Source organism: Mobula hypostoma, chromosome 15 (assembly GCF_963921235.1).
Source record: "Mobula hypostoma chromosome 15, sMobHyp1.1, whole genome shotgun sequence".
NCBI classification, from domain to species: Eukaryota; Metazoa; Chordata; class Chondrichthyes; order Myliobatiformes; family Myliobatidae; genus Mobula; species Mobula hypostoma.
In genome coordinates this window covers 3,547,479-3,619,567 of record NC_086111.1, presented here as the reverse complement: position 1 = coordinate 3,619,567, position 72,089 = coordinate 3,547,479, and the positions used below count along the sequence as shown (strand labels likewise).

The 72,089-nt window shown below is 41.6% G+C and overlaps 1 protein-coding gene across 1 annotated transcript; it reads right to left on the bottom strand.

The window, feature by feature from the left end:
* Positions 1 to 11,467: 11,467 nt before the first annotated feature.
* LOC134357044 (coiled-coil domain-containing protein 3-like) lies at positions 11,468 to 44,328 on the bottom strand. Its single transcript, XM_063068356.1, has 3 exons — positions 43,913 to 44,328; positions 31,323 to 31,497; positions 11,468 to 11,761 (listed from the first exon to the last, which is right to left on the bottom strand). Exons 1-3 carry the CDS (start codon positions 44,266 to 44,268, stop codon positions 11,468 to 11,470), a joined length of 825 nt encoding a protein of 274 aa, XP_062924426.1. The 5' UTR covers positions 44,269 to 44,328.
* Between the last annotated feature and the right edge of the window lie 27,761 nt (positions 44,329 to 72,089).

Below are 72,089 nucleotides of genomic sequence, written 5' to 3'. Positions count from 1 at the left end.
GAACCCCAAATCTGAGAAGTTTGCGTAAGTTCATCATGTCACTAAACGCTTTGTCTAGATGCAGAGGGGAGAGTGTCCTAATGGGTTGCATCACAGCCTGGTGTGGGAACACTCAGCCCAGGAGTGGAAAAGGCTAGAGGAAGTGGTGGGTACACCTAGTCCATCACAGGAAAAACCCTCCCCACCACTGAGCACATTTACACGGAGCACTGTACACGAAAGCAGCATCTGTCATCAAAGACACCCACAGTCCCGTCCATGCTTTCTTCTTGCTCTCACCATTTGGGAGAAGGTACACAAGCCCTTACGTCCCACACCAGTAGGTGTGAGAACAGTTTATACCCTACAACCATCAGGCTCTTGAACCAGTGTGGAAAACTTCACTTGCTTCAACTCTGAATACATTCTACAACCTACAGACTCACTTTCAAGGACTCTTTACAACTCATGTTCTCAATTTTTAAAATGTACACAATTTATCTTCTTTTGCACATTGGTTATCAGCCTTTGTTTATGTATCGTTTTTCAGAAACTCCATTGTGTTTTTTATTTTCCTGTAAATGCCTGCAAGAAAATGAATGTCAGGGTAGTATATATTAACATATATGTACTTTGGTAATAGATTTTACTCTCTCAGCTGTCTGATAGATGGGATTAGCATGGTTTAATGGATGTGAAGTCTTCAGGTTGTTTGACAGCACATCCAAAAACTCAAATACAGATTTTGAAGTAAATTTGGAACAGATATGTATTCACAGAGCACCTGCAGCTGGACCAGAGCCCTCCTGACCTTCCTCATCAGTGTATCTATCTAAACCGCTATTGAACCCACATCTGAGACCTCTGCAGCCAGCTCATTCCATCATGAGTGATGAAGTTTCCCCTCAGATTTCCCTTAAAAATTTCACCTTTCTCCCTAAACCTAATTCCAGTCTCACTGAGCATGAGGGGGTAAAGCTCGAGTATTTTAGAAGCAGCTTCAGTCAGTCTGTCAACGGGTTTCTGAACACCTCTCTTGCACAATTTATTTTGTATAGTGAGTTTATGTCTCGCACTGCAATCTGCTGCAAAAAAAGCACATTTCAAGACATAAATCAGTGATAGTAAACCTGATCTGACTCTATCCAGTAGTCCCATAATCCCCACTCACTCCCAGTGTCCCAGGGATCCCAAGCACGTACCTTCCCACCTTCCCACCGTCCCACCTGCATTAGTTCTCCAGCCAAAAAGTTTCCTGTGCACTCCTCTTATTCCTGTACCCAGAGCATACCATATCAGCCTAGCAGTGAGCAGGGAAACAGAAGTCGTTCTTTTCTTGTTAACTATAAAAGTCAGGGAACAGCACAGATTGAACCCTTAAAGAACTTCTGTGTGAAGTTAGAGACCCAATTTCATGCAGAAGAACTGGGGCAGAGTTGGTAGGCCATTACTTCCTATAAGGTGAAACCTAACAGCATAAGTAGGGGTAACACACATCAAAGTTGCTGGTGAACGCAGCAGGTCAGGCAGCATCTCTAGGAAGAGGTACAGTCGACATTATTACAGCTGTGTGTCATATTTGTTAGAGCGAGTTTTTCAGATAGATAATTTGTTTACACTTAAATGACTTTGGCCACCAGACTTCTATCTGACAAAGTATTGTGGATTGAGTCCACAACAATGCGCTTCCTAAAAAGGTGTGAATACCAGATGCTTCTGGCACCAGAATTTGACCTGATGCTGTAGTTTCAAAGACAGTATTATCTATGCATTATAAATATTAATTGTCTTCTACGTTAGCACGGGAAATGCCAAATAAATGTATCGTAGACTTAACTTACATTCCTAAAGGCTGTGGATACCAACCCAGATATGTTGGCGTCGGAAGGAAAGGATGGTGTGTTTTTTTGTATGTAGCTTCAATAGGAAGCATTGTCTATGCATTGTCTGTAACTTTTAAGTAGCGATTGCCTTTGTGTTTAGCATATAAATATCGAGCCCACATTGGGCTAGTGGACCTTTCTACTGAAAGCGTCTCCGTCCGTAAGATGCCTGTTGTATCTTGTTGTGTCAAATAAAGAAGCTGCTTTGTATCTACCAGTGACTCTGTCTCTTCAGTGATTTCATCCACGCTGCAACAATATTAAAGTTTGTAAAACATTGAATGAACTTCTGAACAGTTCAAAATGACAATTTAACTCTTTCCGAGCCCTTAGCCTGTGGGGACTGTATGTCTGTTTGTGAGTAATGTGTGTGAAGTGTCTGTTAATGTCTGTAGCTGGAATCTTTCTTAGTCTTTTTTTACAAAACTAGCAAAGTTTTTGTACATTACATATACTCAAGGTACAGCCATTCAATATTTACAAGACAGTAACTATACTCAAATTACTATATGGTTACTACCACCTATAAAACAGTCAATACCCTGGGGGGGCCACTGCTCCTGGAAGTCCCCCACTGTACCCATTGTGACTGCATACTCCCTCTCCAAGGACAGCTGGGCATGAACGTATCCTCTGGAAAGGGGCAGGCAGTTGGCCCGGGCAGCGTTCTCCACTTTCTGCTGCCTAGACCAGTGAATGGCCATCTCGGCCAGTCCCAGGACAAACCCACGAGGAGATCCTCCTCACACCCCATCCCCCTCCCAACTGCGTGTCTGTAGACGGGGAGCGCGGGACTAAAGTGCAGCCAAAACTTCAGCAGTGGCCCATTGAGAAAGTCAAACAGGAGCTGCAGCCTCTCACATTCAGAATTAAAATGTGAATGTTTGTGAAGTTGGCTTGATGGATTCTTTTTTGGGTTCAGGCTTATTGCTTATATGTAATATTAATGTTCTTTTGTAAGTCCAAAGAATACTTTGTGTTATGGGAAATGACCATTAAAGCATCAAATTGATTTATGAGAACTGTGTTAATGGACACAGAATGTGTTTGAAAAAAGGCAGGCTGTGTCTGAAATGATCAATGAGTTTGTCTGTTTCTAGGTCTCTCTATGCTTGTGAAACTTGCATTTATTGGGGTGCCCCTCCTGGTTTCCTTGGACTTCAGCTGAGGGCTGGAAATCATGATCGGTGCCTCAGACCCAGGGGTGGTTTCACGAGAGAGTTGGAATTTGGAGTTCACTGACAACAGCAACAATCAAATGAAGACTAAGAATCGTCAACACTGAAGTCTTTGTGAAAATCATTTTGACTTGCTTTGAAGCATTTTGCATGTTTTATTTGTGCTTTCTATTTTATGATAATAAATTAGGCTAAGTTATTTTGTTGTGCTTGTATACTCATTTGCACATCTCCTGGACGTTCGAATTGTTTGGGTCTGATCAACCCAACCCGTTACAGGCCAATGTCAGAATACTTTGTAAGAGGGTGAACCCTCGCAAGGTGCAGTCGAAGCCAAAGTATTATCAACTTCAAAAAATAAATTACAATGTATATAGTTATGTGAGTTATCTCACTTAGACTTCAAGCAATGACATTAGAATATTTTTATAAAGGAATAAGAAAAAGAAAAAAGAATACTGTACATTATCCAGCCCATCACACTTGCTCTGCCATTCACTAAAAACATGGCTGACATTTTAGCTCAGAACTAGTTCCATAGCCCATGATGTCCTTTTGTCCTTAACCTATCAATCCCTTTCCTGAATATACTTAGTAACGATCACAATCCTCTTCAATAGAGAACTACAAAGAGTCGCTATTCTCAGTGAAGGTATTTCATCTCATCACTTTCCCAAATGGCTGACCCTTATTTTGACTCTTCCAAGTACCCCATCCAGGGGAATATTGACCCTGCCTCTACCTCATCAAGCCTCTTCAGGAATGTTTACATTTCAGTGCAATCAGGGAGAGTAGCCAGCTACTACGTTCCTTGTAAGACAATTCTACTCCATTCCAAAAATCAGTCTGGTGAACCTTTATTGAACATTCCCTAATTCAACTTTACCATTCTTTATGTTGGAAAATTGGCACTGTACAGAAAAATTCCAGGGGATGTGACATTGGGGATTATATTATAGTAGCTCTTGCTCAGTACTATAAATATCTATTCATTTCTGGGTGTGTCTGATTACAGGATGCGCTTTTGGAAATATTCTAATTGCATCAAGTCACAGGCAGTACTTAAACTTTCAAACTTTGCCTTGTTCTAATTTTTATTCCCAGTGCAAGTTAAATACGAAAAGAGACTCTGATATAGATTTTCAGTCAGAGTGTGTAAAATCAGCTGCATATTGAGATTGATACTGATGTTCAATTAACTGCTATTGGATGCTTGGGTACTAGTTTACTGGTGTTCATCTGTCTGTTGCAGTGTTACCCCTGTGCTTTTGCTGGTGTCTCTCAGCAGCTCTGTCAGTATCTGAGAGTAGGTGGCAATTAGAGTGTTTACATTGACGTAGCATAGTTAGTAATCATGGTGTTTTGAACATCAGCATTAATGTCTGCCAAATGATGAACAGGGAGTCTGCCTCTTCCCCATGCTTGCTAAGCAATGGTATGCCTTCTGAAGGTGGTCCACTTGGTGTCCCTGAGTTTGCTGATAAATGGCATTGCTTCACTGCCCTGATGGAAATATTGCCCGGCTGGTCCTGTCCAACAAGTAACTAACATAGGCTTCACCACTGGCTCTGAGTTCAAACCAGACTGCCTCTATTGAACAAAACCTTTATGTCCTCCTGTTGTGGACATCGATTGAAGAGACCATACGAGGGGTGATTGACACAAGCACATTTATTTTTCAACATAGGCCCCTCCTACATTTACACACTTAGTCCAGTGGTCATGGAGCACACGGATCTTGGACCTCCAGAAAGTGTCCACAGCAGGGATGATTGATAAGTTCGTGGCCTAAGGTAGAAGGGGATGAGTTACACAGCTCTCGTTACATGCACATGCAGGTCAACTCTGAGTGATTATGCAGAAAGTTTGAAGTTAATAACTCATCAGGGGTGATTGTTAAGTTCATGGCCTAAGGTAGAAGGAGATGGAAAATGGTGGTTGTAGATAGTTTGTATTCTGCATGGAGGTCGGTGACCAGTGGTGTTCCACAGGGATCTGTTCTGGGTCCTCCTCTTTGTGATTTTTATAAATGGCCTGGATGAAGACGTAGAGGGGTGGGTTAGTAAGTTTGCTGATGAGACAATGTTGGGGGTATTGTGGATGGTCTGGAGGGTTGTTAGAGGTTTCAGCCGGACATTGATAGGATGCAGAACTGGACTGAGAAGTGGCAGATGGACTTTAACCCAGATAATGTGAAGTGGTTCATCCTGTTAGGTCAAATTTGAAGTCAGAATATAATATAAATGGTAAGACTCTTGGCAGTGGGGAGGATCTGAGAGATATTGGGGACCATGTTGATAAGACACTCAAAGCTGCAGTGCAGGTTGATACTGTTGTTAAGAAGGCATATGGTGTGTTGGGATTCATCAACCGTGGGACTGAGTTCAAGAGCCGTGAGGTAATGTTACATCGACTGTATATAAGACCTTAGTTAGACCCCACTTGGAGTACTGTGTTCAGTTCTGGTCACCTCACTACAGGAAGGATGTGGATACTATACAGAGAGTGCAGAGGAGATTTACAAGGATGTTGCCTGGATTGGAGGGTGTACCTTATGAGAACAGGTTGAGTGAACTTGGCCTTTTCTCCTTGGAGCGACGGAGGATGAGAGGTGACCTGATAGAGGTGTATAAGATGATGAGAGGCATTGATCATGTGGGTAGCCAGAGACTTTTTCCCAGGGCTGAAATGGCTAACATGAGGGGGCATTGTTTTAAGGTGCTTGGAAAGGTACTGAGGGGATGTCAGGGGTAAGTTTTTCTCGCAGAGAGTGGTGGGTACGTGGAAGGCTCTGCTGGTGATGGTGGTGGAGTGGATCCAATAGGGTCTATTTAGAGCCTTTTAGATAGCTACATGGAGCTTAGAAAAATAGAGGGCTATGCAGCAGGGAAATTCTAGGCAGTTTCTAGAGTAGGTTATACGGTCGGCTCAACATTGTGGGCCGAAGGGCCTGTAATGTGCTGTAAATTTCTATGTTCTGTGTAAAATGTAGTGGATATGGCTCAGTCCATCATGGGTAAAGCCCTCCCCACCATTGAGCATATCTACGTGGACCGCTGATGCAGGAAAACAGCATCCATCATCAAGAACCCCCATCATTCAGGCCATGATCTCTTCTCACTGCTCCCATCAGGAGGATCCACACCACCAAATTCAGGAACAGTTATCGCCCCTCAACCAATGGGCTATTGAACCAGAGGGGATAACTTCACTCACTTTCAATTGCCCCATCACTGAACTGTTCCCAACCCCTATGGACTCATTTTCAAGAACGCCTCATCTCATGCTCTCAATATTTATTGCCTCTCTATCTACTTACTTACTTATTTATTTATTTGTTTGTTTGTTTGTTTGTTTGTTTGTTTATTTATTCATTCATTCATCTATCTATCTATTTATCTATCTATCTCTTTCTCTTTCTTTTTCTATTTGCATGCTTTTTTTTTGGCACTTTTGGTAGTTAACAGGAATGAGATGTACGTCTCTCAAGACATTTCTTTTCTTTGGAGAGAGGACCGATAAAAAGAAAAATCTGGCTCTGAAATTAATTCTTTAGTCAAACAAGCTTTTCTGTGATTTGAGCACTTGTTTATTATAGCATAAAAAAGGTAAATAAAATAGAATTATCAAAAGGATATGCAGTATAGTATCTGAAGTAGAATGGCAAACAAGAGATTGCCATTCAATATTCAATAGTTGATATATGGGCACTAACACAGCAATTAACCACACCACCTTGCCAAGGAATGTACATACAGCCAATATTTCAGCTTTAACTATTTGTTATATGGTATAATATTTGTGTATAAGGTATAATATTTGTGTGTATGGTATAATATTTGTGTATATGGTATAATATTTGTGTATGTGGTATAATATTCTGCATTTCAGCTGCCAATTCTTCTGTTTTCCACTACAACAGACAGGAATGGGCATTATTTCCTTTTCCCTATCTTCTCTTCTAAACTAATTGTTCAGATAGGTCATCTTATTACATTTCACTCTTCAGTGGGTTCTGCAGACGCTTCCCCTTCACATTATGGCTTAGGAATTAGAAGCCCATTATTCCAAGAACCCTTGTTATTTCACTCTCTTGTTGAACTGCAGTGGATTCTGGTTAATAGGGCCATCGGTTAATCGGGGCAGCTACTTATTTGGGATGACTCTTAAGGTATAAAACCTAATCGAGAAAGTAGCCGGCATTCTCTTGGTTTATTTGGGATGTTATGTCACTTAATTGGGACAGGAAATTGTTGCCAAATAGTTTCTAACTAGCATCAGTCACGTTCATTTACAAAGCTGTTAAACATTAGACTGTGCTTCAAGCGAACAGTTTTTAAATAGTGTCAGTTGTGTGTGCTTGACTTCGAAAAGCAATGATTTTTGTCACTGATGGTTGGAGAGAAATAAGCAGCTAGACAATTCAGAACTGTTCTGTTCACTGCGGTTTCAAACATCCAGGTGTGGAGATGCCAGAAACAGCTGGGAGTACTAGTTCAACAAGTTAGGAATGATGAAGAATTTGAAGGCATCAACAATCATCTTGGATGTTACAATGAAAATGGAGATCTGAAGAATGCAGTCATAGCAGCATTGCAGAAAAACAATCCATTATCTGAACTAGGCGTCCACTCTGATTTTGTTCACTTACAGTCAAAAGAACACACTGCAGATGAATTCCTCCATTGACAAGTATTCGTAACTAAAACACAGCTTTATAGTACTGTAGCAATACTGGTAATACTCTAATGTTTATACCTTTTTAACTATTTCCAGGATACTTCGGCTAATTGGGGCAGCCACTAATTGGAACCAAAATGTACTGGTCCTTATGTACTCCAATTAGCTGGAATCTCTTGTATTTATTTTTTTCCTTCTCAACATGACTTGAAGTATTTTGTATTGCATTGTACTGCTGCCACAAAACAAATTTTGTATTATAATAAACTTAATTCTGATTTTGACTTTAAATTATTCATTTGTGCTCTCGTCTCCATTTTTCATTCAATTTATCAGTGTAAATTCTTGAGACAGCTTGTTACGTTTTGAGATGCTTAGCTAAGTCATTAATGGATTGTACAGAGATGTCATCTTTCTTGGTGCTGCTAATGTCACAGTTGACCAGAGCTTTCAGATTGTGTGTAAGGGAGATACCAAGTCATCAATATTGTAAATTCAGGACCCATTCTGATTTTATCTTGTTGAATAGTTAAATCATTCATTCCCCTCCCATTAATGCCCTTTCTATGAAATAACATCCATTTTCTGAGCAGAAATATACACTCATTGGCCTCTTTATGAAGTATTTTCTCATCACCAGGGAGAAGATACAGGAGCCCAATGGCCCACACTCAAAGATTTAGGAACAGCATCTTCCCCTGGCATCAGATTTCTGAATGGTCTATGAACCTACCTTGATACTCCTCTCTTGCACTACATATTTGTTCACTTTTATTGTAATTTGAGTCCCTCCATTGGTCAGGGTCGATGACAGACATTGTGTTCCAGTTGTCTATGTGATATGTACACCAGTAGGCAAAGCAGGGCGGTACGATATGGGGAGCAAGCTGCTGCCCAGGCAGCAGACTACCCTACTCCACGCATTTGATGAATCCAACAGAACGGCAGAGACCAGTACAACTCGGCAGCAGCCGCATTGCAGGAGTTGCCAGTCAGTGTTGAACTCGGTGCAGGACTGCCTACAGACTCCAGATGTGGACCTTTCCTTAGAGTTAACCTTTCCCATGACTGGGTATAGCCATAAAGCAGTGGAGGTTTGAGATCAGAGTTTTCCTTCTAGATGAACTGCCAACCACGGCTGATGAGCCCCACCCGCCTGAGGCAACTGCGTTCAAGGCCCCAATAACCTGCCTTTGCCCCTTCTCCTGTCAGTAGAAATGGCTCTGCCGAGCTTAGAAGCTAAGCCACACGTGAAGGCCTGGAGCTAGAGCTGGTTGTCAGAGGCTATCTGAGATGCACATCATTGGGAGCATTCAATAGGTAGTGGGAAGTTATCTCCTCTATCTCTCGCAGCTATGACAACCTTAAGGAACCACTGTTGTAATTACAGTATTTTTTTTTATGTTTTGTAGTGCACTGCTGCGAGAAAGCAACAAACCTCATGACATATGGCAATGAAAATAAACCTGATTCTGATTCTGAAATCTTCTTACACACAAGCTTGTGAACTAACATATGGAAGAGACGAGTGACACTTGGAGTAATTATACAGGCTTCAGAGGTTAAGGAAAAGAAAGGGCAAACTCTGAAATTAATTATTTTGTCAAATAAATCTTTCAGTGGCTTGTACACCATTTTATTATTATAAAAATTCAAAATGGGATTTATCAAAAAGATATATAGTAACTCAAACAGAAAGGCAAATAAGAGACACGTGCCTTGGAAACTACATTTAAGTCACATTCAGTGGTTATAGGCCAGAGATATCTTAAAAACTAGCTTATAAAAATGACAACCAAATTATTTGTTTAGAGGAAGCAAACAAAGGTAATTTAGTCAACATTTGGAGGAGCACATCCTTGACATTATGATGTGAAGGTATGTGGACATCTGTAGCCACAACGTGTCCATTCATCTGGATGATTACTGGGGGATTCCTAATTCCCCCTATTTCCATACTCACTTCTTCCTGTCCTGGCCCTGCTGCACATCTCTCTTCAACAGAATGTTGTGGACTGTGCAAGAGATGAAATGGAAGAAGTCAAAACATTCCATTTACCCTTTCCCCTTGGGGACAGGACTCACCCTTCATGTATCGCTTCATCCGATTCATGATGCCAGGAGCATAGGGTTTGAGGAATGAGAATCTGACCACTCTTAATGTCATCCGATCCCATTACAGTTAAAGCTGTACCACGGCCTTCACCTCCCCTCCTGCTATTTCTCGTTCAATTTGTCCTTTTCAATTAGAAGAGAGTGGACTTTCAACACACAAAACCACATACTGCAAGAACTGTTCATCAACAATTGGATAGACATCATGCTGGGTAATAATTCTAAATTTGAGCAAAATTGTGCAAAAAAATTATATTAACAAATGAAATGTAATCCTAACACAATTGGAAATGCACATCCGCCTTCGAATATCACTCATCCCAGTTACTGGGTTTAATCAGTGTGGTAAACTTTCTTCTGTTTACAGACGTGATTCAACGTTCACACAATCTTTTCCAGTTGAAGAAAAGAACAAGTGATTAATAACACCAGCACCAGCGTCCGAATAAAAAGTAGTCCTGGATGTCTGGACATTAACATTATGTACCGGTTTGCTGCTGGAGGTGATTCACTCTTTAAATGAAGTGGAACCAAATTACTTAACATGGTAATTAGTAATTTCTCTGTCAGTATCAATGAAGTCTTGAATGTCAGAGATCCTCTTGCCTTTGAATGAGCTTTCCAAAGCAATTAGTCATGAGATAATTTTTGTCTCGGTTTTATACTAGAGAGTATAATAGGTAATACTAAACAGCTAAAATCATGTCTTCTTCAGATTAGTTGAAAGTTGACAATCTTATAATTCAATGAGTACAGAATATACAACAAACTACAGGAAAATTAAAGTAGTTTACATGATATGCTATTGTCTATTTGCTGTAATTTATGCATTTTAAATCTTATTGGTATGCTTTTATGCTTGCGTTTAAAATGATTCTGTGCCTTCTCCACTCTTCAGTTATTCAAAAGCTGCTTCCATCATGTCAGAATTATAAACTTATTTGGAAACATTTCTTTTGCTTTGTGTGAGATTCTGTTCTAGGAATAGGATAATTTTGCCTTTTTTAAGACCAAATGTCTGTATTAAGCACCCAGTCGATCAATAAAGTGTAGACAAGACACTGTATAGCTTCTCTTATCAATGAATCAAAACATCACTAAATTACTGCCCTGGTACAGACTGTCCTGTTTTCAAACCAGTCACTGATTCTGTAAAGAGTCCTGCTAATTTAGTAATGACTTCAGAAAGATCTCTGCCAGATTGCTGTGAATGGGTCCCATGCCTACTTCTATCTAAATTCAATTAGAACTCTTATTAAACACCAAAAGTAGCTTAAATTGCCCAAGAAATATAATGTTAATGTAAAAGCCAAGCAACACACCTGTGATTTCTGGTTCACTCCACTAGAGAGTTAGTGGGAATAGATAGGTGTTATAGTGTAGGAGGTTTCCGTATGTTTTGTATTCCCACTTAGCAAGAGAAGCAGTACAACACATATTGTAGAACATTACAACAATTATACAACACTTATATACAATACTGTTATAGTGTAGCAAGGGAAGCATTACACACACTGATACACAACACTGTTATCGTGTAGGTAGTTTCTATAGGTGTTGCATTACAACACTTGGCAAGGGAAGCATTACAAGTCAAACTTCCAGACCATTACAACCAGTGAATCAAGAACATTACAGTTTATGGTTGACTGGTTTCTCGACAGACTTCTTCAGGATCGGTTTGCCAGTGTCCTGTTTTGCATTCAGCTCTCCTCTTTCCTTGTTCTGCTGCTTCTGCAGGAACTGTTTCATGAGCATTGCCTCTCTCTTGCTCTCTTTTTTCACCTGTCTAAGCGAACGCTTAATCCTCTTCACCTTCTCGCGCAGATGATTGTTAGACTTCTCAAGGGATCTCACTTTCTGGGAGAGTTTCCGCACCCGATCTTCCTCCTCATAAAGAGCTTTCTGTACAGTTGAGCATAGGAGCTAAAGAAGACATCAAAGGCATTCATTAGAGTGTGGAGCATGAAGATACAGCGACGTCTTTCCACTTTAATACTGGTTCAATGAGTTTATACCATGTGCCAATCAAAGTATTGCATTTTAACAAATAAACTTTCAATATAACTCTACTCTAGATTTAGTAGGGGGAGGGGAGAGAAAAACACCATGTGGTAGGTGAAACTTGAAGGGGCAGAGATGAAATAAAGAGCTTGGAAGTTGACTGGTGAAAGAGATACAGGGCTGGAGAAGAGGAAATCTGACAGAAGAGGAGGAGGTAGCTGTGAGAGTCTGTGGGTTTGTAATAGATACCAGTGGATAAATTTCCTCTAGCGATCGAGAAAGGGGAGGGAGGTGTCAGAAATGGACCAGGCAAATTTGAGGGAAGGGTGGGTGCCCTTACACCTCCTCCCTCACTACCATTCAGGGCCCCAAACAGTCCTTCCAGGTGAGTCGGTTGGGGTCACATACTGTGCCTGCTGCTCCTGTTCTGGCCTCCTGTATATTGGCAGGACCTGACATAGTCTGGGAGGCCGCTTCACCGAGCACCTACACTCCGTCCACCAGAAAAACCAGGATCTCCCAGTGGCCACCCATTTTACTTCCACTTCCCATACTGTCGTGATGAGGCCACACTTAGGTTGAAGGAACAACAACTTATATTCCGTTTGGGTAGCCTCCAACCTGATGGCATGAGCATCGATTTCTCAAACTTCTAGTAATGATCCCCTATTTTCACCTTTTCCCTCTCTCACATTATCTTCTTGCTCACCCATCGCCTCCCTCTGGTGCTCCTCCCCCTCCTTCTTTCAGGATGAGGTCCTGAAAGGAGAATATAGGGAGCTAGGAAGGGAGTTGAGAAAAAGGACCGCAAAGGTAGTATTCTCGGGATTACTGCCTGTGCCACGCGACAGTGAGAGTAGGAATGTGATGAGGTGGAGGATAAATGCGTGGCTGAGGAATTGGAGCAGGGGGCAGGGATTCAAGTTTTTGGATCATTGGGACCTCTTTTGGCGCAGGCGTGACCTGTACAAAAAGGACGGGTTGCACTTGAATCCTAGGGGGACCAATATCCTGGCAGGGAGATTAGCGGGGATTACTGAGGTGACTTTAAACTAGAATGGTTGGGGGGTGGGAATCAAATTAAAGAGGCTAGGCGTGAGGAGATTAGTTCACAACAGGGGGATGGGAACCAGTGCAGAGAGACAGAGGGGTGTAAAGTGAGGGTAGAAGCAAAAAGTACAAAGGAGAAAAGTAAAAGTGGCAGGCCGACAAATCCAGGGCAAGCATTAAAAAGGGCCACTTTTCAACATAATTGTATAAGGGCTAAGAGAGTTGTAAAAGAGCGCCTGAAGGCTTTGTGTGTCAATGCAAGGAGCATTCGTAATAAGGTGGATGAATTGAAAGTGCAGATTGTTATTAATGATTATGATATAGTTGGGATCACAGAGACATGGCTCCAGGGTGACCAAGGATGGGAGCTCAACGTTCAGGGATATTCAATATTCAGGAGGGATAGACATGAAGGAAGGGGAGGTGGGGTGGCGTTGCTGGTTAAAGAAGAGATTAACGCAATAGAAAGGAAGGACATAAGCCGGGAAGATGTGGAATCGATATGGGTAGAGCTGCGTAACACTAAGGGGCAGAAGACGCTGGTGGGAGTTGTGTACAGGCCACCTAACAGTAGTAGTGAGGTCGGAGATGGTATTAAACAGGAAATTAGAAATGTGTGCAATAAAGGAACAGCAGTTATAATGGGTGACTTCAATCTACATATAGATTGGGTGAACCAAATTGGTAAAGGTGCTGAGGAAGAGGATTTCTTGGAATGTATGCGGGATGGTTTTTTGAACCAACATGTCGAGGAACCAACTAGAGAGCAGGCTATTCTGGACTGGGTTTTGAGCAATGAGGAAGGGTTAATTAGCAATCTTGTCGTGAGAGTCCCCTTGGGTAAGAGTGACCATAATATGGTGGAATTCTTCATTAAGATGGAGAGTGACATAGTTAATTCAAAAACAAAGGTTCTGAACTTAAAGAGGGGTAACTTTGAAGGTATGAGACATGAATTAGCTAAGATAGACTGGCAAATGACACTTAAAGGATTGACGGTGGATATGCAATGGCAAGCATTTAAAGGTTGCATGGATGAACTACAACAATTGTTCATCCCAGTTTGGCAAAAGAATAAATCAAGGAAGGTAGTGCACCCGTGACTGACAAGAGAAATTAGGGATAGTATCAATTCCGAAGAAGAAGCATACAAATTAGCCAGAGAAAGTGGCTCACCTGAGGACTGGGAGAAATTCAGAGTTCAGCAGAGGAGGACAAAGGGCTTAATTAGGAAGGGGAAAAAAGATTATGAGAGAAAACTGGCAGGGAACTTAAAAACTGACTGTAAAAGCTTTTATAGATATGTAAAAAGGAAAAGACTGGTAAAGACAAATGTAGGTCCCCTACAGACAGAAACAGGTGAATTGATTATGGGGAGCAAGGACATGGCAGACCAATTGAATAATTACTTTGGTTCTGTCTTCACTAAGGAGGACATAAATAATCTTCCAGAAATAGTAAGGGACAGAGGGTCCAGTGAGATGGAGGAACTGAGCTAAATACATGTTAGTAGGGAAGTGGTGTTAGGTAATTTGAAGGGATTGAAGACAGATAAATCCCCAGGGCCAGATGGTCTGCATCCTAGAGTGCTTAAGGAAGTAGCCCAAGAAATAGTGGATGCATTAGTGATAATTTTTCAAAACTCGTTGGATTCTGGACTAGTTCCTGAGGATTGGAGGGTGGCTAATGTAACCCCACTTTTTAAAAAAGGAGAGAGAGAGAAACCGGGGAATTATAGACCGGTTAGCCTAACGTCGGTGGTGGGGAAACTGCTGGAGTCAGTTATCAAAGATGTGATAACAGCACATTTGGAAAGCGGTGAAATCATTGGACAAAGTCAGCATGGATTTGTGAAAGGAAAATCATGTCTGACGAATCTCATAGAATTTTTTGAGGATGTAACTAGTAGAGTGGATAGGGGAGAACCAGTGGATGTGGTATATTTGGATTTTCAAAAGGCTTTTGACAAGGTCCCACACAGGAGATTAGTGTGCAAACTTAAAGCACAGGGTATTGGGGGTAAGGTATTGATGTGGATGGAGAATTGGTTAGCAGACAGGAAGCAAAGAGTGGGAATAAACGGGACCTTTTCAGAATGGCAGGCGGTGACTAGTGGGGTACCGCAAGGCTCAGTGCTGGGACCCCAGTTGTTTACAATATATATTAATGACTTGGATGAGGGAATTAAATGCAGCATCTCCAAGTTTGCGGATGACACGAAGCTGGGTGGCAGTGTTAGCTGTGAGGAGGATGCTAAGAGGATGCAGAGTGACTTGGATAGGTTGGGTGAGTGGGCAAATTCATGGCAGATGCAATTTAATGTGGATAAATGTGAAGTTATCCACTTTGGTGGCAAAAACAGGAAAACAGATTATTATCTGAATGGTGGCCGATTAGGAAAAGGGGAGGTGCAATGAGACCTGGGTGTCATTATACACCAGTCATTGAAAGTGGGCATGCAGGTACAGCAGGCGGTGAAAAAGGCGAATGGTACGCTGGCATTTATAGCGAGAGGATTCGAGTATAGGAGCAGGGAGGTACTACTGCAGTTGTACAAGGCCTTGGTGAGACCACACCTGGAGTATTTTGTGTAGTTTTGGTCCCCTAATCTGAGGAAAGACATCCTTGCCATAGAGGGAGTACAAAGAAGGTTCACCAGATTGATTCCTGGGATGGCAGGACTTTCATATGAAGAAAGACTGGATGAACTGGGCTTGTACTCGTTGGAATTTAGAAGATTGAGGGGGGATCTGATTGAAATGTATAAAATCCTAAAGGGATTGGACAGGCTAGATGCAGGAAGATTGTTCCCGATGTTGGGGAAGTCCAGAACAAGGGGCCACAGTTTGAGGATTAAGGGGAAGCCTTTTAGGACCGAGATTAGGAAAAACTTCTTCACACAGGGAGTGGTGAATCTGTGGAATTCTCTGCTACAGGAAACAGTTGAGGCCAGTTCATTGGCTATATTTGAGAGGGAGTTAGATATGGCCCTTGTGGCTATGGGGATCAGGGGGTATGGAGGGAAGGCTGGGGCGGGGTTCTGAGTTGGATGATCAGCCATGATCATAATAAATGGCGGTGCAGGCTCGAAGGGATGAATGGCCTACTCCTGCACCTATTTTCTATGTTTCTTCGGTGGCCTCCTGTCCTCTCCTATCAGATTCCCATTTCTCCAGCCCTGTATCTCTTTCACCAATCAACTTCCCAGCTCTTTACTTCATCCCTTCCGCTTCAGGTTTCACCTATCCTTGTGTTTCCTCTCTCCCCTCCCCCCACTTTTAAACTCTACTCCTCAGCTTTTTTTCTCCGGTCCTGCTGAAGGGTCTCTGCCCGAAACGTCGACTGTACTTTTTTCCAGAGATACTGCCTGCCCTGTAGAGTTTCTCCAGCATTCTGTGTGTGCCACTTGTAATACTCTGCAATCCTGTGTGTTCGAAGGTTCAGGAGCCTGATGACACACACTCAACATTTTAGAAACAACTCCTTCCCCTCCACCATCAGATTTCTGAACAGTCCACCAACCCAAGAACACTGCCTCACTACGTTACTTTCTTTTGCACTTTATTAAAATATTTCTTATTGTAACTTAGTGTTTTTATGTATTGCACTGTACTACTGCCACAAAACAACTAATTTCATGACGCACAAAATTCTGAGCATATAGAGAAGGTAAATGGTGTACGGGGCAGGGTTTCAGATTCCTGGATCATTGGGGCCTCTTCTGCGGGAGGTACAACCTCTACAAAAAGGGCGGTTTACACCTGAACCCAAAGGGGTCCAATATCCCAGCAGGCAGGTTTAATAGAGCTGTTAGGGAGGGTTTAAACTAATGTGGCAGGGGGATGGGAACCAGAGTGATAGGGCTGAGGAAGGGGAAACAAATAAATCAAAGACAGCATGTAACAGAGATGATAGAAAGGACAGGCAGGAGATGAGGAATAATCACATCCAGTTGGATGATTTACAGGGCAATAGAGGCCTGGTGAAGTTAAAACAGAAAGCAACAAATACTGGACTGAAAGTTCCCAGTATAAGAATGCACCCAGCATAAGAAATAAAATGAACCATCTTGAAAGTCAGCTAAAGATTGACAAGTATGACATTGTGGCCATCTCTGAAACTTGGCTAAAGGATGGCTGCCATTGGGAGCTGAATGTCCAAGAATATACAGTATATCGGAAAGATAGGTTATTAGGCAGAGGGGGTGGTGTGGCTCTGTGTATATGAAATAATATTACATCTTAGAAAGAGATGACATAGGATTGGAAGGCGTAGAGTCTCTATGGGTTGAGTTAAGAAATGGCAAGGGTAAAAGGACCCTAATGGCAGTTGTATACAGGCCTCCAAACAGCAGCCGGGATGTGGATTACAAATTACAGCAGGAGATAGAAAAGGCGAGTCAGAAGGGCAATGTCATGATAATCATTGGGGATTTTAACATGAAAGTGGATTGGGAAAACCAGGCCAATACTGGACCCCGAGAGAGAGAATTTGTAGAATGTCTAAGGGATGGCTTTTTAGAACAGCTTGTTGTTGAGCCCACTAGGGGATCGGCTGTGCTGGATTGGGTGTTGTGCAATGATCTGGAGGTGATAAGAAAGCTTAAGGTTAAGAAACCCTTAGGGAACAGTGATCACAATATGATCGAGTTCACTTTGAAATTTGAGAAGGAGAAACTAGATTTCTATGTGTTGTTATTTCAGTGGAATAAAGGAAATTACAATGGCATGCGAGGGGAACTGGCCGAAAGTTGACTGGAAAGGGACACTGGCAGGAAGGACAGCAGAGCAGCCATGGCTGGAGTTTCTGTGAAAAACGAGGGAAGTGCAAGACAGATACATTCCAAATAAGAAGAAATTTTCAAATGGAAGAAGGACACTACTGTGGCTGACAAGTGAAGTCAGAGCCAAAGTAAAAGCAAAAGAGAGACCTTACAAGGAAGCCAAAGCTTGTGGGAAGATAGAGGATTAGGAAGCTTTTAAAAACTTGCAGAAGCAAACTAAGAAGGTCATTAGGAAAGAAAAGATGTATTATGAAAGGAAGCTAGCAACTAATATCAAAGAAGATACTAAAAGCTTTTTTAAGTGTATAAAAGGTAAAAAGAGAGTTGAGGGTAGATAAGAACCAATAGAAAATGACGCTGGAGATACTGTAATGAGAGACACAGAGATGGCAGAGGAACTGAATGTGTATTTTGCATCAGTCTTCACAGTGGAAGATATCTGCGGTATACCGGACATTCAGGAGTGTCAGGGAAGTGAAAATTATTAATGAGAGGGTGCTCAGGAAGCTTAATGGTTTGAAGGTCGATAAATCTCCTGGACCTGATGGAATGCACCTTTAGTTTCTGAAAAAAGTAGCTGGAGAGACGGCAGAGTATTAAAAATTATTTTTCAAGAATCAATAGATTCTGGCATGGTACCAGATGACTGGAAAATTGCAAATGTTTCTCCACTATTTAAAAAGGGTGGGAGGCAGAAGAAAGGAAACTATAGTCCTGTTAGCCTGGCATCAGTAGTTGGGAAGTTGTTGGAATCGATTGTTAGGGATGAGATTATGGAGTACCTGGAGACACATGACAAGCTAGGCCAAAGCCTGCATAGTTTCCTGAAAGGAAAATCCTGCCTGACAAACCTAGTGCAATTTTTTGAGGAAATTACAAGCATGGTAGACAAAGGAGATGCAGTAGATATGGGGTACTTGGATTTTCAGAAGGCCTTTGACAAGGTGCCGCACATGAGGCTGCTTAGCAAGATAAGAGCCCATGGAATTACTGGGAAGTTACTTACATGGGTGGAGCACTGGTTGATCAGCAGAAAGCAGAGATTGGGAATAAAGGAATCTATTCTGGCTGGCTGCCAGTTACCAGTGGAGTTTCACAGGGGTTGGTGTTAGGACCATTGCTTTTTACGATGTATGTCAATGATCTGGACTATGGGATTATTGGATATGTGGCTAAATTTGCTGATGATACAAAGATAGGTGGAGGAGCAGGTAGTGTTGAGGAAACAGAGTCTGCATAATGACTTAGATAGTTTAGGGGAATGGGCAAAGAAATGGCAAATGAAATACAATGTTGGAAAGTGTATGGTCATGCACTTTGGTGGAAGAAATAAATGGGCAGACTATTATTTAAATGGAGAGACAATTCAAAATGCAGAGATGAAAAGGGACTTGGGAGTCCTTGTGCAGGATACCTTAAAGGTTAACCTCCAGGTTGAGTCGGTGGTGAAGAAGGTGAATTCAATGTTGGCATTCATTTCTGGAGGTATAGAATATAAGAGCAGGGATGTGATGTTGAGGCTCTATAAGGCATTCGTGAGAGCACACTTGGAGTATTGTGTGCAGTTTTAGGCCCCTTATTTTAAAAAAGGATATACTGACATTGGAGAGGATTCAGAGAAGGTCCACGAGAATGATTCCAGGAATGAAAGGGTTATCGTATGGGGAACGTCTGGCAGCTATTGGGCTGTACTCCCTGGAGTTCAAGAGAATGAGGGGGGATCTCATAGAAACATTCTGAATGTTAAAAGGCCTGAACAGATTAGATATGGAAAAGTTATTTCCCATGGTAGGGGAGTCTAGGACAAGAGAGCACAAGTTCAGGATAGAAGGACGTCCATTTAGAACAGAGATGCGGAGAAATTACTTCAATCAGAGGGTGGTAAATCTGCGGAATTTGTTGTCACGAGCATTGGTCGGGGTTGACCAGGATGCTGTGTCCCAGCTGTCTACGTTTCAGTCGATACTTGCGTTTCAGTATGCAAGCTAGGACAGTACGATACAGAGAGCAAGTTTCTGCCCCTGTAGCAGGCTCCCTCTCCCCACACAGCTGATCAATCCAAAGGAACGGCAGAGACTGTTACATTTTGCACCAGTGGCATCGCAGGAGTTGCCAGTCAGCGTTGAACTCAATGTAGGACTGCCCTAGGGACCTTAGTACAGGACTTTTCTACAGGGTTTACTCCCAAAGTCTTCCCCATGAGTGGGTACAGCCATAAAGCAGTGGAAGTTTGAGATCAGAGTTTTCCTTCTCCTACCATGGATGACACGCCCATCTGCCTGGATCGACTGGTTTTAAGGTGCCTGTAACCCACAATTGACCCTTCTCCTGTTAGTAGAAACAGTTCCAATGGGTTTAGTAGCACAGCCACACATGAAGGGTAGGAGCTGGACTTGGTTATCAGAGGCTATTTGAGGCGCACGCTATTGGGAGCAGTTAATATGTAGTGGGAGGTTACCCTCACTGTTGTGTTCTTTATATTTATATATACCGTGGGTTAACAATAAATAATCATATTCTGGAAGAATTAGAACTTTTATTTACAGCAACAAAACCAAACCACGTTTTTACCAAGCCATGTTCCAGATCATTCTAACATTTCTATGCATGCTCAGAACTCTCTCCAATCATGTTCTTACCCGTGATATCACCACATCTTCCTTTCCTTAAAAAGAAAAACAATTAGCAACATTAACCAGGATAAATGCATAATTTAACATGTCTCTATCAGTCTCTCTGGGGGTTTATGAACACGAGTAGACCTTCTAAGTGGTTCACACAGTTCTTGTGTTTCGTTGTTATTTCCATGTTTTGTCTGGTCTGCATCAGTTAACTGAAACTCTGAAGTTGGCTCTTTCTTGAGGTCTTTGCGATTTCTTCTTAACACTGCTCCTTCTTCTGTTTGGACCATGTATGATCTGGGTTGTACTTCTTCAAGTACTGTAGCTTTCTCAATTCCTTCACTTCCATTTGTAATGAAATATGAATCTTCTTTTCTTCATCTAATTCATTCATTAACTGTGTAATCTCTTTTTTATGCTGAGACTACATCAATAAAACTTCTCAATTCCTTCACTTGTGCTTTCACTTCTTCAATTGGATCCTGATTCTCATCACTCTCTGGCTGCAGATCAGTATTGTACTGTACCGGCAAGTTTGACCTCTGTCCTCCTGCAGATGTGAGATTGTGATGGAATGCATGGTCCATTGATGCATGTGCATTACTTCCAGAGGGCACAATTGCAACTCCTGGTTTTGGTAGCAATGCTTTGTCAGATGCTGGTAACAAAGGGATGGGTCTGGGAACTTTCTTTATGACTTCTAGTTGTTCCATTCTGTCTTCTGACTCTGTGTCACTGTCCAGGACTAATACTCTTTTCACCAAATTCAGTCTCTCGCAGGCAGATAGATCCAGTATTGACTGTACATTCTTTGGCACCACCACAAATGAACGTATGTGCACAATATTTTTGTGTGATACTTTTGCCTCACATGTTCCTTTAACTGGAATGTCTGCACCTGAATATCCAGTCACTTTTATATTTGTGTTATGTAACTTTGGTCTTAGCTTTAATGCATTAAACTCAGATTATACAAGAACATTTACTTGTGCTCCAGTATCAAGTTTAAACAGAGAATTGTTTTGGTTCACTTGCGATGGAATAGTCCAGTCATTCTGACTTCGTTTGTTTTCATAAAGTACATCTATATAAAACTCCTCAAGTTCATTTTCAAGCACTGCATTTACTTGTTTTATTTCCTTTCTACTTCTGCAACAGCGTGAAAAATGATTACTCTTACCGCAGTCATTGCACATTTTCCCATACACTGGTCACTGTTTTGGTCAATGCTGCCGCCCACAGCGATCACATATCCTTTTTATCTCAGATGACGTTTTGCTCTCTATCGGTTTTATTGTCGTTTTATTACTTTTTCTAATATTTTTGCACTTTTTTACAGTGTGTATATTGCAGCTCTCAATGTAAAGGTCTTTAGCCTGTGATGTCATGGTTTCCGAAGCTTTGCAAAGCATCAAAGCTTTTTCCAAGTCTAAATCTTGTTCTCTTCACAGTCTTTTTCTCAGACCATTATCCCGAATGCCACAAACAATTCTGTTTTTAATGACAGTCTGTCAGTTCTCCAAACCCACATGTTTTACTGCAGTATCTCAACTCCATAACATATTGGTCAATTGTTTCAGCAGCTCTCTGCGCATGTGTAAAAAATTTACGTCCTTCGTACAAACTTTGTACGTCAAATTACGCTTCGGTATACAAAATGCTTCAAATTTGTCCATTATCGATTCCAATTTTAACTATCTCCATCTTCAAAATTAAAGTGATTATGTACCTCAATTGCGTCGTCACCTGTTATGTGGAGGAGAAACGCAGCTTTCGTTTTTTCCAGTTTTTTATCATCCTCGATCAGCGACAAATACAATTCAAAAAGTTGTTTGAGTCTTCTCCTGTTCTCAGCTACATTCCCAGTCAGCTGAAGTGTCGGTGGGGGTTGCAAACCTTCCATTTTTGAACTCTTTTTTCTTCGATCATCCTTGCTTCTCCCGCGTTAGCGAACGTATTATTCTTCCAGGCCGACTTCTAACACCATGTTGTGTTCTTTATATTCATACGTGCCGTGGGTTAACAATAGAGAATCATACTCGGGAAGAATTAGAACTTTTATTTACAGCAACAAAACCAAACCATGTTTTTACCAAGCCATGTTCCAGATCATTCTAACATTTCTGCGCAAGCTCAGAACTCTCTCCAATCACGTTCTTACACATGATATCGCCACACTCACTGCCACTCCCCAACTATGACCAACTTAAGGAACCATGACATATGTCGGTGATAATCAGCCTGATTTTAACCACTCATATTGTTTCAGGCAACCAGATGCCTGACTTGTGGAAAAAAAATGATCATTATGCCAGAGTATCCAAAGCACATTACTGGGAAATGCATACACGCAGAAGATGAGCTTGGATGAAACAGAGTGTCTTTTCTTTCCCCATATAAAAACACTGAATACACCAAACTTCAAAGGTTTGGAAACCTCTATGGGTTAGCAGCCATATGCTGGTGTTTACTTAACTATGATCCACAGTTTACTGGCACACAGCATTGGTTAGCCTCTTCCTGCTTGTTGTAATCATTTGTAATTCTCTGCCTCATATATCATCCATTACAGTTAGTAGTTCTATTCTTCCATATCACAAGTGATTCAAATCACCCATTGCTGCTTAATATTCAGATTTAACTCCTCCTTTGAATGATTCAGTACTTCTCTACAAGCCCGCTTCCTACCCGCAACCCACCTCAAACATCCTATACCCCTGAACAATAAACACATCATATTGAAAAGATTGATTGTCAAAGTCAAAATCGAGTCTATTGTCATGTGCACAAGTACATGCATACGCAGGTGTAATGAAAATCCTACCTGCTATGGCATCACAGACATGTAACATCACATAATCAGCATTCACAAGATAAGCATAAATCAAACACAACTTTTACAAGATCCTAACAGTACATCTTTGGAATATGGGAAGGAACCGAGCATCCAGGAAAACCCTGTGGTCCGGGAAGATTGTACAATCTCCTTACAGACAATGGCGGAAATCAAACCCTGACTGGTGATTACTGGCGCTGTAAATCAATTGTGCTAACTGTTACTCTGCCGCACCCAGATTGCCTGCGTGAGTCACATAAATATTGTGTTACACTACATAATTTATTGGCCTAAATGTATATATCAATGTATACATCATCTGTGCTGATGTGTGACCAAGTGGTTAAGGCGTTTGTCTAGTGATTTGAAGGTCGCTAGTTCGAGCCTTGGCTGAGGCAGCGTGTGTGTCCTTGAGCAAGGCACTTAACCACACATTGTTCTGCGATGACACCGGTGCCAAGCTGTATGGGTCCTAATGCCCTTCCCTTGGACAACATGCAATGTTGGCATTTATTTCAAGGGGAATGGAATATAAAAAGAAGGAGATAATGCTAAGACTTTATAAGACACTAGTCGGGCCGGACGGAGTATTGTCAACAGTTTTGGACCCCATATCTCGGAAAGGATGTGTTGTCATTGGAGAGAGTTCAGAGGAGGGTCACGAGGATGATTCCAGGAATGAAGGGGTTAATATTTGAGGAGCATTTGGCACTTCTAAATTCCAGTGAGTAAACTCACTGGAATTTAGAACAATGGGATGCAATCTCGTTGCAACCTACCAGATGTAGAGGGACTAGATAAGGTGGATGTGGAGAGAGTGTTTCCCATGGAGGTGGTATCCAGAACTCGAGGGCACAGCCTCAGAATTGAGAGGCAACCTTTTGGAACAGAGATAAGGAGGAATTTTTTTTAGCCAGAGAGTAGTAAACCTGTAGAATGCTCTGCCACAGACTACCGTGGAGGCCAAGTCCGTGGGTATTTTTAAGGCAGAAATTGACCATTTCTTGAATGGTCAGGGCATTAAGGGATATGGTGAGAAGACAGGTGTATGGAGTTGAGTGGGATCCGAGATCAGCCATGATGAAATGGGGCAGCAGACTCGATGGGCTGAATGGACTAATTCTGCTCCTATATCTAATGGTCTTCCGGACTGGTAAATTGCAAATGTTTTACTCCACTCTTTAAGAAGTGAAGGAGGCAAAATACAGGAAATTGTACACTAGTTAACATGTTTAAAGTTTGGAAAGAAGTTGGAGTCCATTATTAAGAATGAGGTTTTGGGGTACTTCAAGACGCATAATAAAATAAGTTAAAGTCAGCATGGTTTCTTTTAGGGGAAATCTTGCTCAGGAATTGTTTAAGGCAGGATAGACAAAGGAGTGTCTTGGATTTTCATAAGGCCTTAGAGAAGGTGTTGCACATGAGGCTGCTAAACTAGGTAAAAGACCATGATATTACAAGAAAGATGCTAACATGGATAGAAGACTGGCTGACTGGCAGGAGCGAAGAGTGGCGGCAGAGGGGGTCTTTTCTGTTTTGCTGCCGAAGACTACTGATGGTCTGCGGGGGTCAATGTCGGACTGTCTCTCTTCACATCATATGTCAATAATTTTGGCAGAGTTGATGGCTTTGTGGCTAAGCCTGCAAACGATATGAAGATAGGTGGAGGACTGGCAAGTAGTGCTGAGGAAGCTGGGAGTCTGTAGAATACCTCAGACAGAGGGGAATGGGCAAAGGTGTGGCAGATGGAATAAGGTGTAGAGAAGTGTGTAGTCGTGCATTTTAATAGAAGGAATACAGATGCAGACTATTTTCTAAATGAGGAGAAATCCAGAAATCAAAGGTGCACTTTTTTAGATTAGATTCAACTTTATTGTCATTGTGCTGAGTACACATACAAAGCCAATGAAATGCAATTGGCATCAGACCAGAAATGCAAAGAATAGTGTTATTTACAAAATAACTGCGAATAAAAATTAAGTGCTACAGCACACAAATATAAACGTACTGAGACAGTACAATATGGGTGCAATACTGCTTAGTGCTGTGATGTGAGGTTCAGCAGGGTCACAGCCTCAGGGAAGAAGCTCTTCCTGTGCCTGCTGGTGTGGGAGCGGAGGCTCCTGTAGCACCTACCGGATGGGAGGAGAGTAAAAAGTCCATGGTTAGGGTGAGATGCACCTTTGATAATGCTTTTCGCCCTGCCCAGGCAGCGTTTATGGTAAATGTTCTTGGGAACCCTCGTGCAGGATTCCCTAAAGGTTAACCCGCAGGCTGTGTTGATGATGAGAAAAGCAAATGCAATGTTAGCATTCATTTTGAGAAGACTAGAATATAAAAGCAAAGATGTGATGCTGAAGCTTATAAGTCATTTGTCAGACTGCACTTGGAGTATTGTGAATAGTTTTGTGCCCCCTATTTAAGAAAGGATGTACTAGCATTGGAGAGGGTCCAGAGGAAGTTCACAAGAATGATTCCGGGAATGAAAGGGTTAACACATGAGGAGTGTTTAATGACTCTGGACCTGTACTCTTTGATGTTTAGAAGAATGAGAAGGGATCTTATTAAAACCTATCGAGTGTTGAAAGGCTGGGATTGAGTGGATGTGGCTGAGTCTGCCCTGCCATTCCATCATGGCTGATTTATTATCCCTCTCAATCCCACTCTCCTGCCTGCTCTCCATCACCCTTGATGCCCTTAATATTCAAGAACATATCCACCTCTGCTTTAAATATACCCGATGACTTGACCTCCACAGCCGTCTGTGGAAATAAATTCCACTCATTCATTACCCTCTGGCTAAAGATATTTCCCCTCATCTCTGTTCTAAACGGATGTATTTGAATTCAGAGGCTGTGCCCCTTGGTCCTAGAACAACTCCCTCCCCCCAATGCTATCTCACTATAAAACTGCCATGTACAGTATGTTAGGGACAAAAGTACTCACTGTCTGTTCTCACCCATATACTCTCCAACCCCAGCAACCACACAGCAAGAGCCATGCAGATAGCAGGCATGATGGAAAACGCTGTCAGTAAGATTTTGCTGTCTGCATCAGTACGGTAAGCCAAGCTAGTCTTCGTGTGGCACAGCCTTACCAAAGAAAGAAACAGCAGGGAGGCTCAGAGTCTGATGACCATGAGAGCGAGCTTGGAGAACAGCAAATACACGAGGAGCAGAAGGAAGAATGCTGCTTTCAGAGCAAAGGTCCCTGTTCTGGAGGAAGAAAGTGGCTTTTGGAGGAAATGTCCCTGTTCTGCTTCCACAGAACTGTCTTCCTGGCATGCATCTCAGTGACTGTGAAGATTGACTTTAATCCCTTTTACTCCTTAATAACCTGGAAGAATTTACCAATGAGCATTCAGTAAAATGGATCATAGATGTGAGATGACCAAAGGGCCCTTTACTGAACTGTACAGGTCTAAGATTCAGTGACTCTATGACCAGAAACTTAACTGAACAGGCCACATAAACAATGGTTCTAATTGTGAACCAGAGTATGCTGATTTTACTTTGAGTGACCTGTTTCCTAACAAATCATGTACTTCCCAGCACTTACAAGGCCCATGTCAGGAATGTCTTGGACTATTAATTACTTGGCTGAATAAATTCAGTTTCACCAACTCTCAAGAAGCCTGACAACATAAGACCATAAGACGTAGGAGCAGAATTATACCATTTGGCCCATCGAGTCTGCTCCACCATTCAATCATGGCTGATCCTTTCTCTATCTTCTCCTCAACCCCAGTTCTTGGCCTTCTCCCTGTAACCTTTGATGCCATGTCCAATCAGGAACTTGTCAATCTCAGCCTGAAATACAGCCAACGATCGGCCTCCACAGCTGCATGTGGCAACAAATTCCACAGGTTCACCACCCTTTGGCTAAAAAAATTTCTCCACACCTCTGTTTTGAAAGGGTGCCCCTCTATCCTGAGGCTGTGCCCTCTTGTCCTGGACTCTCCCACCATGGGAAACATCCTTTCCACATCTACTCTGTCTAGGCCTTTCAACATTTGAAAGGTTTCAATGAGATCCCCCCTCATCCTTCTGAATTCCAGTGAGTACAGATATAGAGCCATCAAACATTCCTCGTATGATAACCTTTTCATTCCTGGAATCATTTTTGCACCATACAGGTCTAAACATCTGACTTGATTGCCATCCAATCAATCACACAAAGTATCCCCTCTCTCCACCTCCAGTGCACCATGCTAACAGTATGTACAATCTACCAAGTCCCTTCTAGCAATATGGCAAGGCTTCTGCAACAGTGCCTCTGAAGCTTATTACCTCCACCATGTAGATGGTAGGACTATGAGATGCACAGGAAGACAATCGTCTACAAATTCTTTTCCCATGTCAGATATTGGTCTGACCTGGAGATTTATCTCCATAATTAATCATTCTGTTATTTTGATGAGTGCAAATCATGGCAATCCCTCCCCAACAACAATGTGGAGTACTTTCACAACACAGACTGCACTGATTGAAGTGGATGGTTCACCATTACATTCTTAAGAATAACTCAAGCTGGCCAGTCAGCATTGACTTTGCCAGTAACACCTACATCTTAGAGAGGAATAATAGATAGACTCCCTTCTTCATTATGTTACCCATGAAATATGAACAAGACGACAAAATAGCAACGTTTGCTGATTTTCTCAAACATCATCCATTCGCCACCCTAGAGCCTTCAGCAGAATATAACTATAAAGCAGCTTACCCACCCATCCCCACCTGCTACCTATTCTAACTTGTGTCTCTCCTTCCCAGGATTGGTGAATGGTCCCCAGTTAACAGCTTCTCTTTCCACAGATGCTGCCTCACCTGCTGAGTGCTTCTAGCACTTTCTGTTTCTATTTAGTTCCTGCCTGCTTTTGATAGGCCTTTGATGCCTAAATTGACATCTAGCTGGAAACTGAATGAGTAAGCATCAGGAGAGAAGTTAAATGTTTATTTTGAATTTTGCCCCTTTGCCCTGCCATCTGCTTTAGGTGATTACACAGGACAATAGGCAAACAATGATTGGATCCCTACGAACTTCAGATTCTCCCATTCCAGATGTACGGCCTTGCCTATGTACACTCTAGCGCCCATAACAGTGTTAGCTCACATAAGAAAAATATAATATCCCACTTCTCTGACACTCTTCCAAAATTAAATTAAACACGCCAAACAGTATTACAGCGAGAGAAGCTGAAAATAGAGATCACTGGAATGGAATCAGACAGCTGGAATTTAAAATAGATTCTTCTCAAACCAAAAACAGAACTGTTGCTCTTTCCCAAAACAAGAAATACATGTTATAATTGAAAACGAGGCTTTGTAAATTTGGTTTTGAGGTTGTGCTTTGTGGATGCATAATACCAGAATTCTTGATGCCAGACCACTGGTTTATTTAAATTCCTCAGCACTGTGAAATGATTTCAGAGAGTACAGTTCCTTTTTGTTTTGGGTGATTTCAACATTTAAGAGAATTTTGGGTAAGTTCATAGATGGGAAGGTAATAGAGAACTACGGTCCCAGTGTGGGTTAATGAGACTTGGCAGAATAATAGTTTGCTACAGACTAGATGGGCCAAATGGCCTGTTTTGTGCCATGGTGCTCTATGATCCCAAGCTGTTTTACTCAGCATTGGACTGATTATCGTCTTCTTCTCGTCTGCTTTTTCAATCCTTTTTCAGGAAGGTTTTCTGAGGTTGCTTGAATCATTAGGGTTCCTTCAGTGAAATAGGATTAAGCACAGACCAGATTCTAGAACAGTGTTGAGGTTGATCTGAAGTCAGCAAAGTAATAGAATGAAAAGCTCTTTGAGATCTTAAAGAGTAAGCCATCATCACAGTGGTACTCTTGACAATATCAGGATCTGAATGTCAAATTGCAAGGAAGTAAGTCACGTATCAAAACGGCATAAGTATGTTTCCTGTGCACTTTCTCATATCTATTAAGCTCCCACAACCCCCTTAATCTAAGTTCATCCCAATTTTAGTACAATTGCCTTGCTGCTTGATGTACCATGTGACTGATTTGTGGAGATAAAAATATTATTAATGACCAAACAGCCAGCGCCCATATATTTGATTCTTGTTTTCTAAGTTTCACAAAACTTACATAAGATGAGAAGGACTTAGTTAATTCTTCTTTAGGTCTCCTATTCCCAGCATGTAAATTATAGAAGTATTTTTATCACCAACCCACGTAGTGTTGTGCATTCATAAAAAAAATCAGGAATAGGAATAATTTGAGTAATTCAACTTTATTCTCCTTGCAGGATAGTTTTGTCCTGCCACTCTAAATGCTTAAGCTTTCTGTTAGTTATTTATTCCCCATTAATAGTTGTTACTACCTTTGAACTTCCTAGTCATCAAACAGACACAATGAACTGAAGGGCCCGCTCCCCTTCTCCGTGGTATGTAGGCAACTGGACACAAGCAAATCTACTAGGTTGATCTAATCATGTGTTGGACATGCAATTCTTTAACTGAAATCCAACACAAGGGGGCAAGACATTATGGGCCAAGAATGTTGAAAATCTGAATTGAGGCAGAAGGCAGAGAGCCACGGTCAAAGTTCAAGGTAAATTTATTATCTTAGTACATATATGTCACCAGATACAACCCTGAGATTCATTTTCTTGTGGGCTTACATAGTAGACCCAAGGAACACAACAGAATCAAAGAAAGGCCACAGCCAATAGGACAGACAAATAATTAATGTGCAAGACAACAAACTGTGCAAATATAAAAAGAAAGGAAAAACGAATAATAACAATAATAAATGAATAATAAATATCAAGAACTTGAGATGAAGAGCCCTTGAAAGTGGGTCGTAGGTGGTGTGACCAGTTCAGTGATGGGGCGAGTGAAGTTGAGTGAAGTTATGCCCTTCTGTTTCAAGAAACTGGCAGTTGAGGGGTAATAACTGTCCCTGAACCTGGTGATGTGGTTCCTGAGGCTTCTGTACCCTCTTCCTAACGGCAGCAGTGAGTACATAGAACATAGAATAGTACAGCACATTACAGGCCCTTCGGCCCACAATGTTGTGCCGACCCTCAAACCCTGCCTCCCATATAACCCCCCACCTTAAATTTCTCCATATACCTGTCTAGTAGTCTCTTAAACTTCACTAGCGTATCTGCCTCCACCACTGACTCAGGCAGTACATTCCACGCACCAACCATTCTCTGAGTAAAAAACCTTCCTCTAATATCCCCCTTGAACTTCCCACCCCTTACCTTAAAGCCATGTCCTCTTGTATTGAGCAGTGGTGCCCTGGGGAAGGGGTGCTGGCTGTCCACTCTATCTATTCCTCTTAATATCTTGTACACCTCAATCATGTCTCCTCTCATCCTCCTTCTCTCCAAAGGGTAAAGCCCTAGCTCCCTTAATCTCTGATCATAATCCATACTCTCTGTGGTAAACCATGTATATATGTTGTGACTGGGTTAACTGTCTGGACATGCCCCTCTTCTGACTGCCCCTGTGGCTCCTCCCACAGATTCCTGTATAAAGGTGTTTATCTTGCCCCTCCCCCTCAGTCCGGGGACAGACACTCACCTTGGAGGTCGTATTGTACAGCGATTAAAAGCCTTTCAGTATTTTACCCAACTTCAGTCTTTTGGAGTTATTGAAGGTGCTTCACTCTCTAAATCAGGCAGCATCCTGGTAAATCTCCTCTGTACCCTTTCCAATGCTTCCACATCCTTCCTATAGTGAGGTGACCAGGACTGGACACAGTACTCCAAGTGTGGCCTAACCAGAGTTTTACAGAGCTGCATCAGAGAGCATCTCCTGGGTGGTTGGGTCCATGATGATGGGTGGTGCTTTTCTGTGACAGCACTCTGTGTAGTAGTGCTTTACCTGTGATGTCTTTCTTTAGTTCCCCAATTAATAAATAAAATGGGTTTTGATTTACATTTGAAAGGCAACTAAAGGAACTGTAAGAACTTATGGCATATACAGAAGACAAGATGAGATTGCTTGCTTGTCAAAGTGGCCTGAAACTGGCAGCACGCTCCCAGTGTGCATATGTTGGGCAATCTTTTATCGGATGTGTAGGTGTCCAACTGAGCAATACAAACCAACGTAGAAGATTATGCATTTTGTACATCATATTATACAAGTACAGTAATATTCAATGATAAGGCTATTCTGGACTTCTAATGTATTAAATAAACTAATCAAGGAAGCCCTACCCGATTGTCCTCTTGCAGATCCCATTCAGCTGAATATATATGATGATGGGCGCCACTGGTACAGTTGGAGAACTGGAAGAGACTGGCAAACATTTGGTTGTTCTCAGCAGTGTCAGGGAAAATCGGATCCTGGAAATTGATTCCATGTGGCACAATGTTGTAACTTTCATCCAGCCTAAAAGCAAGTGGAAATTTCAGAATCTTATTCAAGGCAGGTCACTATATCCCCTGCTTTAGTGTACATCCAAGCCATGTTCTGTTCCAGAATACAACAGTCTGTTGTCATAAACTGACAGGTCTAAATTTAATGGAACTAAACTGTAAGCACAGGCAGCTTACTGCTGATCAGATCTTTTAGCCCAACAAAGTGATGCCAACTATTGCTGTTTTATTTGTAAACGATATCATGGTATACATCAGAGAATGTTTGTACCTGCTCCTGGATAGCAGTGATTTGCATTTGTGGTACATCGTACTGCTGCCACAAAACAAGTAACTTCATGGCAGATGTTAGTGATAATCAGTGATTGTGATTCCTTCATCTTCAGAGCTAAAAATCCACCCTTTCCTCCAAATCTGCATAATACTTGCCATCTTCATAACAATGGAGAGTAGTCTTCAAAAGTAATTTATTAATTTGTCTGAATGAAATATCTAGAGCACATTAAATATTTCTAGGGCTTGGTGAAGTAAATTCAGGGATGTCTAGGGTTCATAGCCTCAAAATAAGTGTTGGCAATTCAGAACTGAGATGATATGAGAAGAAACTTCTTCACCAGCATACTGAGTCTTTGGAATTCTTTGCTAAAGAGAGCTGAGGAGACAATGTCACTGAGTTATATCTCAGAAGTATATAGAAACATAGAAACATAGAAAATAGGTGCAGGAGTAGGCCATTCGGCCCTTCGAGCCTGCACCGCCATTTATTATGATCATGGCTGATCATCCAACTCAGAACCCAGCCTTCCCTCCATACCCCGTGACCCCTGTAGCCACAAGGGCCATATCTAACTTCCTTTTAAACATAGCTAATGAACTGGCCTCAACAGTTTGCTGTGGCAGAGAATTCCACAGATTCACCACTCTCTGTGTGAAGAAGTTTTTCCTAACCTCGGTCCTAAAAGGCTTCCCCTCTATCCTCTATCCTCAAACTGTGACCCCTCGTTCTAGACCTCCCCAACATCGGGAACAATCTTCCCGCATCTAGCCTGTCCAATCCCTTTAGGATCTTATGCGTTTCAATCAGATCCCCCCTCAATCTTCTAAATTCCAACGAGTACAAGCCCAGTTCATCCAGTCTTTCTTCATATGAAAGACCTGCCATCCCAGGAATCAATCTGGTGAACCTTCTTTGTACTCCCTCTATGGCAAGGATGTCTTTCCTCAGATTAGGGGACCAAAACTGCACACAATACTCCAGGTGTGGTCTCACCAAGGCCTTGTACAACTGCAGTAGTACCTCCCTGCTCCTGTACTCGAATCCTCTCGCTATAAATGCCAGCATACCGTTCGCCTTTTTCACCGCCTGCTGTACCTGCATGCCCACTTTCAATGACTGGTGTATAATGACACCCAGGTCTCGTTGCACCTCCCCTTTTCCTAATCGGCCACCATTCAGATAATAATCTGTTTTCCTATTTTTGCCACCAAAGTGGATAACTTCACATTTATCCATATTAATAAAGTGGCAGCGTAGTAGTTAGTGTGACACTATTACACATCAGGGCGTTGGGGTTTAGAGTTCCATCTTGATGGCCCCCATAACCAGTTTGTATGTTCTCCCCATAAACCACGATGGTTTTCTCCCGGTGCTCTGGTTTCCTCCCACATTCCAAAGATGTACCAGTTAGTAGGTTAATTGGCCGTGGTGATTTATCCCGTGATTACACTAGGGCTAAATCGGGGTTGCTGGGCAGTGCAGCTTGAAGAGTTGGAAAGGCCTGTTCTGCACTGCATCTCTAAAGGAAAAATAATTGAATGCCTGGAGGATAAGAGAGTCAAGAGAAATGGACTTGTTGCAGGAATGTGTGAAACAATCCCAACAAATGCGAGAGCAAATTCTGGGGCTGAATGATTCATTCCTGCTTCTACTTCTTACGGTCATTTGGAACACGTTTTCGAATGTCAAGAGAATATTCTGAAAGCATTACATATGATTGGAAAGGGAATTCCTCAATTTAAATTTGTATGTTAGTGTTTACCTCATCAAGCCCTGCAGGTATTTTATGTGCTTTAAATACTTCATTCTGATGAACCAATAAATTACTTTTGAAGACTAATCTCTGTTGTTGTGAAAACAGCAATCATGAAGCAGGTTAACAGAAAGGCTGGATTATTAGCTCCGGGGATAAAGGGATCAGAATCTTTCCCCATAAACGTATGGGTTTCCTTCCACATCCAAAGGATATGCCGGGGAAAATAAATAACTCTTTAATGTAACTGAACAGCAAAGAGAATCCCAGGGGAGTTAATGAGCATGTAAAAGAGAATAAAGTGCAGGGGTGCAGTGAAATGGAATTGATGCGACTCCTGTTCTGTGAGCTTGCATGGACAAGATGGACTGAATGGTCTCTTTCACTCTCATAATAAGTAAGAGAGCAAGTACGTGCACCGACACAGATATAAGTTAATGCCCTAGCGTTGCAGACCCATGATGTAAATTCACCAGATCTGTACGTGGTTAGAGAATTTTATGTGTTCAGTTTCTTATTTGATGCTAACTTATGATCTGACAAAACAGACCAGTATAGTCACAGCTTAAGTAATCAAACCTCAAACCAAATATTTGGGGAATATAAATTCTAAATGAAAAACTAGTAATAGTGAAACAGGTAGTTTATTCTAAAATTATATCTGATGCCCTTTAGAGAGAAGAGAAATCTTCTGTTTTGTTTTTTTATTTATTGAGATACAGCATGGAATAGGCCCTTCTGGTTCTTTGAATCACGCCGTCCAGCGACCCACCATTTATCCCCAGCCTAATCATGGGACAATTTACAAAGACCAAATAACCTCCCAACTGGTACATATTTAGATTATGGGAGGTGACCAGAGTGCCCAGAGAGAAGAAGAACATGCATTCCACGGGGAGGTCGTACAGATGACATTGGAATTGAACTCTGAACTCTGTGCCCCGAGCTGCAATAGTGTCGCTCTAACCGCTGTAATGATTGGCACCTAATTCAAACTGGACTTTGAGTTTCTCAGTTGCCCTAAACCCAGCCCAAGTTAGAACACCACCAATCCATGGAGGTATTTTAAAACAAAATGAAGTACAATTATTAAGTTGATTAATGTATCTTATGTGTTATCTAGCAGTTTGGCTGTGTGATTTACAGCATAGTTATAGCAGAAGTTACTAGATGGTCTCGCTACATGATTTATGGCATTAAACCTCTTTCCCCAGTGGTCAGATCATATAAATGATGATATACACAAAGCAACGTTTTCAGCCTATGGAAATAATTATTTCATTTTAAGATAACAACAATGTGCAGTTTCAGATGTAAAATTACCATGACTACCATGGCATTGATATATTACAAATGCATTGCATTTAACTTGATAATTTTTTTTTATATAAATGCAAGTAATTGTATTGTTTACCTATTGTTAATAAGGTTCTGTATGTAAGTGTATTGGAGTTAATGACAATCAAGGTGACATTAATTTATTCTGACTAGTTCATGAAAAGGTTCCTGACTGATCTATTTGTAATTATATCTGATGTAGAATACAGTGATATGTTGGTATTTACAACCTTATCTGTGAAATTCATTGCCATGGGCAGCTGCAGAGGCCAAGACTTTATGTATATTTAAGGCAGATTGGTCAGAGCATGAAGGGATATGGGGAGAAGGCAGGAGGCTGGGGCTGAGAGGATAATTGGATCAGCCATGATGAAATAATGGAGCAGAATCAATGGGCCAAATGGCCTAATCCTGCTCCTATAACTCATGCTCTTACGGTCAGTGGCCTTAGTAATTCAGTTGCAAAAGATGATGGAAAATAAACAGATCTAATGAATGAAGGTCGTTTGCTGGTTACAGATGACTCTGGTCCAAAGTAGACTTCAAGGCTACTTCTGAGTTCTCATTTTTGAAATTATTGCAAGGCTTTCCTCAATTGAGAGCAACCTACACAAGACCTGGAGGGACTCAGCATCTATAAAAATGACTAAACATTGATATTTCAGAACAAGACTCTCCATCGGGAATGGAAAGGACGGGGAAGATGCCAGAATAAGAAGGAGGAGGACACGTTGGAATGTGATGGGTGAAGCCAGGTGGGTGGAAGAGGGGAGATGAAGAAAGAAACTGGGAGGTGATGGGTAGAAAAGTGAAACGGCTGGCGAAAAAGGAATTTGATAGGAGAGGAGAGTGAATCATGTGAGAAAGGGAAGGAGAAGGGGCACCAGGGAGAGGTGATAGGCCGTTAAGGAGAACCTGTCAGAGGACAGAGAGGGGAATTGAAGAGCAGGGAGGGGTAAAATTACTGGAAGTTGGGGGAATCACCGTTTATGCCATCAGGTTCAAGGCTCGCTAAATGAAATATGAATGGTTGCTCCTTCAGCCTGAGAGGTGCCTTATTGTAGTCATTAGGTTTCTTAAGTTGGTGTATTTGTAGAAATGAGTTGTACTTTCTGAATGGTTTACAACACCTATACCAACTCTGGAAAACTGACTTTAAAGTGGAAGAGTGCAGCTTAAATGACAGTTCTCAATTCCATGCACACTGAACCAAACCTTGTGACAGATATGACACTTCACAAACAAGAGAAAGTCTGCAGATGCTGGAAATCCAAGCAACACACACAAAATGCTGGAGGAACTCAGCAGGCCAGGCAAAAGTAAACAGTTGACTTCTCAGGCTTGAAGAAGGGTCTCAGGCCGAAACGCCAAGCGTTACTCCTTTCTGTAGATGCTGCCTGGCCTGCTGAGTTCCTCCCAGCATTTTGTGTGTGTTGACAGATATGAGGCATATAGATGAGGGTAGTGCAGTGGATGTGATCTATATGGATTTTAGTAATGCATTTGACAAGGTTCCACATGGTAGGCTTATTCAGAAAGTTAGAAGGCATGGGATCCAGGGAAGTTTGGCCAGGTGGATTCAGAATTGGCTTGCCTGCAGAAGGCAGAGGGTCGTGGTGGAGGGAGTACATTCAGATTGGAGGATTGTGACAGGTCCCACAAGGATCTGTTCTGGGACCTCTACTTTTCGTGATTTTTATTAACGACCTGGATGTGGGGGTAGAAGGGTAGGTTGGCAAGTTTGCAGAGGACACTAAGGTTGGTGGTGTTGTAGATAGTGTAGAGGATTGTCGAAGATTGCAGAGAGACATTGATAGGATGCAAAAGTGAGCTGAGAAGTGGCAGATGGAGTTCAACCCGGAGAAGTGTGAGGTGGTACACTTTGGAAGGACAAACTCCAAGGCAGAGTACAAAGTAAATGGCAGGATACTTGGCAGTGTGGAGGAGCAGAGGGATCTGGGGGTACATGTCCACAGATCCCTGAAAGTTGCCTCACAGGTGAATAGGGTAGTTAAGAAAGCTTATGGGGTGTTAGCTTTCATAAGTCAAGGGATAGAGTTTAAGAGTCGCGATGTGATGATGCAGCTCTATAAAACTCTGGTTAGGCCACACTTGGAGTACTGTGTCCAGTTCTGGTCACCTCACTATAGGAAGGATGTGGAAGCATTGGAAAGGGTACAAAGGAGCTTTACCAGGATGCTGCCTGGTTTAGAAAGTATGCATTATGATCAGAGATTAAGGGAGCTAGGGCTTTACTCTTTGGAGAGAAGGAGGATGAAAGAAGACATGATAGAGGTGTACAAGATAATAAGAGGAATAGATAGAGTGGATAGCCAGCGCCTCTTCCCCAGGGCACCACTGCTCAATACAAGAGGATACGGCTTTAAGGTAAGGGGTGGGAAGTTCAAGGGGGATATTAGAGGAAGGTTTTTTTACTCAGAGAGTGGTTGGTGCGTGGAACGCACTGCCTGAGTCAGTGGTGGAGGCAGATACACTAGTGAAGTTTAAGAGACTAGTAGGCAGGTATATGGAGGAATTTAAGGTGGGGTGGTTATATGGGAGGCAGGGTTTGAGGGTCGGCACAACATTGTGGGCCGAAGGGCCTGTACTGTGCTGTACTATTCTATGTTCTATGTTCTATGACACTTCTTTTGCTTTGAGAATTTTATCCTGAATTTTCTTTCAAGTTTTGTGCTAGAAATCTTTGGTGGTATGCTGACAAAGGTCAAAGTTAAAAGTACATTTATTATCAACATACATATACAACCCTGAGATTCATTTTCTTGCAGGCATACTTAATAAATCCAATAACCATAATAGAATCAATGAAAGACTGTACCGACAGGGTGGACAACCAGAATGCAAAGTATAACAAACTGTATGAATATAAAAAGAAAGAAAATAATAAGTAAATAAGCAATAAATACCGAGAACATGAGACGAAGAGTCCATAGATTATGGGAACAGTTCAGCGATGGGGCTCCACTATAACTCAGTCCGTGTTTTTACATTAACTATAAACTAAAGTAATATAAATATTTTGATATTTGTGTGTACCTGTAAAGGAAGATGTGTGTTAATTATAACGCAAACAACAGGAATTCTGCAGATGCTGGAAATTCAAGCAACATACATCAAAGTTGCTGGTGAACGCAGCAGGCCAGGCAGCATCTATAGGAAGAGGCGCAGTCAACGTTTCAGGCCGAGTCCTGATGAAGGGTCTCGGCCTGAAACGTCGACTGCGCCTCTTCCTATAGATGCTGCTTGGCCTGCTGCGTTCACCAGCAACTTTGATGTATGTTGTGTGTTAATTATGTCTGTTATTGAAATCCTTTGATAAATATGCTCATGTTTACTTTTCCTTTATTACATGCCAAATCATCTTGGTATGAGCATTAATTTCCAAATAATCTTGTTTGCTTTATTAGACCTTGCAAATGAACTTCAAAGTCTGTCATCAGTTATTACGACTGCTAATAACTGCTAAATAACTGCTAAAGCAATTAATATGAACTGAAATGCAGGGAATTAAATGCAAAATCCATTTGACCTATATTAGCAAACGCCAGAACGTTGCTAGTGGCTCAAGAAAATATCCTGAAAGCAATCACCTTCACTTATTTTGTTGATGATCTTCCTTCCTTTATGTGATCCAAAGCAAAGTCGTTCCCAGATGATTTCAGTGCTGCGTTTCATTTTCAATTCCTCACATAACAATGTCATTCAGAGCATTATCAGAACTGAAATCTGCTCCTCTCCCTACTCTCTATCAATATTCTGGAATATCACTATTTACATAAGTTTAAAAAGACTAGCTACAGAAATACTATTCTAATGAAGATTTTCCTCAATGTGATTTGAACGTGCTGTTCGGTGGCAATGACAGGCAGACTCAAGTTTTAGTCTTGGCCTGGTCTGCTTCTTATGAACCCTCCTTTTTTTCATAAGTCTAATGGACATGGTGAAGCAGATCAGGCAGTTTTGAAGTCTTATTCTCCTTGTCTAGACAAGTGTCATGTCCAGACAAGAGTTTATGTATTACAAGCAACACACATCAAAGTTGCTGGTGAACGCAGCAGGTCAGGCAGCATCTCTAGGAAGAGGTACAGTCGACGTTTCAGGCCGAGACCCTTCGTCAGGACTAACTGAAGGAAGAGTTAGTAAGAGATTTGAAAGTTGCAGGGGGAGGGGGAGATCCAAAATGATAGGAGAAGACAGGAGGAGGAGGGATGGAGCCAAGAGCTGGACAGTTGATTGACAAAAGGGATACGAGAGGATCATGGGACAGGAGGTGATATACTGCGTCCGGTGCTCCCGATGTGGCCTTTTATATATTGGCGAGACCCGACGCAGACTGGGAGACCGCTTTGTTGAACATCTACGCTCTGTCCGCCAGAGAAAGCAGGATCTCCCAGTGGCCACATATTTTAATTCCACATCCCATTCCCATTCTGACATGTCTATCCACGGCCTCCTCTACTGTAAAGATGAAGCCACACTCAGGTTGGAGGAACAACACTTTATATTCTGTCTGGGTAGCCTCCAACCTGATGGCATGAATATCGACTTCTCTAACTTCCGCTAATGCCCCACCTCCCCCTCGTACCCCATCTGTTACTTATTTTTATACACATATTCTTTCTCTCACTCTCCTTTTTCTCCCTCTGTCCCTCTGAATATACCCCTTGCCCATCCTCTGGGTCCCCCCCCCCCCGTCTTTCTTCCTGGACCTCCTGTCCCATGATCCTCTCGTATCCCTTTTGCCTATCACCTGTCCAGCTCTTGGCTCCATCTCTCCCCCTCCTGTCTTCTCCTATCATTTTGGATCTCCCCTCCCCCTCCAACTTTCAAATCCCTTACTCACTCTTCCTTTAGTTAGTCCTGACGAAGGGTCTTGGTCTGAAACATCGACTGCACCTCTTCCTAGAGATGCTGCCTGGCCTGCTGCGTTCACCAGCAACTTTTATGTGTGTTGCTTGAATTTCCAGCATCTGCAGAATTCCTGTTGTTTATGTATTACATCCTGTTTTCAAACATCTTCAACACCATTGCCTATAGTCAATTAAATCCAGAACAAAATAGCTTAATTGGGTTCTCACCCACCACTCTAAACATTTCACTCTCTCTACTATTATAGCAGTGCAAACACGAGGAAATCTGCAGACGCTGGAAATTCAAGCAACACACACAAAATGCTGGTGGAACACAGCAGGCCAGACAGCATCCATAGGAAGAAGCACAGTTGATGTTCCAGGCCGACACCCTTCGTCAGTTGCTATAATAGTAACAGTGTGTGTTACCATTATAGCAACTTGTTTTCTGCATGGACCATCTACAAGATGCAGTCCATCAACTTACTAATTCTGTTTTGACACATCCGATCAAACATCTCTACCACCTAGAGCCACATGGGAATCCCTATGTAGCTCCACAAATAAAATGCAACACCATCCTAACCTCAGAATATATCAGTGTTAATTTTGAGTGAAAATTCTGGAATTCTCACCTAAAAACTATCGTTGAAGTGAAGTGTTGAAGTCTGTTCATTTTCACTTAAGATTCTGTAATTATAGTTGTCCTTGAATAATATCAAAGCTTTTCCGTTCACAGACCAAGAATGAGTTTAATTTTTAGTGACAGTCTTCAAAGCTACTTTAAACATTCTTCCTATTGGTTAAAATTAAATTAAAAAAATCCAAACAAAAAGTCTTGTTAACAGTTTTCTAGCTGTCTCCTGTGTTCTGGAGACAATTCATTCACCAATGGAATGCACCATCTCATGTCATTATTTTCCCAAAAAAATATTTGAATGCTTTTAATAGTTTCATTTGACCTTTTAGTAATCATTACATTTTGGAATATTTTTGATTGAAACATAGTCCCACTTTTCCTTACCTACCACACCATGAGCCTCCGCATCCACCACATCATCTTCCGCAACTTTCGCCATCTCTAAAAGGATTCTACCAATAAATTTATCTTTACCTCCCTCCCACTCCGCTTTCCACAAGGACGTTTCCTCCATGATTCACCTGTTCATTTGTCCCTCCCAGCACTTACCCTTGCAAATTGCCTAAGTGCTACACCTGCCCAGTCACCTCCTCCTTCCCCTCCATTCAGGGCCCCAAACAGTCCTTACAGTGAGGCAGCACATCACTTGCAAATCTGCTGGAGCTGTCTATTGGGTCCAGTGCTCCCAATGCAGCCTCCACTACATTGGTTATGCCCATCATAAATTTGGGGACTGCGTTTTCGAACACTTTCGTTCCATCCACCAAAAGTAAAACCTCCTGGTGCCCAAATATTTCAATTCCATTCCCATTCCAACTCAGACCTGTTGGTCCATGGTCTCCTCTTGTGCCAAGATGAGACCAGCATCAGGATGGAGGAGCAACACTTTATGTTCTGTCTGGGTAGCCTCCAACCTACCCCCCCCAACTCTTCTATTCCACCTTTTACCTGTTCTCACCTGTCTATCACTTCCCCCTGGGTCACCTCCTCCTTCCCTTTCTCCTATGGTCTACTCTCCTCTCCTATCACATTTCTTCTTCTCCAGCACTTTACCTTTGCCACCCACATGGCTTCACTTACCACCTTCTTGGTAACCTCCTTCCCCTTTTTTCATTCTGATATCTTCCCCCTTCTTTTTCAGTCCTGAGGAAGACTCTTGGCCCAAAACATTGACTGTGTATTAATTTCAATAGATGCTGCCTGACTTTCTGAGTTCCTCCAGCATTTTATATGTGTTGTTTGATTTTCGAACATCTGCAGACTTTCTCATGTTTATAATCCCAATTTTGTTGCCAATCATATTCTGTCACACCCACAGTGATTTCAATAGAAATTCTGACGAAAGGTCATTGACCTAAAATGGTAGCTCAGTTTCTCTTGCTACAGATCTCTCCTGACCTAACAGATACTTTCCAGCATATGAGGTTTTTCATTCTGATTCCATACATCTTTATCAGATGGCAGAAAACATCTGTATCTGCATCCTTGAACCACTACCATTTTAATTTGGTGGGCATAAATATGGACTCAAAAGTCTCCATGAGGTAGAAGCACCTCCAACCCCTGAAATGAAGACAGATTGCAACCTCACCATCATATCTGATGGACAGGGATAGCTGTTTTCCATTAACAAAAAAATGTTTATCTCGTTGTGAAACATCTGCATCAAATAGAGGTATCTGTGGATTGGAACATCTGCAATGAATTAGAGAAATCAGCAAAAGATGAAAATGGTGCATCTCTATCAGTTTGAAGTGTGTATCTGTGCCAAGGCGGAAGCATCTGCAGTAGATAAAATGACCTCTGCTGGACAAATGTAATATTTTGATCAGATGGATGCACATGTCTTCATCTGGACAAATACAACTGCAGCAGAAACATAGAACCACAGGTACCATAAAGAATGGGACATTTCTATCTGACAGACATCCACCTCTTCTAAATCTGGACAGAATCATCTGCATTTAAGTGAATATCATATTTCAACTCTTTGGAAACATAAAGTTATAGAAATATTTGCATCAGATAAAAACATCAACATAAGATTCCTTCTTCTCCAGCCCTTTACCTTTCCCACCTAAAACCTTCTAGTTAGTCCTTCTTCTCCTCTAACCACCTTTTTATTTTAGTGTCTTCCTCCTTCCTTTAGAATCCTGATGAAGGGTCTCAGCCCAAAACGTCAACTATTTATTCATTTCCATAGAAGCTGCCTGACCTGCTGAGTTCCTATAGCTTTCTATGTGTGTTGTTCTGGATTTCCAGCATCTGCAGAATCTCATGTGTTTTTCAACGTAAGACAGCAAGGTGATGAGGCTGACACCTAGACGTGCTTCTGGAATGAAGCAGCTACTTCAGATTGAAACATCAGCTCCAGAATTAATATTTTGTTCAGATGGTCACATATGTTTGTATTTGAACAGGAATGTGGCAATTCAGCAGACAATGTTGTCTGAATAAAGATTAAAAATTCTCCATCAGAGACAGTGGAATAACTCAATTAGATAGAGAAAAACATTTGCTTTTAGACAAAAAAAAAACCCTGTTTTTCATATCCGTTCCAGTCTGGCATTGTGAGGCTTTTACCGGCATCAGACAGGCGTCTCCTGCAGTTCTTTTCTAACTGGCATCCAGGGAGATATCATTGCTAACAAATGGACAAGCACAACTTCTTGGCTGTATGATATTTAGAAGAGCTGAAAAGAGACTCCTCCATGGGACAGAAATCAAATCTACCCTCATCAGAAGACCAAATAAATGCATACTTCCACCTCGGTCCCTGAACCAGCCCATGTGCAAACTCAATTATTTACCAAGCGATAGTTCAGTTAGCAGAATAGTATGGTACTGTATAAATAAGCATTTCCACCTATAGTGGATGACTGAATCCTTTTCCCTGGTATATCTTGTGCAGCAAACTCCTCAGTTACAGTTCCCTCAAGGCCCCAACACTCCATCATTTTCTACTCATTAATGAAAGTTTCAATGGTCACCTCAGGCAATGGTTAAATCAATTTTTCAATGTTCACCCTGACAACTCTAACAAATTGCACTGTTATTTCTTGGATTTTATCTAAATTATATCCTGAACAGTCAGGGTCCATTGTCACAAGGAGATACTGTAGATAGCAAGTAAAGTAACGCACACATTCACTAATAGTCGTTGAGTCTAAACCCGTGGTAATTGAGTGTGTGGAGACAGAGGTTTAAATAGCTTCTTGGGGAATCCCTGAAGTTGCTGACACTTCACCCATGGGAAATGGATCAGAGAGCCAAGCTCAACGAAGTACGAGTGTACACGTCCAATCAAACTAAATGATTCTCAACATCTGTGGGAACCGTGATCGTTGTTAACTGATTTCATGCCACATTGTATCCGGGATTGCAAATCTAATAGTGGGGATTGCGTCTCAGAACTATGGGTAAAACGAACCCCAATTTTGAGGCGTTGATTTGCCAGAGTAAAGCAATCCACCCCCCCCCCATCCCATATGACCATAGACGCACGCTGCCTCTCACTGTCCCCGGTCTCTACCCAGGAGATTGTCCTACCTCACGAAGAAGTAGTAGGTGTTGTTCTCCACGACGGTATAAGAGTGACAGGGGAAGTAACCGAGCCCAGTCAAGTTAAACCTGGCTCCGGCTGGCATCTCCAGCATACTGCCCCAGGCCTGGTCACAAAGCAGCTCCACTTCTGCAGAATAGAAGAGGTCTGTGTCATACTGCCACGGCAGGTAGTTATGCACGCTGTACGTGTCCTTGTAGATAGCCAACACCTTTGCGTAGAGGATAATTTCGGCCAGTTCAGCCCGGCACGGCTCACTTTGTGGTCTCCAGTCGTGGGGCAGCTGACAGCCCCAACTTTCTCTCAGGACGGTCAGTACCACAAGGATATGGAGCCACCTCATTCTGACTCCGTCCGATCCCGTAGAGAAGAGGGTCAGAAATCCTTCTCCACACCGTGCAGCGTTGCTTGGCGAAATTAGGGCTGCTTTGATCTCTCACCAATTTGCGCTAACTTTCTCTGCTTCTTTCCTCCCTGCCCTCTGACCACTGCGCATCCTTTGAAGGTGCGTTACAGAATGCAAATAACAGCCTATCTAACGAGATCCATGTGGTTTGCTGTATGTGTGTGTTGTGGCTAATCTATCGCTGGGCACTGAATACAAATCCCTGAAAAAAAAAACTTACAGAAGCAAGATCAGTTTTCAAGGGGGTTGGAGTCGCCAGCACTTTCTTAAAGCGGCAGTAACCACTGTGGCACAGATCCAAACCGATCCAAACCTGTTCATAAGGAACATATCCCGCTCTTGTTATTGCGGGCTGTCTGGGGTTCCAGCAAGTTTCATTTTTGCTTGAACCTTATTTCTGAATGTTATTGCAGTAATCTAGCTCCTCCAAGAATGCGCCAAATAAACCTTCCACTTCTGCGGTTTAAAAACATTAAGCAGGGGAAAATGCTCTGTTTTTGGAAAAGCCTCCAGTTTCAGAGTGGGAAGTACAGATTAGAATAAAGCAGCATTTTTGTGCTTCCAAAATGATTTATTCGGGGTTTTTTTTCTGGCTAATTTGGCAATTGGGGATGTGAACGTTCAAGTCATCTGGGGCATTTTATGTTGGTTTTCATGTTTGAGTCTCGTCTCCCGCGTGGATTTCAGGCTTAAGTTCGTAAACTCTTTAACAGGCACGACTGGGAAAGCGAGGACAATCCCAAAGCGAAAATTGTTTTCAGCTTGAATTATCTTCACCTGCGTGTTTCCCAAAGGCATCTGCCGTGTTATTTCCTCTTAAAAGTGGTCCTCCCTCAAAGAACGTTATCTGTGAACTCCGCAGTACAAGAAGGCATACAGGACTGCGGGAAAGTGAGGGAACCAGTGAGCTGGTCGTTTAGAGTCAAACCGCGCGAAAACGAGCTCAGCCCAACTTGTCAAGTTCAATTCCATTCTTCCCTTCCCTTCCCATGAATCTGCCCCAATGCCCTAATTGTAACTGTTTCCCTCACCACCACTTCCACTGGTCGTTGATTCCACAGACTGGGTGTGTGTAGAAGTTTCCCTCGGGTCCTCCCCCACCCCCTCAAGCTTACTTTAAACCTATACGCTCAAGATGTCTCTCCCCTACCCTACGGGAAAGATCATGATTTTGCTTCTAAAAGGTTATCCCTCAGCATTCTACATTCCAAGGGTACTGTAAAGGGGGTCTTTCAAATTCCCAGGGGATTAAGCCGTGAGTAAATTCATTTTTGATCCATGAACAGATCAGTTATTACAATTTAGTTGCTTTTAAACATTTCAGATATAATAGGTTATAATTGTTCCATCTGCGAAGTTAATGTTAGCAATTTGTAAAGAAAGGTTTGGAATTGCCATGTATGAGTAATTTGGTATATACTATGAAAACCTGTCCACTATTTTGCTGCCATTGTATCTAAAACCTCTCAAAAAGAAACAATAAAATTAAAAAATAGAGTAGCACACACAAAATGCTGGAGGAACTCAGTACATCAGGCGGCATCTGTGGAATTAGATAAACAGTGGACATTTTTGGCCAAGATCCTTCATTAGGACAGCTGAAGGGTCTCAGACAGAATCACTGACTCTTCATCCCCCTCCTTTGATGCTGAGTTCCTCCAGCATTTTGAATGTGTTACTCTGGATTTCCTGCATTTGCAGAATCTCTTGTGTTGATAAAAATATGGAATTACTTTTAATTGAATAAGCAGTCTTATTTCCTCTTTGCTCTTATTTCCGACAGAACTCTTACAAGAAGTAGTTGATACGGCTCATTCCTGATGAAGGGTGTTGGTTCAAAACATCAATTGTTTATTCTCTTCCATAGATGCTGCCTGGCCTGCTGAGTTCCTTCAGTAGTATTTTGTGTGTGTTGCTTAGATTTCCAGCATTGTCAGATTTTCTCTTGTTTGGGATAGAGCTCAGTCTGTCATGGGTAAAACCTTACCCACCACTGAACACATCTACATGGAGTGCTGTCGCAGAAAAGCAGCATCCATCATCAAAGACCCAGGCCACACACTCGTCTTGCTGCTACCATTGGGTAGAAGGCACAGCAACTTCAGGACCCACAGCTCCAGATTCAGGAAGAGTTATTACCCTTCAACCCTTAGGCTGTTGAAACAGAGGAGGTAACTTTACTCAATTTCACTTGCTCCATCACTGAACTGCTCCCATAATCTAAGGACCCGCTCTCAAGGACTCTTCATCTCATGTTCTCAATATTTGTGTGTGCTGTTGTGTGCTGGGGCAGCAGGCTGAGGGTAGCAGACACCAACAGAATCAACAAACTCATTTGTAAGGCCAGTGATGTTGTGGGGATGGAACTGGACTCTCTGACGGTGGTGTCTGAAAAGAGGATGCTGTCTAAGTTGCATGCCATCTTGGACAATGCCTCCCATCCACTACATAATGTATTGGTTGGGCACAGGAGTACATTCAGCCAGAGACTCATTCCACCGAGATGCAGCACAGAGTGTCATAGGAAGTCATTCCTGCCTGTGGCCATCAAACTTTACAACTCCTCCCTTGGAGGGTCAGACACCCTGAGCCAAGTCCTTGACTTATTTTATAATTTACTGGCATAATTTACATATTACTATTTAACTATTTATGGTTCTATTACTATTTATTATTTATGATGCAACTGTAACGAAAACCAATTTCCCCCAGGATCAATAAAGTATGACTACTACTACTACTATTTATATATTATTATTATTATTATTATTATTATTATTTCTACTTTTCATTCTGTTTCTATTTTCAGTTTGCTGCCTTTTGCACATTGGTTGTTTGTCTATCGTATTGAGGGCAGTCTTCCTTTGATTCTATTGTGTTTCTTGGGTCTACTGTGTATGCCTGCAAGAAAATGAATCTCAGGGTTGTATATGGTGTCATATATGTACTTTGATAATATATTTACTTTAAACTTTAACAATATCAGCATCCTTTTCCATGCCATGATCAGTATGCTTGCTGGACTGACTACATCAAATGCATGCTACACCAGATTCCTTAAGTAGATTCACTGTTCTGAGCTCTCTCAATGGAAGAGAGAAAGGAATTGGATATAGGAAAAAGAGCTCAAAGCCACATGAAAAAATGCAATATCATGCTAATTCTTGGGAGTACTGCCCCATGACGAATCACATTGGAAAAGGAGTATTTGAGGTTACGTTGGCAACCACAAGGCCATGTATTGGGAGTACACAAAATCCCAGTGTAAGTAATTGCAACACCTCACCAACTACACACCTGTCCACCCTATTTCTATTACTTGTCCCATCTGTGGAAGACTGTGGCTTCTACACTGGCCTCATCAACTTGGAATCTACAAAACTGGAGGGAGACAACTAAAGCACAGACCCACCCTCAGTGGTATGTTCGTGTCTCCATTCCCATTTCTCAGTATCTTTGACGATCAAAACTGCAATGACTATTTACATAGAAACATAGAAACATAGAAAATAGGTGCAGGAGTAGGCCATTCGGCCCTTCGAGCCTGCACCACCATTTATTATGATCATGGCTGATCATCCAACTCAGAACCCCGCCCCAGCCTTCCCTCCATACCTCCTGACCCCCGTATCCACAAGGGCCATATCTAACTCCCTCTTAAATATAGCCAATGAACTGGCCTCAACTGTTTTCTGTGGCAGAGAATTCCACAGATTCACCACTCTCTGTGTGAAGAAGTTTTTCCTAATCTCGGTCCTAAAAGGCTTCCCCTTTATCCTCAAACTGTGACCCCTCGTTCTGGACTTCCCCAACATCGGGAACAATCTTCCTGCATCTAGCCTGTCCAATCCCTTTAGGATTTTATACGTTTCAATCAGATCCCCCCTCAATCTTCTAAATTCCAACGAGTACAAGCCCAGTTCATCCAGTCTTTCTTCATATGAAAGTCCTGCCATCCCAGGAATCAATCTGGTGAACCTTCTTTGTACTCCCTCTAAGGCAAGGATGTCTTTCCTCAGATTAGGGGACCAAAGCTGCACACAATACTCCAGGTGTGGTCTCACTAAGGCCTTGTACAACTGCAGTAGTACCTCCCTGCTCCTGTACTCGAATCCTCTCGCTATAAATGCCAGCATACCATTCGCCTTTTTCACCGCCTGCTGTACCTGCATGCCCACTTTCAATGACTGGTGTATAATGACACCCAGGTCTCGTTGCACCTCCCCTTTTCCTAATCGGCCACCATTCAGATAATAATCTGTTTTCCTATTTTTGCCACCAAAGTGGATAACTTCACATTTATCCACATTAAATTGCATCTGCCATGAATTTGCCCACTCACCCAACCTATCCAAGTCACCCTGCATCCTCTTAGCATCCTCCTCACTGCTAACACTGCCACCCAGCTTCGTGTCATCCGCAAACTTGGAGATGCTGCATTTAATTCCCTCATCCAAGTCATTAATATATATTGTAAACAACTGGGGTCCCAGCACTGAGCCTTGCGGTACCCCACTAGTCACCGCCTGCCATTCTGAAAAGGTCCCGTTTATTCCCATTCTTTGCTTCCTGTCTGCTAACCAATTCTCCATCCACATCAATACCTTACCCCCAATACCGTGTGCTTTAAGTTTGCACACTAATCTCCTGTGTGGGACCTTGTCAAAAGCCTTTTGAAAATCCAAATATACCACATCCACTGGTTCTCCCCTATCCACTCTACTAGTTACATCCTCAAAAAATTCTATGAGATTCGTCAGACATGATTTTCCTTTCACAAATCCATGCTGACTTTGTCCGATCATTTCACTGCTTTCCAAATGTGCTGTTATCACATCTTTGATAACTGACTCCAGTAGTTTCCCCACCACCGACGTTAGGCTAACCGGTCTATAATTCCCCGGTTTCTCTCTCTCTCCTTTTTTAAAAAGTGGGGTTACATTAGCCACCCTCCAATCCTCAGGAACTAGTCCAGAATCTAATGAATCTAACCATGTGGATTATGGTGCATGAAATTTCCATAACTTAAACCAGGAGAGTAAACAAGGAAATGGGTATAGAGAAAACAAAGTTGAAGAGAGAGTGTGGTCCCAGACAGGCTTAAGAAATAAATATCAGTGCATGGAAGGTGTGTCAGTGGATAGACACTTTGTCTGGTATGAACACTCATAATCTGGTCAGATTTAGCACTGCAAAAGGAGAAACACAGAAGAATGGCATTTCTAAATTGGGGAACTATAAAGTTGAAATAGGTTTTAACAGAATTCTAGAAACAAGGGCATCTTATTGTTGGAACATTGAAGGGTTTAGACCAAGTATGTTCTTGATAAAACGTGGTTTCAAATCTTGATATGCTGGGTGGTGAAGACACAGCAATCTCAAAACTATAGTTATCTTGGCAGAATAGAGAGAGTGTAGAAATGAAAATTTAAATGAAATAAAGAAATCAAAAAGGGTGAAAGAGAAAATAATGAGGTAAAATGAAAAAAAACTCAACTGAGTTATAAATAAAAAGTGAATGGCACTAGGAGAAAGAGTAGAGTATAATAGAGACTGAAGGAATAATTTCACTATGAAGGTTAAAGACAAGTATTGTTCTAAATGTACACTTTGAGGATATGATAAATATAGAGGAATCTTGGGGACCGAGTCCATCGGACACTCAAAGCTGCTGCGCAGGTTGACTCTGTGGTTAAGAAAGCATACTGTGCATTGGCCTTCATCAATCGTGGGATTGAGTTTAAGAGCCGAGAGGTAATGTTACAGCTTTATAGGACGCTTGTCAGACCCCACTTGGAGTACTGTGCTCAGTTCTGGTCACCTCACTACAGGAAGGATGTAGAAACCATAGAAAGGGTGCAGAGGAGATTTACAGGGATGTTGCCTGGATTGGGGAGCAGGACTTATGGGAATAGGTTGAGTGAACTTGGCCTTTTCTCCTTGGAGCGATGGAGGATGAGAGGTGACCTGATAGAGGTGTATAAGATGACGAGAGGCATTGATCGTGTGGATAGTCAGAGGCTTTTTCCCAGGGCTGAAATGGCCAACAGGAGAGGGCACAGTTTTAAGGTGCTTGGAAGCAGGTATAGAGGTGATATCAGGGGTAAGTTTTTTATACACAGAGTGGTGAGTGCGTGGAATGGGCTGCCGGCGACAGTGGTGGAGGTGGATACGATAGGGTCTTTTAACAGACTCCTGGATAGGTACATGGAGCTTAGAAAAATAGAGGGCTATGGGTAACCCTAAGTGATTTTTCAAGTTGGTACATGTTTGCGACAGCATTGTGGACCAAAGGGCCTGTATTGTGCTGAAGGTTTTCTATATTCTATGTTCTGTAGAGACTGGACCTATTAGAGGATTTATCGTAAGTATTAAAAGAAGCAATGGAGGAAATTATGGTGCAGTGTGTGGAACTTTGTTTTCTGAGCCTATATCAATACTTCAGACTTAAGTCAGCATAATAGCAGCATGGCTGAAAGTGAGGGAAACAAAACTGTAGGCAGCACAATGATATCAATAGAATTTCTAATGGGTCAAAAAGATGCAACTGGAATTTATTTAAGAAGAGTGTCAGACTGCATTTGGAGGGGTGGGGAGAACAAGATGGCCATCTCCTTCCTTGATGTCAACAAGACAAAGAAGGTGATTATCAATTTCCAGAGAACTCGCACCACTCACACCCTTCTTTACACCAGAGGCACAGTAGTGGAAACTGAAAGCAGTTTCAACCTCCTGGGAATGCACACCACGCACAACCTCTCTTGGTCCCAGAACACATTCTGCACAGTCAAGAAGGCTCACAAATGCCTCTACTTTCTGAGGAGGCCGAAGGGAGCTGAGCTTTGCACATGCAAGCTCATGTTATTCTACAGATGAGCAGTAGAGGGCATCCTAACAAGCTGCCTCACTCTTTACATGAAAACTGCACGCAGCAGACAGGAAGGCACCAAAATTGTCCAACGCACTACCAGCACCAGACTACCCACCAACATATATAAATATATACTGAAGGGTGCTGGAAAAAGGCTAATGACAATATGAAGGATCCCTCCCACTCTGCTCATGGACTGTTTGTCCCACTCCCATCAGGGAGGAGGCTCCATATCATCCATGGCTGGACCATCAGACTCAAAAACAGTTACTTTCCCCAAGTGGTAAAATGGATGAACACCTCCTCCCATTAATTCCACCATTTCTTTATTATTGCCCATCAGTCACCTTACATACAACCCAGTGCCACTTTACAGATATACAATCAATCTATGTATATAAGCCATCGTATGTATTTGTAATTATTTATTGTGCTTTAAAAATTATTATTTTTTTTATCTTTTGTGGGTTTTTTTCAGCTGCATCAGACCTGGGGTAATAATTATTTTGTTTTCCTTTACACTTGTATACAGGAAATGACATTAAACAATCTTGAATTTAGAATAAGACACAATAATAAATAATGAGATGCTAATAAGTTTAGAATGAACAGATGTTGGAGTGTCTGTCCACGGTTCCATGAATGATGAAAAATGGATGATAAAGATCATTCAGAAGACTCTTGCCTTTAAAGGCTAAGATGCATATAAGAGCAGTGTGGATTAAGCTGATGCTGTGTAAAATAGCGCAAAAGCCACAGTCATATCACAAGAGAGGAAACAGAAATACATAGGCCTGGAAATTTAGGTTATGTAAAATGATTGTGGAGATCTAATCAAGGTATGCAATTTATGAGAAATGCAAGAGATTCCAGAGATGCTGGAAATCCGGAGAAACACACAGACTGCCGGAGGAATTCAGCAGGTCAGGCAACTTCTATGGAGAGAATTAAAGAGTTGATGTCTGAGGTCAAGGCACTTCATCAGGACCCAGGTTACAAAAGGTACACACTGAGTGAATGGGAAACACCTACTCCTCAGCTGAGAGGACAATTATGAAGGGGATACTATTAAACGAATCGGTAGAAAGATCTGAAAGAACTTGAGGAATTTACCTTTTGGCCAGTAAGTAGTCTGGAAGTTATAACCTGAGAGTGTAGTGGAAGCAGCAACTTTAATTACAATTTACAAATTCAGTACCCACCCACCAAGATCCAGAACATTGGATTAACCAAAACAGGTAATTTTTAGGTCAGCATGGATATAATAAGCTGATTGACCTTCTCTCTATATATGGTACTCTATCTATAAGTCCCCGCTTAAACAAACCACCACCATGGAAACCAAATGGTGTATTAACTGTTTTTCTGCAAGATTCCTACTCAATGTCTCCAGCTGCTGGGAATCATGAAGAATCAGAATCAGGTTTAATAACACTGAAATACGTCATGAAGTTTGTTGTTTTGTGGCAGCGGTATATTGAAATATATAAATAAAGAACTATAAATTACAATAATATGTATATAAAATAAAATAAAATAGTGCAAATGAGGGGAAAATACTGAGGAAGTGTTCATGGATTCATTGTCCTTTTAGAAATCTGATGGTGGAGCGGAAGAAGCTGCTCCTGAAACCCTGAATGTGTGTCTTCCAATTCTTGTACCACCTTCTTGAGGGTGGCAATGAGAAAAGAGCATGTCCTGGTTGTAGAGGTCCTTAATGATCAATGCCACCATTTTGAGGCATTGCCTTTTGAAAGTCTCCTGGTTGCTAGGGAGACTAGTGCCCATGATGGAGCTGGCTGAGTTTCCAACTTCCTGCAGCTTTTTCTGATCTTGTACAGAGGCTCCTCCGTACCAGACACAAACCAGCTGACTACTGTTACGTTGCGTTAATCACTTTCAGCCATATTTAGCTGCTTGGATCTCATTTATACGTGGGTGGTGGAGATATACAAATGTTTGTGGAAGAATCTGACAATTCAATTTAAACATCTAAACTTCTGATCAGTTTGTATTTCAGTACCATTAACTTTGTTATTCTTTGGGAAAGTAAGTTACCGACATTTAAGTATTGAACTGCAGGGTAACTGTTATTGGTGCACCTTATGCTAAACACGTAACTTGGTAGGTTTTACTCCTACAAACCAATGCGTTTATTGTACTTTTGAATTGAATTGACTTTATTACTTACATGTTTCATGTACATGAGGAGTAAAAATCTTTATGTTACATCTCAGTCTAAATATGCAATGTGTAATTTATAATAAGTAGCATGTACAACAGAATAGTCAATATAACATGGAAATACAGTTGTGTCAGCATGAGTTAATCAGTCTGATGGCCTGGTGGAAGAAGCTGTCCCGGAGCCTGTTGGTCCTGGCTTTTATGCTGGTAGCCATTCCAACAACCAAGAACTTAGCAGGTTATTCATTCTGGTGGTATGTAGCAATTCTATTGGGATGTAGCATTCTTATACAGTCAATCAGAATAGTTCCTTTCTGTACTTAAACCACTCCACCTCACTTAGAGGTAAATCATTCTACACTGAGCCCAATATTTTCTCACCAAATATTCTCTTATTGTTTTGGACAGATTCCCTCCCTTAACCCACATCCATATCACTTTCCAGATGCTGCTCCGTAATGATTTCAGTTGTGATTAATCTAATGTGATATACCGAGAACCGTGATTGTCAAGATCACATTTTCGTTTTACTTTGAGTTTGTTAAATGTTAGTTATGCATTTGGAATCAATTAATTCAGAATGGACTGAATTCAGATGGAGTTTAACCCAACAATGTACCCCTAGCATTAGAGTAATAATTCGATGGTGCTCAAATGTCTCAAGATGCAAAGTTCTTTCTCAGGTTATATTAAATATACCCAAACAAACTTGACTTAGACCTACAGATAAAGTGATAAAAATATTATTTTATTATAGAGCATCTGCAGGTACATGGAAAAATCTAGGATTAAGAAATAAACACACTCAGATCTTTTCGATAATAATTACTTCTAAGCAATAATACAGAAAATACAGTATTTAAAAAGAGTTCTTAAATTTGATGAAAGGTCTCTGCTAGAAACATCCGTTATTCCTCTCCGTAGATGCTGCCTGACCTGCTGAATTCCTCCAGCATTTTGCGGGTGTTACTCTGAATTTCCAGCATCTGCAGAATCTCTTGTATTTTTAAATTTGTTTTCACTCCATCTTCATTCTCCATTTCGGATTACAAAAGGGGTTCCATTCCGATCCTCCTGGTGAATCTTAGGGAATTATTAAAGAACTTAATTCTCAAATTCTTCATACAGGTGGCTCCATCGGCGTGGGTGCCGGGTCATCCTGACCCTCTGTCTGGAGCTCCAGGAGGACTCTGGCGAATTCGGAGCTGCACTTTGCCGCCTGGAGGCTGAACTTTCTGGGATCGGTACCCAGGGAGACAGGTGCCCTTGTAGCACAGAGTGGGGTTGGCTTTGTAGACTTGCCCCTGGTATTAAGGTTTCCCGGAGAATTGCTACTGTGAGGGCTCTCTCTCTTCAGGATGGATTTAGGAGCCATTAAAATTGCCTCTTGTGGGACGGACAATCTCCGGTGCCCTTTGAACTCCTTTGAATTAAGATTGAAAGTGACTGAGGATCTTCTCGGAGAATGGGCAGCTGTTAAAGAGAGTGTCTTTGGGAGAGACCCTCCAGTAGCCATACAAGCTCCTATGGAAGCCGAACGCTCCCGGGGCTTCTCGATGGACTCCGGCCCGTGGACCAGCTTTGACCGACCACAGATGCCCGGACCATTTTTTGATGAACGCACTTCAGGCTCCAGGCACTCCTTGTGGGGTAACGGAAGAGGATATGTCCTCTCATTAACCATATCTGGTCGTGAAATTTTATGCATCCATCTTTCATATTGGCTAGTCATTTGCGATTCCTTTTCTGAGCCGTTCCCCTGTTGAGGCTGTATTTAAATGCTCTACGTTGGCAGTGAGCCAAACTAAACAAACCTTTATCTGACGTCGATATTAACAATCTGTTCTCTCGTAGTCTGTTAACCAGAGGCCACAATGATAAACTGCAAACTCAGTATAATCTATGATTCAGTCGGCCTGTTTGTTGTGGTGGTCAGTTTTAACAAGCATTAACTGACTCTGAGGCAATCTAACTGGATTTGCTGGACTATATAAATGACATATAATCTGTTTTGTAAAATGGCGTTATAAATATCTATCTAAGTGAGAAATGATTATTGAACGCAAACACGTTCAAACACGAGGAAATCTTCAGATGTTGGAAATTCAAGCAACACACACAAAATTGCGGCGAATGCAGCAGGCCAGGCAGCATCTGTAGGAAGAAGAGCTAGTAAGAGATTTGAAAGTGGGAGTGGGAGGGGGAGATCCGAAATGATAGGAGAAGACAGGAGGGGGAGGGATGGAGCCGAGAGCTGGACAGGTGATTGGTAAAAGGGGATACGAGAGGATCATGGGACAGGAGGCCTGGGGAGAAAGAAAAGTGGGGGGGAAGCCCAGAGGATGGGCAGGGAGTTATAGTGAGAGGGGCAGAGGGAGAAAAGAGAGAGACAGAGAGAGAGACAGAGAGAGAAAACAAACAAACAAATAAATAAATAAATAAGGTATGGGGTAAGAAGGGGAGGTGGGGCACTAACGGAAGTTAGAGAAGTTAATGTTCATGCCATCAGGTAGGGGTATTATTGAACTCACACAGGGGAGGTTACCCAGTGCCTCAGTCTGGACTCGTGATTGTATACAATTGGACACTTTCCTGCTGTTCATTAATGCATGTTTCATTTTCGTGGCATTTTAACCATAAGACATAGGAGCAGAATTAGGCCATCTGGCCCATCAAGTCTGCTCCGCCATTCAATCATGGCTGATCCTTTTTTCTATCTCCTCTTCAACCCCAGTTCCCGGCCTTTTCCCATGTCCATTCAAGAACCTATCAATCTCTGTCTTAAATACACCCAATCACCTGGCCTCCACAGCTGCATGTGGCAACAAATTCCACAAATTCACCACCCTTTGGCTAAAGAAATTTCTCCGCATCTCTGTTTTGAAAGGGTGCCCCTCTAACCTGAGGTTGTGCCCTCTTGTCCTAGACCCTTCCACCATGGGAAACATCCTTTCCACATCTACCCTGTCTAGGCCTTTCAACATTCAAAAGGTTTCAATAAGATGCCCCCTCATCCTTCTGAATTTCAGCAAGTACAGACCCAGAGCCATCAAACGTTCCTTGTACGATAACCCATTCATTCCTGGAATCATCCTTGTGAACCTCCTCTGGACCCTCTCCAATGCCAGCACATCTTTTCTACAATGAAGGGCCCAACACTATTCACAATACTCAAGGTGAGGCCTCACCAGTGCCTTATAAAGTCTCAGCATCACATCCTTGCTCTTGTATTCTAGACCTCTTGAAGTGAGTGCTAACATTGCATTTGCCTTCCTCACCACCGACTCAACCTGTAAGTTAACCTTCAAGGTGTTCTGCACAAGGACTCCCAAGTCCCTCTGCATCTCAGATTCCTGGATTTTCTTCCTGTTTAGAAAATAGTCCACACATTTATTTCTACTACCAAAGTGCATGACCATACATTTTGCAACATTGTATTTTATTTGCCACTTTCTTGCCCGCTCTCTTAATCTGTCGAAGTCCTTCGCCATCCTACCTGTTTCCTCAACACTACCTGCTCCTCCACCAATCTTTGTATCATCTGCAAACTTGGCAACAAAGCCATCTATTCCATCATCTAAATCATTGATATACAGCATATAAAGAAGTGGTCCCAACACCAATCCCTGTGGAACACCACTAGTCACTGGCATCCAGAAAAGGATTCTTTTATTCCCACTTGCTGCCTCCTACCAACCAGCCAAAGTTCTAACCATGTTAGTAACTTTCCTGTAATACCATGGGCTCTTAACTTGCTAAGCAGCCTCATGTGTGGCATCTTGTCAAAGGCCTGAAAGTCCAAATATACATCCACTGTATCCCCTTTATCTATCTTACTTGTAATCTCCTCAAAGAATTGCAGCAGATTCGTCAGGCAGGATTTCCCTTGAAGGAAACCATGCTGACCTTGTACTATCTTGTCCTGTGTCACCAGGTACTCCATCACCTCATCCTTAACAATTGACTCGTAACATCTTCCCAACCAGTCAGGCTAACTAGTCTATAATTTCCTTTCTGCTGCCTTCCTCCTTTCTTAAAGAGTGGAGTAATGTTTGCAATTTTCCAATCCTTTGGCACAATGCCAGAGTCCAGTGAATTCTGAAAGATCTTTTCTATTGCCTCCACAATCTCTACCGCTACCTCTTTCAGAACCCTAGGGTGCAGTTCATCTGGTCTGGGTGACTTATGTACCTTTAGGTCTTTCAGCTTTTTGGGCACCTTCTCTCTTGTAACAGCAACCTATTCCTCTTCCTTCACACACTACAACATCAGGCATACTGCTAGTGTCTTCCACAGTGAAGACTGATGCAAAATACTCATTTAGTTCAGCAGCCATCTCCTTATACCCTCGTTATTGTTTCTCCTGCCTCATTTTCCAGTGGTCCTATTTCTACTCTCATTTCTCTTTTATTTTTAACGTACTTGAAAAAACTTTTAACCATATGAACCATATAACCATATAACAATTCCAGCATGTATAACAATTAACCATATAAACCATATAAACATATAACAATTACGGCAGATCCCCCCTCAACCTCCTACACTCCAAAGAATAAAGAACCAACTTGTTCAACCTTTCTCTGTAACTTAGGAGATGAAACCCAGGTAACATTCTAGTAAATCTTCTCTGTACTCTCTCAATTTTTAACCATCCACTTTGATATTATTTGCTAGCTTGCTTTCATATTTCATCTTTTCCCTTCTAATTTTTTTTAGTTGCCCTCTGTAGGTTTTTTAAAACTTCCCAATCCTCTATCTTTCCACTAATTTTTGCTTTGTTGTATGCTCTTTCTTTTGCTTTTACAATAGCTTTGACTTCCCTTGTCAGCCACGGTTGTACTATTTTACCATTGGAGTATTTCTTTGTTTTTGGAATACACATGTCCTGCACCTTTCTCATTTTTCCCAGAAACTCACGCCATTGCTGCTCTGCTGTCATCCCTGCCAGCAGCTCCTTCCAATTTACTTTGGCCAACTCCTCTCTCATACCACTGTAATTTCCCTTACTCCACTGAAATACTGCTACACCAGACTTTACTTTCTCCCGAGCAAATTTCAAGTTGAACTCAATCATATTGTGATCACTGGTTCCTAAGGGTTCTTTTACCTTAAACTCCCTAATCACCTCTGGTTCATTACATAACACCCAATCCAGTATCGCTGATCCCCTAGCAGGCTCAACAACAAACTACTCTAAAAAGCTCTCTTTGGCATTCAACAAACTCACTCTCCTGATTTTCAGTGTCCCGATATGTGCTGTGTGTGACGGTATGTGCCCTGTGTGATGGTTACTAACCTGATTTTCCCAATCGACCAGCATGTTAAAATTTCCCATGACTACCATAACATTGCCTTTTTGACTCACCTTTTCTATTTCCTGTTGTAACCTGTGGTCCACCTCCCAGCCACTGTTGGGGGGCCTGTATATAACTGCCATCAATGTGCTCTTACCCTTGCAGTTTCTTAACTCAACTCAGAAGGCTTCAATATCTTTCGATCCTATGTCACATCTTTCTATTGATTTGATGCCATTATTTACCAGTAGAGCCACATCACCCCCTCTGCCGACCTTCCTATCCCTCCGATATAACGTGTGACCTTGGACATTCAGCTCCCAACTACAACCATCCTTCAGCCAGGATTCAGTGATGGCCACATCATCATACCTGACAATCTGTAACAGTGCAACAAGATCATCCGCCTTATTTCTTATACTACACGCATTTAGATACAACACCTTGAGTACCGTATTTGCTGTCCTTTCTGACTCTGAATCCCTAATGTTTTGATACTCAGCCTGTTGGCTGCAACCTAGTCCCATCACCTGTCTGCCCTTCCTGACAATCTGACTGCACGCTATCTTTACTTTTTTACCATCCAACCTTTCCTGAGTCCCTTCACCCTGGTTCCCACCCCTCTGCCAAGTTAGTTTAAACCCTCCCAAACAGCTCTAACAAACCTGTCTGCAAGAATATTGAACCCTCTCGGGTTCAGGTGCAACCCGTCACTTTTGAATAGGTCACACATCCCCCAGAAGAGATCCCAATGATTCAAGAACCTGACGAGGAAGATGAGGAACTGCTGTGTGCTTATTCTTACAGAAACGTGACTCTAGGACGTCCCATGAGCCTGCAATCTTCAGGTCATGCCACTGAGGGACTTGCTCTAATATCATGCTGTGACTCTATTGTGCTTTATCGTAACTGTATACGTGCTAGATTGTAACTGTATGTGCCGCGTGTCCCGATATGTGCCGTGTGTGACGGTATGTGCCCTGTGTGATGGTATGTGCCACGTGTGACTGTATGTTCTGTGTGTGACTGTATGTACTGTGTGTGACTGTACTGTGTGTGACTATGTACTGTGCGTGTCTGTATGTGCTGTGCGTGACTGTATGTGCTGTGTGTGACTGTATGTACTGTGTGTGATTGTATGTGCTGTGTGTGATTGTATGTGCTGTGTGTGATTGTATGCACTGTGTGTGATTATGTGCTGTGTGTGATTGTATGTGTTGTGTGTGACTGTATGTTCTGTGTGTGACTGTATGTGCTGTGTGTGACTGTATGTGTTGTGTGTGACTGTATGTTCTGTGTGTGACTGTATGTTCTGTGTGCGACTGTATGTTCTGTGTGTGACAGAATGTGCTGTGTGTGACTGTATGTGCTGAGTGTGATTGTATGTACTGTGTTTTGCACCTTGGTCCCAGAAGTTTGATGTTTAGCTGTATACAAGTCTATGATTGAATGACAACAAACTTGAACTTGAAAGAAAGCATGATATCAATGAATAAAGGATGCTGGGCTGATGTACTGGTATTGGTTGCTTTGTTAATGGTATTTCTACTGATGCTCATGGCCATTCAAGGTGGAGGATAAACATTCAGATTGGCGTTGAGAATTACAAAGCCGTTATGTCAGGACCACACAGAAGGTCCACATACCATTTCCCCAATGACCTGGCTACCCATTCTAGCAGGAATAGTCTGCAGTTCCCTCATCAGATGCTTCTGAAATGACAAAGCCAAGTGGAAGCAAGTCATCCTCAGTCCTGGGGACAACTGCTTCTTTAGCTGCTATCCTAGTGTGTCCATGTTTGGCAATTTTTGACAGTCTCTCTCTAGGGAAGATTTTTATAAAAGGCAATTTAAAAGATGGATTTTCAAGCCACATATATTCTGACAAGTTTAAGAAAATGTACCAAAGTAAAATTGACTAATGTGCATATTTTCGCACCAGAAATGAATGTGAAGTCACAACAACTTGGTTAACCATGCAGAGGTGGAACTATATATCAGAGGTACCTATTCCGTCAGAAACGGCATTATAACAGTATCTCACTATCTGACTCACTCTTCAAGTACATTGAGTGGCCAAAATGGAGTAAGCATATCATGCTGAAAACTTAATTCCTCAAATAGGTTAGGATTTGTCTGCTTTAGTTTTGTGCAGTCTCGCTTGCACCACCTACAGACAAATCTGCAGACCCATATATGTCAGAATCTAGAGTGGAAGCGACTCAACTTCCATCCCAAGCACCTGCCTAAATAGGAGTCTATTATTACTGTGATTTTCAATTATTGATATACAAACTGTTCAATACTCACCATTAACTTTTGTCTGTCGAACCTCACTTACTAATGCAGATTTTAGTTACTCTTGAGAATTTCAGTATTTTACTTCACTCAAAAATATGTCATTGGAGCTCTGAAGGTTTCTTTTCTTTCTGTCTCATTTATCTGCCAATCCTATTTTTACTACGTTAATTCAGTTTTATATTTGGGAATTATTATATTTTAGTATATGAAGTTAATGTCTATTCATGATAAAAATATTTATAAGAATAAACTGTGCAATGCTTTTTCATTCTTATATTTACAGACAATTTTTTAAGGACATTCCTTAAAACCCTTCAGGGTTGGTACACTACTACAATAATTGCGAGTCTTCCTCATCCATGTGAGTGACAGTTCCTAGTTCAGTCTTTGTGTTGCTCATTAACGATTATTCAATCTAGCTAGTTAGACAGAAAAATGAGAGCAGAAGATGGCGGTGCGATGCAGCGCACAGCAGCCACTCCAGTGATGAATATCTGTTATTTGTCAAGTAGGGTGCCGTGCACAATTCTGATTTGATGGAGACAGACATAAGAAGCTCGGAGGAACATCTGGAGAAACTTCTGAAATGCCTGTTTCGCTGCCGCTGCTACTGTGTGATCCAGAATCTCCGGAGGGGAAGGCCACGAGTCCTCGGCTTTGCTTGTTGCTCGACGGCCAGGGCAGGGTCGAAGCGCTCGGCAGAGATGGTGCTCGATGCTCGGTGTCGGAGGGCTGGTTGGAGGCTCGAAGTTTTTGGACGGACTCAGAGTCGGCTGTGGTCGGGTGATTCCAGGGTGCTTCATCGGCAAGTTTGCAGCGCTGGAGGTTCATGGCAGGAAGAGTTTCTTCCTTCTACCGTCTGTGTGAGATGATGGGGCTTTCGGGACTTTGAGACTTTTTTTTACCGTGCCCATGGTCTGCTCTTTATCAAATTACGGTATTGTTTTGCACTGTTGTAACTACATGTTATAATTATGTGTTTTTTGTCAGTTTTAGTCTTGGTCTGTCCTGTGTTTCTGTGATATCACACTGGAGGAACATTGTATCATTTCTTAATGCATGCATTTCTAAATGACAATAAACGAGGACTGAGTGTCCTGATAATCTAATCTAAACTAAAGGTCATAAGTCCTATTTAAACAAGGGTGATACCCTCTCTACTATGTGCTCCACCTCTTTGACCCACTACCTGGTGGTAAATATGGTCTATTTCATAATTTGCTCTTGCAAAGAGGTGCAACTGCAATGAATAGTTAATGTGCTTTGTTTAACAGTAAAGCATTGCATGAAACATTAAGATAAGTTTACTTTTATAGAGTCACTGAGTGATGGAACACTACAGCACAGAAACAGGCTCTTCAGCCCATCTATTCCATGCCAAACTACTGTATTATTCTGCCTAGTCCATTGACCTGCAACCAGACCATAACCCTGCATGTTGCTTCTGTTCATGTACCTATCCAAACTTACCTTAAATGTTGAAATTAAACCTGCAACCACCACTTCTGCTGGTAGCTCTCACCTCCCTCTGCATGAAGTTCCCTCTCATGTTCCCCTTAAACATTGCACCTTTCACCCTTAACCCATGACCTCGAGTACTTATCTCACACAATCACAGTGGGAAAAGCCTGGTTGCTTTTACCTTATCTATCGCTCATAATCTGGTATACCTCTATCAAATCTTCCCTCATTCTCCTGTACTCTAGGGAATAAAATCCTTATATCTATCACTTCTTCCTTTTTTCTCAAAGATAAAAATACTGTAACAATAACACCATTGTGTGCAATAGCATGAACAAACTTGATTCAGAAAGGCCACATTGGCTGTGTATCATAAAATGTGCACTTCAGCAAACAAACGATAACCTGCAGGGGAGGTCATTAGTATTTTGAATGTGGCTGACTGATTGGTTTGAACATGTTTGGAATGGATAACTATTTATAGAGCAGTTATTGTGAAACATCATTAGCTTTGTTTAACTTATCTATAACTATTGTTCTAAGCTGTAGAGGTGGATTGTGCGTCTGAGGTGGTGTTGCCACCGTGCTTATTGATTATTGAAAGGGTTATGTTGGCCATTGATATCTTCTGTACTGAACAGAAAGTGGCATTCCTCCCTTTTTCCTCCCCACAACGTTCCAGCAGGCATTCCATCATCCCAATTGGCAGAGCGTAGAGAAATAGGCACTGTCTGTAATGTTTCACAATTTCACTTCTTTACTACAGGAAAGTGTCTTGTATCTACTCACGAAGGGTCCTGACGAAGGGTCTCAGCCCGAAACGTCGACTGTACCTCCTCCTACAGATGCTTCCTGGCCTGCTGTGTTCACTAGCAACTTTGATGTGTGTTGCTTGAATTTCCAGCATCTGCAGAATTCCTCGTGTTTGCACAATTATATTGAAATATAGTTACCAAAATATTTAAAACACTAATTTACGATAGTAGTTATATATAGGTTTCTTTATTAACATATTAAGTAACAAAATAATACATTTAAAATATAGGCAAGTTAAATGTTATTTTTCAAAGACATGTCAGTGGCCTATTGTGCTTAGCTTGAACAAGAACGTTAAACTGTGGGTTGTCTTTGACAAAGCTACACGCATGTCATGTTGGACATCTAATAGATCTCAAATGGTTACAAATGCTGAAAATATGATTTGCCATGATATATTGTTGGAAATGAAACTAAAGCTCCCATAATTCGCTTTACAAGATGAAGATAGGCTTCTTTCAAGGAACACCAGAATTTTCCAAGGCTTTTTGGCTAGATCACTATCTTTGATACAGTCTATATCACTAAGAAAAGGGTTGCAGATCCGTGGTTCAACTTTAATGCCATTGAGTTAGAAATGACTTTTGAAAGAGTTCTGAACTGTTTCCAGGTGTTCACAGATGTCTTTCTTCAAAGAAATTGACAGACAATTTTGTATCTCAACTTCATCTTGATAAAACACTTCCTCCAGCATTTGAAAGTTTGCATATCGGCAGCTCAGCCAAGAAAGCTTGTAATTTTTCAGTAGCATCCATGGTGGTAACTTCAGTACCTTGAATTGAAAGATTTATTTCATTCACATGATTCAAAGTATCTGCCAGATAAGCCAATCCATTGATACAAACCTTTGTTCTCAAACTGTTCCGAGTGTTTTTTTTTTCTTTTTCTTTCAGAACAGGGGAACCTTCTGTCCTTAGTTTGAACAAGCACTTCAAGCCTTGTCCTCTTGAAAGCCAGCAGACTTCTGTGTGGTGGAGAAGCACTTCATATTCTGCACATATTTCTTGACTAAGTCTTATAAAAATGTTATTATTCAGGGGCCTGCTTCTAAAAAAGTTAATGACTTTCAAGGCTGTTGTCAAAACTTCTTTTAGGGTTGTTGGGAGAGTCTTTGTTGCCAGTGCATATCTGTGTAAAAAAAACAGTGAGTTACAATGACGTGAGGAGTTTCCTTTTTCACGAAAGTAGCAAAAACCAGATGCTTTACCAAGCATTGCAGGCGCTCCATCTGTGCAAAGGGTATGAATTTTTCTTTCCAGTCAAAGTTTTGGTTGGCAAAAAAACTTTTTACCTTTTCCAAAATGTTAATGGCCTTCGTAGTTTCCAAAAGAGACTCAAATAAGAATTCTTTGATGGTGTCAACATCAGCATAACAAACAAAAACAAGGAGCTGACTACATTGAGAGATGTCTGTCATTTCATCCAGTAGTATACTGAATGGGAATTATGAGGCTGCCAATCTGCTTCAAAATGTTAAAAGAAATTTTAACTATTGGAGAACTGATCACATTTTTTGATAAGGGAACCGCTTCCAGTTTGTTCCTCTCTTCCAGTCCAGGAAGCAGCTCGATTATATCCAGTGCACATGGCTTTTCTAAAGTCTCTGCAGCAGTGTGGGGCTCCTTTTGTTTGGCAGCCCGGTAAGCAACTCTATAGGATGCTTTCAGAAAAGATTTTTGTGAAATGGCAAAATCGAAGTTTTGTACACGTCCCAACTTTTTTTGAATTGATCTTTCTTTGCACGATGCATTTGCAAGATGGACATGCGTGAGGTACTCTTTCAGTTTTGCTGGCTTCATAACTCTGTTCACAAGAATTTTTCCACACAAAAAACACTGTGGCTTTTGGTGTCCTGTCACGTCCATTAATGCAGCTGAAACTGTATATCATAGTTTTCATATTTCCTTTTCTTCAACATTTCAACTTGAGTTTGGTCTGCAAAAAATACAAAATAAACTAATATAAAATATTTGACATTTTTTGAAATTCAGTAATTTTGTATGCTTTTTAAGTAATTAGATAAATCTGCAAAGAAATAAGTAATCAGTATGTTAATTAAGTTGTGTAAGATATTCAAGAAATTTGTATGGTAAGTAAATAAAATAAGGCAGGTTTTACAATTCGGTCAAAGATTTAATACTTTTATTGGCTTTTGGACACTCGGATAAACACCTGGATTACAGCAGTAGCTCAGGCGTTGCGTCCTTCCTGGAATTCGGCTATTGTTGCGTATGGAATCATGTGGTATTACAAAAGGCTAGGTGGTCTTACGGAGAGTTAATAATTCTCATTTGAACTGTCTAGTTTTGCAAAACTTCAATAAACAATCAAAACAACTCACCTTCTTCTAGACATTGATCAACAAGCAATTGTAGATAGGGGAATAATGGAGAACAACGTAGATGTCTGGGTCACAAGTGTGAGAACACATGATTTCATCATTTGATGGCTGAACAACGACTAGGGGCAGGGCTGCCCCATAGCTGGCCAGTTACACCACACCAGTGTCTGCAGACAGGAATACTACAATCATGTTCAATTTACTGGTGGGTCTAATAACTACCATCATTTCTAAGTAGTGATGAACATGCCATAAATGATACTTTGAATTATTTGTAACAACTGTAATGTGATATGGAAGTATCTGTGATTTATATTGGTGACAAAATCACATATACTGCTAATATTACTGTGGTTTATTGCCTGCATTTATAATAGAAAGAAATGTTAGATTTCAGTTAGAGGTCAGTGAAAATAAAGATGTAAATTTTTTCCCATCCAAGTTCACAGACTCCCCGGGATCTATCCACAGATCCCTGAGAGGTCGCTGGACACCAGGTTAAGAACCCCTGCAGTAAGTTCCATCTGTAGCGCCTACACTATATTCCAAGTGCCACTTCTTTGCTCATTCTCCCAATCTGTCCAAGTCCTTTGTAGACTCCTGCTTCCTCAACACTATCTACCTTTCCAACTATCTTCACATCGTCCGCAAACTTGGCCACAGATCTATCAATTCAGTCATCTAAATCATTGACATATCATGTGTAAAAAATGGTCTCAACACTGACCTCTGTAGAAGCCAACCAGAAATGGCCCCCTTTATTCGAACCCTTTGCCTCCTGCCAGTCCACTAACCTTCTATCCATGCCAGTATCCTTCCTGTAATTCCATGCGCTCTTTTTTAACAGCCTTGGGTGGCACTTCTCAAAGGCCTTTTGAAAATCCAAGTATACAACATCCACTGACTCTCCTTTGTCTATCCAACCTTATTATTTCCTCAAAGAATTCCAACAGATTTGTCATGCAAAATATCCCACAAGGAAACCATGCTAACTTTGGCCTATTTTATCATGTGCCTGCAAGTACCCTGAAACCTCTTCCTTAAAAATGCACTACAACATCTTCCCAACTGCCTGACGTTAGGCTAAATGGTCTTTAATTTCCTTTCTTCTGCTTCCCTCCCTTCTTAAAAAGTGGAGTGATATTTGCAATTTTCCCGTATTCCAAAACCATTCAGAATCTATTAATTATAAGCAGTATTGCACCCATATTGTACTGTCTCAGTACTTTTATATTTCTGTGCTGTAGCACTTACTTTTTATTCACAGTTATTTTGTAAATATTCTTTGCATTTCTGGTTAGATGCTAACTGCATTTCATTGGCTTTTGTATCTGTACTCAGTGCAATGACAATAAAGTTGAATCTAATCTAATCTAATCTAATTCTTGAAAGATCATTATCAATGGCTTCACAATCTCTTTAGCTATCTCTCTCAGAACCCTTAGGTGTAGTTTATCTGGACCAAGTGACTTATCTACCTTTAGAACTTCCCAAACTCCTTGGTAAAAGCAACTACACTCACTTCTGCTCGCTGACACTCTTGCCTTTCTGGCATATTGCTAGTGCCTTCCAGAGGAAAGACTGCCACAAGATACATATTCAGTTTGTCTACCATTTCTTTGTCCCATATTACTACATGTCATTTTCCAGTGGTCCAGTATCCTCTCTTGCCTTTCTTTTACTTCTTGTATATCTGAAAACTTCCTGCATATTCTTTGATATTATTGGCTAGATTACCTTCATATTTCATCTTTCATCTCTTTATGCATTTTAGTTGCCTTCTGTTGGTTTTAGAAAGCTTCCGAATCCTCTAACCTCTTACTAATTTTTATTATATTATATTCCTTCTCTTTTGCTGATAAGCTGTCTTTGACTTCCCTTGTCAGCCACAGGTGCATCATCCTCCCTTTAAAAAACTTCATATTTGGGACATATCTATTCTGTGCCCTCTGAATTGCTCTCAGAAACTCCAGCCATTACTGCTTTTCCAGCATCCCTGCTAATGTCCCCTTCCAATCAACTTTGGCCAGCTCCCCTCTCACACCTTTGTAATTCGTCTTACTCCACTGTAATACTAGTTTGGTATATCTGACTTTAGCTTCTCCTTCTCCAACTGCAGGGTGAATTCTATCATATTATGATCACTGCCTCCCAAGGGTTCCTTTACCTTACACTCTTTAATTAAATCTGGTTCATTATACAACACCCAATGCAGGATTGCCTTTCCTTAGTAGGCTCAACAAGTTGTTCTAAAGTATTCTTCAAATTCCATCTCTTGGGATCCATCACCAGCCTTGTTTTTCCAATTTATTTGCATTTTGAAAACCCCCATGACTATCATAACATTGCCCTTTTTACATGCCTTTGCTATCTTCCATTGTAATTTGTACCTCATATCCTGACTACTGTTGGGAGGCCTGTATATAACTCCCATCAGGATATTTTTACCCTTGTAGTTTCTTAACTCTACATCTTCCAGTCCTATGTCACCTCTTTCTAAGGATTTAGTTTCCTTCTTTTACCAACAGTGCCACCCCACCCCTTCTGCCCATCTGTTTGTCCTTTTGATACAATGTGTGTTCCTGGGTGTTAAGCTCCCAACTCTGATTTTCTTTCAGCCACAACTCAGTGATGTCATACCTGCCAATCTTCAAATGCACTACAAGATCATCTGCTTTATTTCAAAGATAACACCTTCAGTCCTGTACTCATCACTCATGTTAGACTTTAACTCATCACTGACTGCAATTATGCTCTATTATTTGCCTGTCCTTCCTCACAGTCTCACTACACACTGTATCTAGTTATATACCAACTCCCCCATCCTCAGCCCTATCACTCCTGTTCCACTCCCCCTGCCAAATTAGTTTAAACCCTCCCCAACAGCTCTAGCAAACCTGCCTGCAGTTCAAGGACACTCAAAGTCTCCTCAGAAAGTGTAGCATCCTATCATCGCCTGCTCCAATGGCTGTTTGAAATAGAGAAGGATCATTTGTGATGGCATTATGAACTGTCTTCGTTCATTCGGAGTGTACAGGTAGTCAGCATAATTAGCAGAAGTCCACCTGCTCCCAGGCTGCTCACCCACATGCTCTCTGCCACACCTTTAGTGGATTTCGTGGATTATAGACTCACTGGCCATTTTCTCAGGCACCTTCTGTACCTAATAAAGTGCTCATTGAGGGGATATTCATGATATTTTGCTGCTGTAGCCCACTTCAAGGTTCAGGGTATTGTGATTTCAGAGATGTTTATTGGTGTTTTGCACCATTCTCTTGAAAATCTTGAGGCTGTTGAGTGAATCCCAGGAGATCAACAGTTTCTAAGCTACTCAAGCCACCCATCTCACACCAACTATCATTCCAGGGTCAAAGTCACTTAGATCACATTTCTTCCCCATTCTGATGTTTGGTCAGAACAACAGCTGAACTTCTTGGCCTTTTCTGCATGTTTTATGTACCGAGTTGCTGCCACATGATAGGCTGATTAGATATTTGTATTGACAAACAGGGTACATGGTGTACATAATGAATGTACCACCCTTACCATGCACCCCTGTGCCACTGAACTGGACTGACAGAAAGTCACTTTCAGCTGCAAGGAGAAGGTGAGGGAAGAGAAGAGCAACGGGTGACACTGAGAGCATTGCCTTATCATTATCACTAACAATCACCACCATTAAAATTGGGAGAAACTATCCTTCAGTAGGATCAGCTGCCTGTCACCCGGTGCAGACATGGCCCTCGTGCGGAGTGGGAGACACTGAAGCAGGTCGATAGTTCACAGACTTTAATGCGAACAGTGTTAAAAGGAGAAAATAATAAACGCTAGGCCAAACAGGGCCGTTAACTGAAACCCTCAAATGGAAAACAAAGCCTACACTGTGGCTGAAAAGAGCAACTAAGAATAAAATGAATACCGCTAGTCTTCAGAGTCAGTTCACTCGACAGTCCAATTTCTCAGGCAAGGCGGAATGCAGATAACGAAGCGTAGCTACGACCAAGTCTCGACAAATACTCCATCGGAATGAATGGAGTTAAATACTATCACAGTGAAATTATAATAAGCTGACTCGTGCATATTCACGAGCGCAATTACAGAATCTGATGTGCTGCTGAATCCACAATTGTGATACTGCCAATACTTTGCCATGTTAAAACAGCTAAGTTTCTTTTCTCTGTGTTTTACTTAGTACCTCTGACTTATTAAACTGATTGGAAAGTTGGTACTGAATCCTCACAACAGGAGGCATTATTTCTCTGGAGAAAAGCTAAATATTTTTATGCTGTGAGATAGCTACTAGCCAGACACTATCATTTTAACAGAACAACTTCCAGTGGTAGATTTAAGATCTCTGTTTTCAACTGACTTTAACATTCTTTTCACCAATAGGCTTTCTGATGCCTTCAAGAACAGCCAGCATCGTCTATATGGCTCTGTTAACTGATAGATTCGGCTGTTGCTTGTCCATTCCAAGTCTAATTAAAGCATTTAGTTCATGTGCTCTTAGTTGGAGAATATGCATTGATTTCAAGGATATTTGTAGATTTAATTAAGATTCTATAATTAGTCAGTGTAAATGCAGATATCTATACATTATTTAACAACATACATCTTACAACATGTAATATCTGATCACTGAAGTTAGTGCTTGAATAGTCTACAATGCAATCCTGTGCATTCATAATAATTGAGTGAATAATCATTACCACACATGATACCCAGCTCCCTAAACAAGAACATTGTGTAACTTATCTATTTGGAGTAACAGTCTTTTCCGGCTGAACGAGCCGCACTGCTCAATAACCCACCTATTTAACCCTAGCCTTATCACAGTACAATTTATAATAACCAATTAACCCATTAGCTGATACGTCTTTGGACTGGAATGAAAATGAAGCAGCAGGAAGAATGTACAAGTTTTCTTACAGAGGACTCTGATCTCTGACGCCTTATGCTGTAACAATGTCACACTAACCGCAACACTACTGTAGCGTCCCATAATGAAACATGCTTCAGGAGATGGACAAACCTATTAGACTGATTGATTGAGAAATAGGCAGAAATGCAACAATATCTGTCACTCTGCCTGACGCAGTCAAGATTATCTATGGTTTATATTTTTATTCATAAGAAAAAGATTGATGCAATGATATTCTGTCTCAAAGCCAAATATATAAACTTCACAGTTTTGCAGGCCTGTGGACAGAGTACAGGGAGGTGACTAATTGGATAACTCTTTCAGAGGTCAATAGGTGTATAATTGTGCAGAATGCTCTCCGTCTGCACAGACCCCTTCATTAACCTCACTCGGATCAGTTAACCTATTGTCATTTATGTCACTAGGCAGTTGGTCAGAATATTCAGCATTGATAGGTTAGTAATGAACCTAGATGGTAAATGACCTCTAACTGATTGAAATGCCATTTTACATGAAAATCCAAATGCCATATTATACCTTTTATAGTTCATGCTCAATACAAATTCCACTCTTCAATTATTTAGTAGGTATTGTGAATCGACTATCTGTCTGGATGCTCTGCTGATGAGTTTCGTGTAGATCATCTTTTGCTGGCAGCCTGAGATCAGTCTGTGGCTCAACGGTCTGCTCACATTTGCCTTCCCTATTAAGATACTTTGGGGGATATATTATCCAGTTCTTATCAAATATAAACAGTTTCAAAGCCAAGGTTCATGTTCCTAGTGAGACCTTGTTACAACAATCAGTAATCATGCGAGATCAAATGCCAGTAATGCCTTTATGAACAAAGTGATTAACTTGTGTCCAATTCTGTTGACCAGCGCTCAGCAGGAGGAGTGACTCAAATGCTCACTTATGATTAAATAAGGAATGTGATCGTTTATAAAATCACTTTTCTCAGATAACATGTTCCTTTTCTCCATTATTTAATGTGCTTTTTCTATGATCAGGAATTGGAATTGTAAAATCACATGATCAAGAATCTGCCAGGTCAAATTTCACCTTAACTATATGGCTAAGAACATCTCAGGACGGAATCTGCTCTTCCTGACCTTTGACACTCTAGTCTATCATTTAGGATAAAACTTCATCTCTACATCTCACACATATGGATGAGGATGTGCCTTGAGAATGCAGTCTGGCAAGTTTCTACAGCTCCACTCTGGAGTGACAGGTTGCATCACTCCAACCTGATGTAGAGGTTCCAATATGAAGAATCGAAGGAGACTAGAGGAGGTTGTAGACTCTTCCAGCTGCATCACAGGCACAACCTGCCCCACATCTTCAAAAGGAGCTACCTCACCATCTGGGACATACCCTCTTCTCTACAACCATCGAGGTGGATGTACAGATGAAATGAGAACTTTGGGCCTCTGCTGGGTGCTGGAGGGCATTAGGCATCGAGGTTTTTAGAGCACCTGAATTGGTTAAGGACGGAAGAAATGCTTGAAAATCTCCAACCCAGGGCCCCGCATTGACCAGATTCTGTTAAGAGAAAGGTCAAATC

Bases quoted from the DNA above. Each gene is read 5' to 3' on its own strand.
- LOC134357044 (XM_063068356.1), bottom strand. From the start codon at position 44,268: ATGAGGTGGCTCCATATCCTTGTGGTACTGACCGTCCTGAGAGAAAGT. The intron at 31,498-43,912 runs GTAGGACAATCT...ACTTGCTTTTAG, and splicing joins ACCTACTACTTCTTCGTGAG to GCTGGATGAAAGTTACAACA. The intron at 11,762-31,322 runs GTAGGGCTTCCT...TGTCTTCTTTAG, and splicing joins ATCTGCAAGAGGACAATCGG to CTCCTATGCTCAACTGTACA.